The sequence below is a fragment of the Salvia splendens genome, chromosome 2 (assembly GCF_004379255.2).
Source record: "Salvia splendens isolate huo1 chromosome 2, SspV2, whole genome shotgun sequence".
Classification (NCBI taxonomy): Eukaryota; Viridiplantae; Streptophyta; class Magnoliopsida; order Lamiales; family Lamiaceae; genus Salvia; species Salvia splendens.
Window position 1 is genome coordinate 36308421 of NC_056033.1, and position 61041 is coordinate 36369461.

Below are 61041 nucleotides of genomic sequence, written 5' to 3' on the forward strand. Positions count from 1 at the left end.
ATAAAATGAGTCATCAAATCTTGCCAATATCATCTTTTTTTTAAATGCGCTTCCACCATCCCCAACGGTATCACCACCATTTTTATTTCACCAATCTAACTTCATTATGTCTATCTATACTATAAAATGTTGCATTATATACTTTGTGTGAATACTATATCTAACCATCGTTTTTTAGTCCATACTAAGCATATTTTTTACGTTTTGTTTCATTCTAATATCTTAAAGTTTTCTATTGATATTACAAATTATGTAAAAATAATTAATGCAATCAATAATAATTTTGAGGTAATATAATTGAAACAAGTGCTCCTTAAAAAAAATTAAAATCAGTGCAACATAGTATTTGACTATTTTTCAACTTAAAATTTGAATTGTAGAATAAATGTGTGGCCATTCGAGTGTACCACATTAATGTCTCTTCATTATGCCTAATATAATTGGGTATAATTGGATTTTGATGGTTGAGTTTGAGTACAACCTTGGGAAAATTGATTATAGTGCAAATTATGCCTCCAAATAAACCATATTCTCTCTTTTTGTCTATACTTAATTAGAGATAACACTGTAGGCCCAAAACTATGTAGTGATAACTATAAATAATTTACATTAAAATCAAATCATATAATACATCGCTATAAAACGGAACACTCGGCAAAGGAAGTTTATGGAAATTGGCCTTCAAGTGTATATCTAACACTACATAAATTTATAAAATTATAAAAGTTAAAAAAAAATCAATTATTAATACTGCTCCCTTTAGTTTCGAAATTTGCTTTCATCCTATGTTTGATGAACCGTGACCAATTCAATAATATATTTCCTCACACAATATATAGGAGGGACAAATTAGCTAAGAAATTAGTAGGTATTAATAATAGACCGCTTTAGATAAAAATTGATCTTTTCCGATTTAAAATTGAGAGGCATAATGAATATAGTATAAATTATACTGTATAAAAATGTGATTTCCACAAATTAACGGTCATTAAATCGAACTAACTCGAACAATTTTCCTAATACTTATAATTTAGTAATAAATAAATACATATAATCAAGTAATCAACTAATACCACCCATTTTTTTTATTTTCGACTTACTTTAAGTATTATTGCAGTAATAACATATTGATACGTTCATTTGTAGTAATATAGAAAAACCATAAATATGGGCAACTGAATTCTTCACATGTATTTGAATTCTTGCGTGGTCACATTAACTTTCGATCCTATAATAAGTTTCAAACATGCATATTTTGCTACAAATCGATATAGTAGCCACTATGATTGTAATGATCTATACGAGTTGTCTAAAATTAAAATTGCTAATATTTTTAGCAATTAGCACTACTATTCAATAAGTTGGCCTTTTTTTCTTTCGTATGTCGATGTTAAATGATAGTATGACACTAACAATACTTAATTACCAATTTGACCAATAGTAGTTCTCCTAGTAGTAGAAAATTAAAGCAGCACATGGGGGGAGTTTGAGAAAGAAGGGTAAATTAGTAAAATTGGATTGATCATATCGTCGGTTCGCATGTGGACTGGAGTGGAGTGGGCTTATCATCATATAGTTGGAGCTTCCAATTAAATTACCAAATTGAACTCCATTTTTTTTATTTGTATACCATAATACATTAAAAAAAAAAATCCCTAGGCATTCATTCGAGTGCACATGATTTTCTGCAATGCAGTTGATGTGACGCTATTTTCGTTTTATTTGATTATCTATAGTATTCACGGTTTATGAAATCAGTTGGATTTCATTATTGCGTTTTGTTTTACGTACAATATTTCGTCATACCAAATTCAATTATTTAACGGCATTATCACATACGTGCAGGCTTGCAGTGTGCATGGATAATAATAAATATTAAAAGGAATATTAGTTTGAAGGGTCGGTCGGGGTGGAACATATATTACATGAATTAATATTTTTTTCAATGAATTTTAATATAAGTATGATCGTGAGGAACATATTACACTACTATTTCAATATTGTTTCCCCTAAGAAAGGGCAGAGGAAATGTGAATTAAGCCGGTGTATTAATGGCTTTGCTTTTTCGCAAAGGCAGCAAACAGTTGTGATTGGTGGAGAGTAAAATGTAGTGCTGCCTAATAGTCAGCTGAATCAATTTGTTTTGTAAAACAATTGTTAAAATTTCAGCAATACTCCTATTATTAACCAGATGGGCCCATTTATCGATATTTAATGTTTTGCAATATTTATTACCTTGCGCGTTCTTTGTTTTTGGAATTTAATTTGGGTTGGTTACATTTAATAAATTTGGAAATCATTGTTATTAATGCTCTTAGTTGTCTACACAAAAAAAATCGACTACCACACAATAAAAGCTTAATTTTCGAATTGAATCATGGTGGGTTTATTGGTTCAAATTGTTCTTCTACACCATATTGAGTTTAAAGTATGTAATTTTCAAGTTAAAATTGTGATCTTATCATAGAATACGTACTAGAATATTTGAGAGGCCATGATCATATGAGGATGGTGAATATTGTGTTATCGCTTCAAATTATATTTAATTAAGTTACTAATCTCGTGCTATACATTTGTTATTTGTCACATAAATAACAACTTCATATCACATTTTCTTACACAGTTAGAATCGCACAGGATAAGGGGACGCGTGAGTCATATTTCTTCTCTGTTCGTCCTATTACAAGTCGGTCCTTTTCATTTTAACAAAAATAAAAATATTTACTCATTCTTACTTTTATCTCTCTTTATTCTCATTTCACTCTCTACTTTATCTATTTCCTACAATATTTTGCTCCAGTTAACCCATTAAATATTTATTTTCTAAAATTTGTGTCTAAAAAAAAGTAACTTACTTATTAAGGACAGAAGGATTAGTAGTATATTTTGTGCGCATTTTGTACATTAGTCCATATATCAATAATAAGTTTATAGGCATTGACGTAGCAAATCCATAAGGTTGCGCGAATTCAATGTCAGTCAAATTTGAGGAGTTGCCATTTTATCATTCATTTCAGAAACTTATGAGTTATGAGTCTAATCAAACTTTTTAACAATAACTATACTCTAATTAATGAGGACATACCGAAATTCGAATAAAATCCCACCCCCATTAATCAAAATTGACCGAATTCAGTGATAAACAAAATTGACCCGATTCCAATCAATATACAAACTTTAATGAATATCCAACAAAAATATTACTTGAAATAAATTTATTTTTTTTAAATCACCGGAACGCCGTAGAATCTGTAATTTTGCAATTTCGATGATTTAATAAAAAGATTAAAAAAAGGAGGCTGCATTTATGATGGTGAAAAAATTACAGCCCCTACCCTTCTTCCCTCCCTCCACAATAAGTAGTCCCCTCTCCTTCCTCCAAAACCCTCCAAACCCTCCCTCCCTCTCTCTCAATAGTCTGCATTTGAGCTCCTCTCGAACTCAAAAATGGCAGCAACATCAACGAATCTTCTCCTATGCATTGCCACCATCCTCTGCTTCCTCACCTCCGCCCAAGCCAGGATCCCCGGCGTCTACACCGGCACCCCCTGGCAGCCCGCCCACGCCACCTTCTACGGCGGCAGCGACGCCTCCGGCACCATGGGTACCTACACACATTCGATTCATTTCTAATTTAATTTATGTTTCCATCAAATTTACTAATTAACACCAAATTTTGTTATGTTGCAGGGGGCGCGTGCGGGTACGGGAACCTGTACAGCCAGGGGTACGGCGTGAACACGGCGGCGCTGAGCACGGCGCTGTTCAACAACGGGCTGAGCTGCGGGGCGTGCTTCGAGATCAAGTGCGACGCGGCGCAGGACGCCAAGTGGTGCAACCCGGGCAGCCCGTCCATCCTCATAACCGCTACCAATTTCTGCCCGCCCAACTTCGCCCTGCCCAATGATAATGGCGGGTGGTGTAACCCGCCCCGCACCCACTTCGACCTCGCCATGCCTATGTTCCTCAAGATCGCGCAGTACCGCGCCGGCATTGTACCCGTCAACTTCCGCCGGTATAATCTAATTGCCTACTTTATGGATTACATGTTGTTGCACGTTAATATGTTACGAAATTTAGAATTACCATCGATAACCGTCGCTATTATTGTGTTACCAGTACTATATTAGAAATGTCGTTTTCTAGGTGAAAACTATATAAACTTACATAAAAGTTTAATTGTTTGGACATATTGACATGAGGTATGCCTGGTTAATTACGCTTTCAAAAACATTCTTTCTTTTAATTATAATTGGTGGGACTCAAAATTGACACCTTGATAATGCTTTCTTAAATTGATTTAGTTAGATATGTGATTTCGTATTGCTTTTGTTAATAATTGTCATTGTAACGAGTTTTTTCATAGTTTGGTCGTGTGAGATTCACACAGCTAAATCTAATGATTTCTAGTATTGGCCCAAAAATGCAGAATTTAGAATTTGTTAGATATGTTTATTTTTCCATGATCTTCGAATTATAAATAATTTGTTACTAAAAATGTTTTGGGATTTTTAAACTAGTCGGTGCTAGGTACTTTTTAGTCTTAACTTACAGAATCCTTGCCAACCACTTTTTTTACTGCTTCATTATTCTGCTTTCCGGTGACGGGAATGGACCAATTTGCCCTTCTAGTAAGCATACATGCAACAATGCCATCCATGTCCGTGACGATTCTCATTTTTGCTAGTGTATGAAATTTGCTGTTGTGGTAAACGAATGTTGACACAATTTTGTTGTGTCGGACGGCATCTCTATACGTAAAGTACTAAAATACCCTTTTAAGCTGTACACCCACATTTACTTAAAAAGTTTTTTTTTCGCACCCTCACAACTACTTTTAAGTTTATTGTCCTCCCACCGTAATATTTCCAACTAAGTCGTACAAATTCGTCATTGTTCATTCAATTTCAGTTACGTCTCCCATCAATTTTACTAATATTTTTCTCAATTATTTAATAAATTGTTTATTGTTTTGCAGGATAGCGTGCAGGAAGCAAGGAGGCATCAGATTCACGATCAACGGTTTCCGTTACTTCAACCTGGTTCTGGTTACCAACGTCGCGGGTGCAGGGGATATCGTGCGCGTGAGCATCAAGGGAAAGAACACGCAGTGGATAGCCATGAGCCGTAACTGGGGGCAAAACTGGCAGTCCAGCGCCTATCTTGTGGGGCAGGCCCTCTCCTTCAGAGTTTTCGGCAGCGACCGACGCTCCTCCACCTCTCTCGACGTGGCGCCCGCTAATTGGCAGTTCGGCCAGACCTTCTCTGGAAAGAATTTCAGAGTCTGAAAACCACCAAAAATAATTTCTTGGAATTTGCAACGGGGTCCTCCGTCTTTATCTATTTTTCGATTTTCCCCTAGAAGAACTATATTATTAGGAAATGTGTGGAGAAGAAAGTATACTATAAATGAAGTAAAGTGTGTGGAGGCTGAAGCGGCTGCAGGGAAAAATAGATGCAGCCCGCAGCTTCTGATTATAAATTTATAATGTAGTACTATTACAATATTGTTAAGGATAAAAAATGTTTCTTTTTATAATTTTTTTATTTTTCTTTATTGTTGTAAGGTGTTTGGAAAATTAATAAATGTTTGGTTTATTTCATGGTTGTTACGTACGACGCTAAATTTGATATAAATCATTTATACAAGTTTTCATTTTAATATTCTAATAAATCCTTAATATAATTATAATATGGAGTAATACTTAGTAGCACAAAAATGCAGGCTCAAACCATATCACTGCCCACACAATTCAAAGCTGCTGTATTTGTTGACGGATTCCTTCAATATATCTCTGAGAATATGTTATTTACTCATCATGAAGTGCTGAGCAATTTTGTTGTAATACATATTGTTGGATTGGATGGATCAGTCAATTTCATGTTTTCTCTTTAAAATATTAACTGTTGTACATTTATTTAATCAAAAAAGTGTATTTATTTTCTTTATAATAAAAGTACTCCCGCCGTATAAGTTTATCTTTTCCAGTGGCTACTATTGTACAGTAATAAAAAAATAGCGAGAGATTTTTTACTAAACTAACACATGATCTCTAACATTTTAAAAGGGTTTATGCTAGATTTCTAGTCATAACACTCATTTTACTCTCTATAGCCCCCTTTATTTAAAAATACTACAAATGGAGTATTACTAAATAATGAATGTATTATAATCAGAACTAAATTATTAATCAATCTTTAGACCATCTCCAATAATACTGCAAAAGTTAAAATTAGAGTTGTCCAAGGTTTATCGAACCGGCGGTTAAAACCGAAACTGTAACCGCCGGTTACGGTTCCGAACCGAAACTGCGAGAAATATCTATCCTGAACCAAAACCGTGAATTTTAGAACCGTGGTTCGGTTCAGGTTTCAAATATTTAGAACCGAAAACCGCGACCGAACCGACGGTTGACCGGCGGTTTCACGGTTCCGAACCTTACTTGTCTTAATTCAATTTAAACTATCTGTTTCATTGTTCCAATTTATTTTATAATTTCAAACTACATGGCAAAATAAAAATTAAGGAAACCAAACCTAAAACGCTACGAACGGTTCGAAAACCAGCGGTTCGGAACCGAAACCGTGGAACAACCTCATGGTTTGGTTCTGGTTCCATATTTTCCAAAACCAAAACCGCCGGTTCATACACCGTGGGCAGGTCTACTTAAAATGCAGTAGGAAAACAACTCCAATGGTACTGCAAAACCAATCCTATTTTAGATTTTTGAATGAAAATTAAGTTTTTGAATGAAAAATAATTATTGTTTAGTTTGCAATAAAACTATATCAAAACCGCTTTCAGATTATAGTTTATTGCATTCAATTTCAAATCATTCTATATTTATCAAAATAAGAAAAAAGGGAGGAAGAGAAATAAAAATATAAGAAGAAAAAGTATGGAAAAACTTACAGAAAAAGAGCAGACGGCGATGGAGAAATATTCTATTAATATTATGAGAGCAGACGGCGATGGAGAAATATTCTATTAATATTATGTTAGTTATTAAATATTCTATAGCCCATACACCTTTTTTTCAATACAAAGTATAAAAGAGAAGACTAAATACGATTAATAAGAACTGTACATAAAATAAAAAGATAGCATTAATAACTTCATATTTATAATTAAAAAGATACATAATAATATGAAAATTCAAAAATAGAAAAACATAAGCCAAACACTAAAATAAAAACAGAAAAACTAATAATTAAATTTACAACAACTAATAAAAACTTAACTAAATAATCCGGTAAATCGAAATAAGATCCTTCCAATATTGTTGAGGTACGAAATGTATGTTCCATCATCATAGTCATATTCATAGTATTTTTAATGTATTTATGATTTCTAAATTATGTAATTTAATTTAAGTTATTGACAAAGTGTTACTGACTTAGTGTGCACTTTAGATAAACTATATAGGTATAATTGAAAAGTATAAAAAGTAAGTCAGAAGAGATTTTTTTTAAATTTAGTATAAATAGTTAGAGTAAAATCAATATTTAGTGTGATATTTACACTAAAATAGGTTTGAGTTTAGTGTAATGGTTTGAGATGCTTCTAAACCCTTTGAACACCGTAACTCAGAAATCTTAGAAATGTGAATCTTAACTCTAGATTAAGAATTTATACCTTATCAATTTTCTAGGCTTCTTATTTTTACTACTCCATATTTCAATTAAAGGGTTATAAAGATTAAAGGGAGGCTGTGGCTATAGCCTATATGATTATATTCGGGCTGATTTATTTCACTAGATTGGGTAAATCATAAAAACACTCCAAAACTAATTTCCAACATTATAATTTTATTTATCCTTTACATTCGTTTCAATCTTCCTTCATTTCGATTTATTTATTTAATATTCTTTTATTTTGACTTCCTTAGTGAATAGTAGAATATGATATAGACTCCCATTCTACAAAACAACATTCTTTTAAAAAATGAGCAACACATTTCACTCCTTTTTCTTTTTCCAACCAATCAAAAATTCAGTTCTTACATCGCCAAAGTTACAACAACAATTTCCATATTCCATGAAAACTGATCAAAGAACTCAAATAGGTGTGCAATACAAACACATGCATCTCAAAATCTATAACAACACACCACTGTACAGTCTAAAACAAACTCCATCGAGTAGGAACGGCCCGGGGCTGATGCCTCATACAAAGGCCGACGGCCTCGGATAGGCGGTCGCCTTCCGTGTTTCTTGAGCACTGCTCTTGCAAGTTTTAGGTTCACTGTTTGTCTGCGAACGTATCTTCAATTGGTGGTGTTTCCGGTCGTGTTTTGAGGCATCCTTCGAGTCCTGGAGCTGCTTCAGAGCCGTCACAACCTCATCCATATTCGGCCTCGACCTGGCTTCAATGGCTAGGCACTGAAGAGCGAGTTGGGCCGCTTTTGTAGCCTGGCCCAGAGAGTACTGGCCTTCGAGACGAGCATCCAGGACATGAAGGACTCGACGTTTGTTCGTGAGGTAAGGCTTTGCCCACTCGACCAGGTTGTGTTCCCCCGATGGACGAGTCTTGTCTATTGCCTTCTTCCCCGATATAATCTCGAGGAGAACAACTCCGAAGCTGTATATGTCGCTCTTGGCCGTTAAATGACCTTTTTCACCAACAGGAATCAGTTCGTTAGCTTATGTTATAAAAGACATGGACGAAATACAAAACAATTTCGACATCCCCCTACCTGTGGATAGATACTCTGGAGCAGCGTATCCATAAGTTCCCATAACTCGGGTGGAGACATGACTCTTATCATCGGTTGGCCCATCCCGGGCCAGCCCAAAATCAGAAAGTTTAGCATTGTAGTTCTGTGATAAGAAAATAGCATCAATAAACAACTAATCGACTCAAATTCACCATGAAACGAGTAAAGACTTTCGTGTAACCACATACTGAATCAAGCAGGATATTTGAAGTCTTGAAGTCCCGATATATAACTTTCACTTCGTCGCTATGAAGAAAGGCGAGCCCCCTCGCAGCATCAAGAGCAATCTTCATTCTCAGGCTCCAAGATAGTGGCTGGAAGAAAGAACCTCCTAGACAACATCAACATGAAACTGATCGATCAGTAGATTTACAAGAACATAAGAGATGAATTATAGAAATAGATGTAGGGCTATCACTGCTCGGTAATGGTGCACTCACTCCTGAATAGGTGATTCTCCATACTACCCTTTGGCATGAACTCGTACACCAAAAGTCTGTGGTCGTCCTCTAAGCAGTAACCGATCAATTTCACGAGATTAGGATGGCGCAACTGTCCTAAATAGTTTATCTCAGCCTGCAATCGTCAAAGCACACATAAATGAAAAGATAAAAGTTAGCGCTCTAAACAACACGAACTATCCTCATAGGTACATTTACAAGAAACACGAATGAAAAAACAAGTTGGCATAGATTAGAATTACCCAACCTTTCAAGGATCTCTAAACACTGGCATAATAAAATCAGGTTTAGATGTGTACATACCAACCATTCTGTGTGTCCTTGCCACCCCTCTTGGTTTAGTCGCTTTACAGCTATTACTATACCAGAGCCAGCCCTAGCTGCAGCAAACGTATGCTCGTCAATCCACCCCTTGAAAACAGAACCGAAGCCACCTTCCCCAATCACACTGTCAGGGCGGAAATTTCTTGTGGCTGCCTTGAGGTCAGCGAGTGTGAAGCTTTTCATGTTCGCGGACTGCAATATTTCATCCTCACTCCGAGGAGTTGGAGGCACGGATGTTGAAGAAGTTTTCGCGCTTAAATTACTTAAGTCGGTCCCATCCCCACTAACCATTTTAGAGGAAGTGAGACCTCCATCTGCCGCCAAGCACGGCCAAAATGTTAAGAGTATTCAAGGAGATTATCACCAAAACTCAAAACATCAACCTAATTGTTCCCATATCCTTTCGAGGAACTCCACAATCAGATCTTTTAGCACGAAAAAAGCCATATATATGTAAAACAAGCTGAATTTACTCATTTCCATTTATACAATAGCAAAAAAAGTGACTGCCCCTGTGTTCTTGATTTCTCCGAAATAGCCATATATGGAGTGTAATCTTCTTTTTCTTTCTCGAATATAAATTTTCCTACAAACTGAGCTTCAGATGAAATGCCAAATGCAGTGCATAATGGAATTCAAAAATATGGGTTTCAGCTTTAGAATGAGTGAGCTTGAAATTCAATAATCTACTAATCATCATTTACCAGTAAAGAATTATGATTGCATCATTTCGATTTGATTATGAAAAGAGGGAAGGGTAAAAAGGATGTGCCTGAATGTACCTGTACCACTCTGAAATGAAGTTTCAGCCTTAATCTGGCTGCTCATGCAAATCCCCATCGAAATCCCTAAAAACCCTCGATAAATACGAGCTCAACAATCTTGACTGAGATAGCCCACCAAGCTCAAAACCCTAATTCAAGATTCGATTTTTAACGTTCTTATTCACAAAAAGGAGAAACCCACATAGCAGCTCAGCTCTGTTTCCTGTGAGAGAAGAAGCAAAGCTCATTCACCAGCAGCAGATCTAATACCACTAATCTCTCAAGATTGTAGCTTTTTTAGTCCCCCACCTCTCCCTCTCTCTCTCTCTCTCTCTAGGTGAAGGGGATGTATAAATGAAGGATGGATAGCAAAAGATGCAATCTTGGTAAAGAAAGGGGTGACTTAGACTTTTCCTGTGTAGTTTCGGAGCTCGTGGCGTGGCTTCATATAAAGAAGACGCCATTTTTGGACATTTTTTATGGCTTATAAAATTGACTGGAATCTTGTCTTGACTCTTGTAATCTCGATTCAATGTAAGCTTCTCACGCATTCCATAACAATTTAACTTATTATGCTTCGATTAATAAGTGTGTTCTGTTAAAGTATTTGGCCTTTGAATACATCAAAACAAATTATCCTTACATAATCATATTTTTGGAATAATTTTGATGGCTATGAATATGCCAAGTCAGAAATCTAATGTTGGGATATTTTGGCAAAATGCGTCATAAATCAAGTCTTCAATGTTACTATATCAGTATTGAATAATGTTCGATTTTTGTGAGACTTGACTCATGAATCATGTTTGGTATATGATATGGAATTCTTCAATAGTCTTAGGTTTGCATCATTGTGTGATAGTGTTGCAATTTGGGTATATTAGTAGTATATAGAGTGTTAATTACTACTCCTGTGATAAAATAATTTGTAGATTTTATAATCAGTTCAGATTCGCATAATTAAGCTACAAGAAGACAAAACTAAACACGTGGCTATTGAGATAATTTTAGTGGGTAAAGTTTTTGGATTAAAATGGTAACAGTTCAAATTTTATGAATATCTTTTTATCGAGTACAAAATTAGTAGTAATAGTTAGTAGTATGATTTTTTCCTTGCCAAGGAGAAAAGATACTCATAATTGCATATTTCGTGATTATATTTGTAAACCTCAACAGATATACCTTAAACTTGCTTGATTTCGCATGACATTTGTGGATGCAAATTGACCTTTAACAACCATTGGTAATGCAAATTTATATAGCACGTGATGTTTATGACTTTTTTCATTTGATTAAGCATCTATTCTTGATCATGTTGTTAAAACTTGTATTATCATGATTTCAAATCTTTGGAACACAATGATCATGATCTGGGGCCATTTTTATATGACAAACAAAATTAGAAGTGGGGTTTAAAGTAATTGCTTTTTATTGATTAAAGAAAATTAATCTTGCCCACTTTGATTAAGAAGTAATTTCACCTTTCAAGTTGTGTAAGTGCTGGTTTTTACTTTTCTTGCGCTGTCTAAGTCTCTAGTCAAATTGAAATGTCTTCTAAGAAAAAATGATTGAATTTTTTCCCTTTACATAATCGTATATGATTTATAATTATCGAATCCTTGAGTTAAACGTGTGTATAAATTGGCTAATTTATGTCATGCGGTAACAGATTTTGCTTATGCGTAAAGGAATTCTTCAGTTGACCTTTTACTAAGTGATAAAAAATAAGGCTTTCGAATTTGTATATAAGAAAAAAGATGGCTCGGTTTCAGACAGGGATTTGAATAACTTATATTTAAAAAAACTAAAATAAAAAAACCATAACATCCACCCAATTTTGAGCTGATATTAATTTTCACATGTTTTTATTATTTTATTTTATGTGTATAAGTTGGTCGCATCTTAATGTGTCGTCCACATAAATTATAGGAGTAGATATTGGACGTGATTAATTTATTTATTTCGGATGATGGTTGAAAATTCTATATTTACACAATTCTTGGAACATCAGTTTTTTAATGCTAACTCAAAATTGTCGATATATTTTATCATATTAGTTTTTAATTATAACATGTTTGAATCTAATTCGTTCGATTATAGAAAATTTTCTTATATATATCTGCATTTATCGTGTCAAAAGAAAATTTGCTTGTCCGATTGATTATTTTGAATTGATTCAGAATATTTATCGTGTTTTATTGATAAATTCATCTGCAAAGGTTACATATATTATTTACAAAATACTTCTAATGATAATTACCAGCTTCATTAAACTCAAAACAGATCTCTGAATTTTGATTTATATTTAAAATAGTACTATCAGTTTGTTTCTTTTGGCAATGTTATTCTCAATAACAAAATATATTTATTACCTATTTTCTATAACAAATATATTTAATTAAATACTTAATACAACTATTAATTATTATTGTTGTTAATCATGTCTAGTTAATAACTTTTTGCATTATCGAGCTAATTTACTCAATGAGTTAATAAGCTAAATGCTATGAAGCTCAGATTTGGTCGGTTTCGCTAATAAGTTAGTGTCACTAATGAGCAAGAACAAATAAATACTACTCCGTATTAAGTTAAATTTCAAATAGTTAATGAGTTACTACGAGGAGTATAATTTATTGACTCACAACCTCCAAGTATATACTTTATCCGTTCCATATTAATAGAGTCATTTTTCTATTTCGGAAAGTTTCAAGTTAATTGAGTCGTTTCAATTTTTGGCAAAAAGTAATTCTCACTTTTACTTTATTCTTTTTTCACCTGTCTAACTTTATTCTCTCTTATTTTTCACAATCCATTTAATACATTATTCTTAAACTCCGTTTCAAAAAGAAATGCATATATTAATAAGGAAGGGAGAGAGTAACTAATTAGGAACGCTATGTCCAAATAAATTTGTAGCATTTGATGAGTAACTTACATGGAGTACTACTTGCCATGTGACTGCGCAGAGACAGCGTATTCTATATTACTAGTATAAATACTATAAGATTCGACGTAGATGAGAATTTAAATCAACGAATTTTATTTAAAATGGGTAAGAGTAAACAATGTTTGTCGTAGTATGTGAGAGAAACAATACACTCAACATTAGTAGTATTTTATATTTTCAAAGAAAAGACAATTTACCACGTCATTCCACCTCAAACAAACATCTAGAACAAAACCAGCTTTATAAAACAATAATTATTATTTATTCAAATATTATGATACGGGTCAGTGTATTGGACTTTCATGATCGGTAAATTATTCTATACGATCCTACGGATTATTTATGTTTGTATGGCCCAATTTATGCAATGTAAATTGCTATTTAAAAATAACATTGCAAGTACTACTCGTGTAATACAATGAATTTGATTGATTCAAGAAAAATATAATGTCCAATTCTTGCAAATATTCAATAAATCCAACAAGAAATTGAATAATTAAAATGTTAGTAATAAGGAATGATACGATAAATGTGTTGCATTAATAATTGAGACCTCGAATAAATGTCTTTCAAGTTAGATTAATGGTTGAAATCTAGAATCTTTTCTGAAATACGGTGTCAAGACTTATTGTTGCAAATATTCAATAAATTTAATAATGTGTTATGAGTTAGATTAATAATTCGGATCTCGAATCTTTTTCAAAACAATGAACACAATTAAAAAAAACTACTTTTACCAAAATAAAAATCCAATACGAAACTAGTAACACAAAAACTAGCAAGCCTTAACATCAAACTTAGCCCCGACAAAAGAGCAATGCAACCACAAAGATTTTGATAAGATCTTCAAAGATGAAGAACAAAAGAAGGGTGCTCAATGTTGATATTCAAAATGAGTCATAAGTTTGCATTGTGAGAAACCCTAGCCGAGCATTTATACTAAAGACTCGAGATAATACAATAAAGATGAAAATATCTTCAAAAATGCTGCTGGGCTCGCTAGCGACCTGCTGGGTTCGAACACAACGATATGATGGGACTGCTCTGGAGTCATGTCTAAGTCAGTGGGTCGTTGGGTGCGTCTGATTCGCTGGTTTGACACTACTTTGCACGGTTCGTAAAACTATCGTAACTTTGTCATCAGGTCTACGATTGAGGCGTGGAAGGTACTTACGCGAAACTCATTCGGCGACTAAGATAAATAGTGGTCTTAGAAGAGTATTTGGATGCCGCGTATATCAATATTTGAATCATACCCCATAGCATGGCTCATTGTGATGCTATCACCCTCTTCTTAGACTCAATCAGCCAATGACCTTGTCCCTTGATGCCATTGCATTATATGATGTTGAGCATCCTGATTCACATCATAATATATTTAGACTAAAGGCTCATTTTGGTCCTTAACATATTGCGATTTTTTTATTTTGGTCCAAAACATTATCTTTTGAATTATTCGGTCCCTCAAAAATAAAAACGGGTCACATTTAGTCCATTTTGGACGGTTCCGTCAAATTTGACAGAAACCCTAAACCCAAACCTCCCTCACTACCTCCGCCACGGCGTCCACCTTCCGTCATCCCTCAGCCTCACCCACCGTCGTCACCGTCTCATCCCTCAGCCTCACCCCCTCCTTACATCATCTCCCTCACCACCTCCGCCACGGCGTCCACCTTCCTCGCCTCGCTCAACTCAGCAATCAATACCCCGTAGCTGTCGCAATCGGGGACGCATTCCGCCCTCCCCATCCCTTTCAACACCTCCATCGCTTCCCCAAATTGACCGATTTTCAAAAGAGTCAGAAATAGGTAATTGTAGGTGCCGCAATCGGGGGTGTATCCGATCGATTTCATCTCCGGCAAAATTAACGACGACGACGCCTTCCGGTGTTGCCGCAACCACGATTTGAGAGGAGGAGGTGGAACTCCGGCGGGGGAGGCGGTCGTAGCGGAGGGTGCCTGGACGAGGGCGAGGGCGAGGGGGAGGTGGTCGATGGAGGGGTCGAGGGTGAGGGAGAGGGAGAGGAGGCGAGACGACGACTTGACGGTGAGCAGCAGCGGCAGAACACCGGGAGTCGGAAGCCGGCATGTCCGAGGAGAAATGAGGGTGCCGCGAAATCGATTCTGAGGCAGAGGGGGATGACACCGAGAAGGCCGTGTTTCAATTTGGAACTTCTAATTGAGATGAAAAGAGCGAGAGAAGGACATGACAAAGAGGGAGGAGGAGGAGGACCGAAGGTGATGGTAAGGCGGAGCTTGGCGGCGGAGATGCTGGAGGGGGAATTTCCGTCAAATTTGACGGAACCGTCCAAAATGGACCAAATGTGACCCGTTTTTATTTGTGAGGGACCGAATAATTTAAAAGATAATGTTTTTGACCAAAATAAAAAAAATCGCAATATATTAAGGACAAAAATGGGCTTTTAGTCATATATTTATATTCACATTTGGAGTATTTTTTGTAAAATACGAATCTCTCTGACTCTCTCTGGAGGGAATATACTTATGAATTTCTGATTATATCCAAACATAAAAAATCTTGAGCTTCTGCCTAATAAAAACGTATAAGCCAAACTTGAATAAAACAAATATCTTAACCATGGTTGAGTTACGTGAAATAACCAAAACAGTCCGCGCAATGTTGGTCTTCTAATTGGGCTTGGCCCTGTTTTTGTGTCAAGAACTGGGCCTTTAGACACCTTGAAAGTTGATCTTCAAGGCTCAGCTCAAATGAATGTAGTTGGAATTTCAAAATGATACTCATTTGTTTGTAAATTCCAAAATTTTCTTAAATTTTGACTTTATGGATCAGCTTTAAAATTCATTTATAATTGTTTTTATTTAATTAATAACTGTTCTAATCTTGTAAATAATAGTAAAATTTTAGCACTAACATAGCTTAATATAAACTTTAATTCAACAAATGAAATTATTTGATCTACTACTATAATACAATATTGTTGTTTTGATCGATGTCTAATATTTCCCCGTTCCCAAAATACACTAGTTTTACATTTTGGGTCGTTCACTAAAATTAGATTAAGTCTAAATATGGAAAGTTTTCAACAAATAATAATCATACACATCGTTTTTAAGAGCATCCGCAGCGGTGCTCGCGCCGACGTCCGTGCCAGCGAGCAGCTGACGTGGCGTTTCCTAATTGACTAACGGCAATGTCGTTGACAATTTCATTTTTTCTTTTTTTTAAAAAATAAAAATAATACCAAAAAATAAAAAATATATATTTTCACATTCCAAAAAATATGGCTGTTTTATTACCGTTTTTATGATTTTTTTTATTTTTTAATAATTTTTTTATTCCCAAAATCATCTATAAATACACACATTCATCATCCATTTTTCACATCAAATAATCTCTCATTCATATTTTTTCATGCAACTCATCTACATCTTCCTCTCTCACTCAAACCCTTTCTAAAAATGGATTTCATCTATATCATGGCTGAAGCGGAGCACGAAGAACAAGAATACTATGAACAATATCGTACCGCCTATGAAGCCTATGTCGCCGCCACTACCCCATCCCCTCATCCTCAACCAACTAGATCAATTCGCCGCTACATCCCTCGTGACCGGGAGGGAGCCAACGAAAGGCTCGTTGCCGACTATTTTTCCGACCAGTCGCGGTTTCCAGAGGATTACTTCTGGCACCGTTTTCGCATGTCAAAACGGTTGTTTATGCGTATTGTCAACACATTGTCCGCCCGTGTTGAATACTTTCAATCAACTAGAGACGCAACCGGTCGGCAAAGTCTCTCGGCGTTGCAGAAGTGTACTTGTGCCATCCGACAACTTGCTACTGGGCAAACGGCTGACCTTTTCGACGAGTATTTGCATGTGGGTGAGTCAACTGCAATACTATGCCTTAAAAAATTTTGCGACAGCGTTCGTTCTACTTTCGGTGAGGAATTCCTTCGGGCACCCACCATCGATGATTGTCAACGGTTGCTTAATCTTCATGAAACAGTCCACGGTTTTCCCGGTATGCTTGGCAGCATTGACTGCATGCATTGGAAGTGGAAGAATTGTCCGACTGCTTGGAGGGGGCAATACTTAAGCGGCTACAAAGGCGGCGGCCCAACGCTTATCCTTGAAGCAGTCGCCGAGTACCGCCTATGGATTTGGCATGCATATTTCAGTGTTGCCGGATCCAACAACGACTTGAACGTGTTCTATTCTTCATCACTCTATAATGATGTTTTGAATGGTGTAGCACCGGCGATCAACTTCACCGTCAACGGAAATGCGTACCACATAGGTTACTATCTCGCCGATGATATCTACCCAAGGTGGTCGACTTTCGTGAAGACGTTCAGCACTCCGCAGGACCCGAGACAGGTTCTTTTTGCGCAGCGTCAAGAGTCTGCTCGGAAATACGTCGAAAGAGCTTCTGGGGTCCTTCAAGGACGATTCAACATTGTGAAGGCCCCGTCTCGGTTGTGGTACGTTAACAATATCGCCGACATCATGTACACGTGTATTATCTTGCACAACATGATTATAGCTGACGAAGGACCGAGGGCGGCCAACTTTTACGACGAAGATGAAGCTGGAAGCTCAACCGCGAGGTCTCCCCCACGCCGAGGTGTGCATACGACGGTGGGCGAGAGGATCGAAACAAGACACACAATGCGCGATACCCGAACCCACACTGAGCTACAAGAAGACCTAATCAAACACATTTGGGCGAAATTCGGCCACGAGTAGTGGGTTTTTTTTATTTTATAAATTTAATTATGTAATTTTTAATTTTTTGGATTTTAATTATGTAATTTTTATTTTTTTTGTAATTTGTAATAGTATACCGAGTATTTTTAATGCATTTTATTATTGTGGAAATGTTTTTATTTAAATTGAATAATAGAATGGTGGGACCCTTGAGCATGTCCTTGCGGAAGAGCATGGATGTGGGTGTTGTGCTCTTGCCTAAGAGTAGGGAGTAAAAAAGTAATAAAAGTGGGTCCGGGCCCACATCCGTGCTCTTTGGTAAGAGCACGGATGGGGATGCTCTAATGTGAACCCACGATCGACCAACACTCATTCCACTACCTTTTGCCCATCTATCTGTTACTTTTTTCTACATATGTACTACTTTACTATTGCACATTAAAACTCATGACATTTACAAATTTATCTATATTTTAGGGACGACTGGATGAGTATTATCATATAGTCATCAAATTATATTATCACCAAAATTTGAATGGTTGCAAAATTAAAATAAATAAATACTCCGTTTGGTTACAACATCAAAACAAATTAATAATTCGACAATTACATGCAAATCTTGAAGTTAGAGTGCAGAATCAGAAATTTGGCTAAAGTTAGTCATTTACGGACAAATTACCCTTTCTAATAATTCCATCTTCTGAGTAATGTTTGATTTTACAAAGATGCAGGTATGCAACAAACCAATGCAGCAATGCTTAGAGCATCCACAACGCCGAGCAGGACGGCGTCCGTCCGTCCGTGCCAGCGGCACGGAGACCTCGTCCGTCGCTGCACTCGCGCCGCTGGCACGGCGCTGCTCGATGCATCGAGTAGGTCCGTGCCAGCGAGCAGGTGACGTAGCAGGCGCTGATTGGCCAACGGCATAGCCGTTGGCAATTTGATTTTTTTTAAAATCGATTTTTAATTAAAAAAATTGATTAAAATAAAAATAATTCCCACTTCCCAAAAAATTATATCCGTTTTCTACTCACTTTTTTTTTCATTTTTTCCCCCAAAAAATACACATTTTCATCTATAAATACACCCACTTTCACACCCAAAAATTCACACTACACTACACAATTCTCATCTACATTCTCTCGTTTCCATTCTCAATCGTTCTTCCACTCCTACAACATAACAATGTCCGGCCACGGCGATCACCCCCCGGACTCCCACGGTTGGAACCCGATTGGTTCGGTTCACAACCGTTTCCTAGTCCGGAAACAGAATATTCGGCCCCTCCTCAAACCCAAAGTTCGGGAGTTCCGGGTGGCTACCGACCTTACCCGATCGACGACCAAGATGCCCCCAAAGGGCTATACGGGTAGACACCCGAGCCTAGAGCGAGGTCGAGCGGCCCCTCCTAAACTCCGACTCCTCCTACTCGCGGTGTCCGCACCCCGTACACTCCGGCGGAGATGGAGCAATTGTTCAAGGCGTTCTTGTCAATCTCCGAAGATCCGAAGGTTGGCACGAACCAATCCGGCGATCATTATTGGTGGCGCATCTGTCGCCGGTACAATGAAAACCGGTCGGGGGGAACAATCGAGCGCAGCGAGAGTATGGTGCGCAATGCCATATACAGAGCCAACGAAGAAATCCAAAAGTTACAGGGGTATTACCTACAGGAAGAGCGGTCGGCGGGGAGCGGGCAGAGCGAGGTCGACATCATCAGTTCCGCCTTGCCGACCTACCAATCCATGAACTACAAGCCGTTCAAGTACCTCAACATTTGGCAGGAGACGCGGCCGCATCCGAAGTATAGGGGAGACGTAACATCTTCCTCTAGCGGCTCCTCCAAACGGTCAAGGTCGGTATCCCTATCCGACGCCGGCTCCGAAGACGTGGCTAGCCAACTTGCCGGAGCTAACTTGGTTAACCCCGACGCCGGCCCGAGCGGTTCCCAACGCCGACCGCAAGGAAGGAAAAAGACGGCAGCCAACCGCCGTCGCGCTGCGACTCCATCCGGCGATGCTCCCGAACCCGCTCCCGTTCCCGTTCCCTATGCGCTACCTCCACCCCCACCAACTCGTTGTGGGTGATTTTTGGCCCAAATCAATATGGCCGATAGGTCAACTATGATCCACGCGCAACTTCGATCGCATGAGGCCATGATATTGGGTCTCCAAAAATAATTGGGGGTAGTTGATGCACTATTTATTAGCACTAAAAATACCTGCAAGTTTACAGAGTATAACTAGTATAGCTAAAGGTCAGTGCCGGGATATCGAACACATGGAATAAGATTGCAACTAGCTATCATATACTAAGCGTCATATACTATCTAGAGACACGGAGTTTTGGGATCCAACTATAAAAACAAATATAAACAAATATAAAAACAAAATAATACAAAGTAGGCCAAAGAAATTAGAGTTTTAGGATCCAACTACTACGACCTAGTGATGATTAATCTCATAGAACCTTTACCTATATGTGTCTCCAGGATTATTAGGAAAGTCGCGATTTTCAGATAAGCCCTCTATCGAGTGCACTTATCCAGTAGATTAGACTCTAACTATCAAAGTCTCCTTCCAATAGATTAGATTCTAACTCCTTAAGTTCCTAAGACTCAAGCCCGCACAAAGGGTCCCTTCTCTCGAGTGCAGATAAACTTATGTGTTGTACTCGTTCCTTTTACCACGTAAAACTAGCTATCTCTCGATTAATATAGTTAGACGAACATAGTTCTAAAGTTGGCCAGACAAAAGAACAATAAAAGCACAAGAACAAGCAAAAAAATCACAAGAGCTAGAAAAAGGTTCAATTCAATAAATCAAAACACATTCATAATAGTTTTCACCAAAAAAAACTACAAATGATGTTTAACTACTCATAGACAAGTAGTAAAAGCAAAAATAAAAGTATAAGACATGAAAGAAATTGATAAAACCCAAGGTTGAATCTCCAATCTTCAATCTTCTCTTGCCTGGATCTGCAGAGCTCCGCTCCAATGGAAGATGGATGAATTATGTGTGGAATATGAAATGGAAGAAGTGTAGAGAGGGAGAAGGATTGAAGGCTCTGAGATGAAGATTATAATTTAGGTTATGGGTATTTATAAGCTAGAAAAAGATTAGAATGGTAAAAAGCATCCTCCAATTAATTGAAAATATAATATTTTCGAATCTGCAATTAAAAGGAGGGATTTGGGCAATAATTTCTTCATTCCTTGAATTTTCGCCTAATTTCCGTCAGCTTTGACTGCACTGCGCAATGTTCGTAGGATTGTCATAATTTTCTCCACAGAACTCCGATTGAGACATGCAAGATATCCACGTGAAGCTCTTTCGAAGAAGAAGAGAATGGCATGTAGTAAGCACTGACTGGACTTCAAAATCCCTGGCAGAATGGGCTCGAACAGAGGCTGCTGCATTTTGGCCTTTTTCACCTTTTTCTATATTTTTCTATCATTTATCAACAAACACGTCAAAAATACCAAATGTATAACATATGCAATTTAAGAACATAATTTGCATGATTGACATTTAAAACAAGTCAAATCTAGTCCTTAAAAACATGCAAAATCCGTGTTTGTCAGTAGTGCCGTCGGATGAATAGTCTTCCACGGGGGTATTTTTAGCCTTTAATTGTGTAATTTTTAATTTTTAAGAGTTTAATTATGCAATTTTTAATTTGTAGTAGTTTAATTATGTAATTTTTAATTTTTAGGATTTTAATTATGTAATTTTTATTTTATTTGTAATTTGTAATATTATTTCGGTTTTTTTTAATGAATTTTAATATTATGGAAATGTTTTTATTTAAATTGAATAATAGAATGATGGGACCCTTGTGCCCGTCCTTGCGGAAGAGCACGGCTGTGGGTGTTGTGCTCTTGCCTAAGAGTAGGCTGAAAAAGTGGGGTTGGGCCCACAACCGTGCTCATTGGCAAGAGCACGATTGCGGATGTTCTTATGTACATATGATAGCTTGTTAAACAAATCGTGTCCAACATATGAATAGATTTCACTTCTTTATAATAGCCCATTATAAAACATGCTTCAAAAATTTGCCCATGTCCAATAATCATGCAATAATCTACTACTACTACTATTAAACCACAAAAAATTGACAAATCACAGTAAAAGAAATAGTTAAACACACTCCATCCGTCTCAATTAAATTGAGTCGTAGTCCTTTTTAGAATATCCAAAAAAAATTGCATCGTATTCTTATTTTATTTATTTCTCCTACTTTTTTCAGCATAACTTTTAATCTTTGTATCCAAAATTTTTAACTCTAACTTAATTGGAATATATACTATAAGAGTGTCCACAATGGTGGCCCTTGAAGGCCACCATTCGTGGCTCTCATGTGGCCCTCTATAAAAAAAAATAATTTGTTTTCTTTTTTTAATGTTATTTTTAATTTAACTATATTAAATTTTATTAGATTTTAAATTTATGATATTTATAAATTTAATTAAAATAAAATAATTTGGATTGTAAATAAAAAAATTCACAACCTAAAACCAAAATGTAACAAGAACTTCGTTGTATTATATTAAAATAGGAAAATTATACAACGAAAGTTTTTTAATTTAAAAACAATAACCCAAAAACCCATATCACTCTGCGGCGCCCCTTCTACGGTTCCAGACCTCTTCAACCATATCAGTCTGCAGTGATGTATGCGATATTTGGCTCTGCATATCGGTGTACCGCTGGATCAAGTATTCATTAATACGTGGTACACCCATCTGCAGGGGCTCCATGGCAATACCCGAGCTCGAACTAGCACCATCTTCCGGTGTCCATCGCTCTGCAGCAACTCCTTCGTCATCTATTATCATATTGTGCAATATGATACATGCAGTCATGATGTCTGCAACATCATTTTCGTGCCATTATCGAGCCGTGCACCGTATAATGGCCCATCGCGCTTGGAGTACACCAAAAGTTCGCTCAGCATCCTTCCTAGCACCCTCTTGTTTTTTCGCGAAGTAGGTTTGCTTCGGCCCAACGGGTTGTCGGATCGTCTTAACAAACACGGGCCAGCGAAGGTATATCCCATCGGCCAAATAGTACCCCATGTTGTACTGAGTGCCGTTGGCCATGAATCTAACTTGCGGACCCTCACCCCGGCTCTCGTCATTGAACATGTGTGACGATCGTAGAACGTTGATGTCGCTGTTCGATCCAGCGACTGATGCGAATCAAATCGTACATTTTTATTCCCCTAACTTTACATGATTTATATAGTTTGATGCTTGCAAAAGTATGTTTTATGGTGTAGGAATGAAGCTCAGATGGTGAAAAAGTTGTGCAAGACTGCCCAATATGACAGACTGCCAAGTTTGCGTCGTGAGTCCAGAAAGCTCTCAAAATGAGGCACCCGGCCGGGTGTATTTTATGCCTAATAAAATACCTGGCCGGGTATGATGTTTAGAACACGAAAATTCCAGCAAGTCCTCAAAATTGGTCACCCGACCGGGTGATTTTTATGCCCAATAATCCACCCGGCCGGGTGGATCAATTATAACTGCAATATTGCAGTTAAGTGCAGCAGTTTCCTTTCCCAAGAGGAAAAGGTGGCAGAAGAAAAGAAAGAGGAAAAAAAAAATCAGAGGATTGAGGAGAGAAAGAGGAGGAAGAGAGGAAGATTTGAGGTGCAAACATTCAACTTCCATCATCCCGGAGGAGATGTTGATGTGTAACTAAATTCTTACGTTGCTCATAATTTGCGAAAGATGTGAATGAAGTTTGGATTCTATGGATTAATATTAATTTATGATCTTTTCTACGGTGCTTTTTACATTGAATTATAATTCCGGCCTGATTTATGATTCAATCTTGTCTTTTAGCCAATGTCTCTTTAACTTGGTTAAAAGGTGGAAACGTAGATAAAGAGTTTAAGATTCGTATCGTGTTCAACGTATGAATCTTGGATAAGTTAATTTACATGTCGTTACAATAATTGTTGGATATTTACTATGCTTCTGTAGGAATGTTTAATTGATTTTGTAAATGAATCATGTACGTTGGAACGTAGAAGTTGGATTAGAGCTTACTATGTGTCTGTAGGAGTGATAATCCGACGAGTACGAATTTGATCTTAGTGTTCAGCAAGGTTAAATTCAAGCATCTATGAACATGTTCAGTGTGAGTAGAATGAACGAGATTATTACAACTTTCATTAGATTAATCGTTAATCCATAAGTTAATTGGTCCGTTAAGTTAATTCACATCTGGAGCATATTAGGAGCAACGTTCTCTATCTCATGAGTTTCTCTATTTTCATTCTTTAGTTTTCAATTTGTTTATTAATCTTATCAATCTCGAATTAAATAGCCTACGCCTCCCTGTGGATCGACACTCGAAGTACTACAATCAACTCTGTATTCTTGCAGATTCGTTGTAATATTAGAGTCAATTTATTAAACTTGTGTGAACTTTACCATTAATATTTGAACTCGAAAATTACACATCAGCGACCCCAAAATACGCATGCCAGATTCGCAAGCGGTAATCAGCAATGGCTTCCAGAATCATCGTGGGATGTCTGCCTTTGAAACCAGAAATGAACTGTCCCTTCCAAGCCACCGGACAGTTCCTCCACTCCCAGTGCATGCAATTGATGCTCCCCAACATCCCTGGAAAATGATGTGCAGTCCCGTGCATATCAGTCAATCTCTAGCAATCATCGGCCGATGGCTTCCGTAGATACTCCCCTTTGAAGATATCCTTAATGCCCCTGCAAAACTGCCTCAACGTCTGTAGGGCAGTCGTTTCGCCCATCTGTAGGTATTCGTCGAACATGTCAGCGGGCCCGGCATAGGCAAGCTGCCTAATTGCCATCGTACACTTCTGGTATGTCGACAAGCCGGGTCGACCGGTGGCATCATATCGCAAGTTGAAGCACTTGAACCGCTGCGCCAAACACGTCGCTATATGGACGAAGAGATTTTGCGACATTCTGAATCGCCTACGAAAAACCTCTGGCGGATAACGCGCGTTCTCGTTGAAGTAGTCTTCCATCAACTGGCGGTCAGCCCCGGCATGATCACGGTCGAAATACCGCCGATGATAGAATGGTCGAGGGACTGCCACCGCCGCCGCCGCATCTTCCGCCTCGTCGGCTTCACGTTGCACCGCTGCAACAAGGTTTTGGAACTCCAGATCTACCGTTTGTTGGAATTGTTCATCGTCGAAATCCATAGTTGCAAGGTTGAATCGAAATTGGATGGAAATATTTGAGGAAAATGGAAGTAAAATGGTGTTGAAAAAATGGAATGGAAGTGTAGTATTTTATAAATAATTTTTTATATTTAAAAAAAAAATTAAATTCCGCGGCCCAGCCTCGAATGGAGACCCGCTGCAGTGGAGGGCCGCGGCTCGCCCTCGGCTCTCGGCCCTGCGCCCCGCCTCTCGGCTCTCTGCAATGGGGGCTGCGCACAGAGCCGCGGGCCGCGACTCCCCCACTGTGGACACTCTAACATGAATGGAATAGAGTACTCCATAATTTATTTCCAATTATTAGGCAAAGCATTTTTTTTTCTTTTTCATTTTCTTTTTTGTTGGGGATAGGGGTTGTTTGGTTTAATTAAACCTCAGAATTCCCAGTCACAGATCCCTATAAAATCTGCAGTCTGAGCATTGTAAGTGTTAATTTGAAATAACCCGATTTACATTGTCCACTACTTTATAAAACTGTGTTTGATTTGTCCACTTTTGAAGTACACTATTTTATTTTTTTCCAAAGTTTGGAGAATAAAATCTGCTTTGATGTTCCAATATCACACCACATCTCTCATTCTAGAGTGTAAAATTAATTCTAATATTTTTATTCTCTATTATAGTAGGAGTGGAATAAGTTTAAACTTGGTAACGCCCTAAAAAGCTGTCCATATGTGAATTTTATAAATAAAGTTATAAGACTCAATCAAATTATTCTGAATATAGCACAGCCTAAGAATGATTTCCAATTAATCTATTGTTAATAGGGTTGAATAGTAGAGGTAGAATAGTAGTAGGAGCTTTCTGGGAAATGCACGGTTGACTTGTAGTGAGGAGAGAGAAAGTGAGACAGAGGAAGGTGGGTGGTGGGCCTGAGTTAGGGAGGAGTATCAGATTAGGAGCTCCCTAAATTTTACAATACATTCGACATGTCCACATCAACAATACCCTTTTCCACCCATACACAGTCGATAAAAAACAAATTATTCAATTAATCAAATCATTTGATTTTTTTTTTAACATTATAATTTTAGACCTTATTAGGGCATCCACGGCGGGGCGGACTATCATCCGCCACTGTAGCCATGCGAACGATGGCACATCCATCGTCCGCGAACGATAGAGCTTCGGCCACACATCATCCGCGGTATCATCCTCCCACTGCGGGTCATGCAAACGATGCAACTCGTTTTCCTTTTTTATTTTTTTAAATTCTTCAAAATGTATTATATATATACACCCCAACTTCACTCTTCCATTCACTCCACTCTTCCATTCTCACTCTTCCATACACTATAAAATGAATCCTGGTGATTACCCAAGTCCTAATAGTCCGATGCTCAGTGGTGGTGCACGGTGGCCGGGTACAGACCCTCATGAATACCGGCCCTTTGACTCCAACACCTAGTACGATCCAGATTTCAGTACGGATTCGTACGGGCTGTCAGACATGGAGTCGTCTCCCACCCCATGGAGTCGTCTCCCACCCGAGCCCAAGCCCCACCCCGCCGCGCCTCTGCCGCCGCCGCCGCCTCGGGCTCCGCCACCAAGAAGAAGCGGAACAGCCAAAGGGCCCAAAAGTTGCCGCCTCCGGTGAAGAATGAAGAGTTCGCCCCAGGGAGGACGACTACAACCCGGATGAAACCATCGTCTTGACCCGGTATTGGATTGATATTTCAGAGGACCCGGTGTTTGCCAACAACCAAAAGCAAATCGCGTACTGGGAGCGCATCGCTGATCGCTACAACGAAGCCAAGCCGGCGGCCGCCTACAAGCGTCATAGGGAGCAGCTCCGCAAGTACTGGGATCAGGTGAAGAAGCAGGTCAATTTGTTCTCGTCGGAGTACGAGAAGTGCTTGAGGGAGCAGGGCAGCGGCGAGAGTTTGACCGATGTGCGCGATAAAGCGCTTGCGTCGTACATTTCATTGTACGGTGATTTCAAGCATTACAACTCCTTGCTCATCTTGAAGGACAAGCAGAAGTTCCAAGGAGGGATTATGCTCCTATCGACTATGGAGAAGAGGACGAAGAATACCGTCGCCGGTGTTTATATGAGCAGCGACAGCGGCGCACCTCCGATGGACCTCAACCAGTCGATGTACGAGGATGAGAGTTCTGGTACACCGATGTCCTCCCGGCGTCCCATTGACGTCAAGGCTGCCAAGAACAAGGGCAAGGCGAAGGCGACATCCTCACAGGCCGCGGCCGCTGCCCCGGACCCGACTCTGACCTCGGCCCCGACTTCGGCTGCGAGACAAGCCTATGCGGAGTTTCTGGCGGCCGCCAACCGGAGGACGTTGTTGGACACGCACCACGCCCTCATGTAGTGCGAGGACCCGGGCAAAGCCGTATACCTCAAGTGGATGATCGATGATCTGCGCCGCAAGCTGGGAATGAAGGATTAGTAATGTAGTGTTTGCCTTTAATCGTAGTGTTTTTATTTCTAACTCTTGTAATTTTTTTAAATTAGTAATGTGGGATTTGCCTTTAATCGTAGCGTTTTTTAATAATTTTGCATGACATATTAGAAGACATAAAAAATTAATTAACAAAATAGTAGTGAAACCTATAGGGCGGACTTTAGGGAGTCCCACTGCAGGTGGAAGGGTAGGAGGATAGAATGATGATGTGGCGGAGCATAGGGTGCCCTATAGGGCGGACTATAGGGCGCTCTATTGTGGATGCGCTTAATTGGATGACTTATTTGATTTTTATTTTATTTTATTTATGGTAATTGTAATAGTAGTATTATAACTATAAACAACACATTGTAATAGTAGTATTATAATTATAAACCGCACTAGGGTGAAAATTGATCAACAAGTCGACAACCACTTTTTTTCCACGTTTGGCAAGCGGTAGAGAGGTTAATAGTGCCTGAGATCAAAGGTCTCAGGTTCGAGTCCGGCCTTTTAAAAAAAAGTTTACGATCTGTTGTTTACCAGTTTTAAACTCATTTTAAATCTTTGATGCATTTTTTTATAGGAAAAAGATTGGGTACCAATAAGAGGATATAGGAAATTGAAAAAGAAATAAGGTCATGTTTGGTTGACGGGAAAGTAAAGTTGACAAGGAAAATGATTCATGGGAAAATGAATCCCGGTAATATGATTCCTAATAACTTTATTTTCCTGTGTTTGGAAAATATCAAGATTTTAAATTTTATGTTTGATTTAAACACCATACTAAAATTATACTCCTGCTTATTATTATTTTTATTTATATAAAAGAATAATAATATAATTTTTTTAATAAATTATTAATTACAAATATAATAATTACTCCCTCCGTCCCGTGCTACTCGCACGTTTGCTTTTCGGCTCGTCACAAAGTCCTTACACTATTTATAATTTAAGTTAGAATTAATGCATTTAATTAATATGTTAGTTTAAGTTAAGAGCTCTTTTATTAAGTGATGTCTCATTACACCTAAAATTCTTTTTTAATTACACAAAAAAATCAATTCCAAATTTACGGCCTAAAATGAAAAGTGCGAGTAGCATGAGACGGAGGGAGTATATTATTATATTTATTAGTTTAAATATGAATTATCCATCATAATATATAATTACAATTATAGTTACATGGAGTATTATAATCATAAATGGTTATAATAATAATAATAAACTATACTTATATTGCATCAAATATGTAAGAATCCTAAGACTTGGAAAAAGAATACCTAAGAAAAGTTAGGATTCAGAATCCTATAAAGTTATACTAATTTTCCTTGTCTCGGGATTCTAATTACTTTCCCCATTTGATTAAAAACCGAAACAAACACAAAATTTTAAAATTTAAGGAATCAGATTACTTTCCTAGATAGAATCCTGACAACCAAATATGGCCTAAAAGAAAAGTATAAAGATGGTGTTATAACTAACCTTATACTATAAAAATAAATAAGTTTCAATAAGTAGCCTCTTCAAGATGGAGTATTTAATTTGTGGAAAATGAAAATGGTCCCGGATTCAATCCAACCGATAATCCAATTCTAAAAACAACAAATAAAATAAATAAAAGTGATATTTATTTTGCTACTTTTTTATTCAACTTTGAATTTGTATCACAAATAATCATGGTAAAAATAAGAAATTAAGAAAGAAGGAAAGAAAGAATATAATACATCATAGTGTCTGTTTTATTTAACGGTTCGAATGGCAGCTGGGTTGATGGAATGAAGGTAAATTTTGGTATTATTTTTAGGAATAATCATTTTAACTATCCTATTTTTATAAGAATACTAATTTATTTTATGTTCTTAATCATTTCAGTCTTCTCGGAGGTGTTCGATTTACAAAATTATATCCTATGATTCAATTTGTTCTATGTTCGGTTCATAAGATTGAATCTGATGATTTAATCCGAGATAGATAGTCATATGATAATTAGTCATAGCCAACCTCTCCGATTAATAATCTCACAACTTATTTCTATACTATATCTTACTACTATTTTACCTAGTAAACCAAATACCACATCAGTAAATTCTAATTAGCTGTCGACTCGTCGTGCAACTAACGTGACTCATGTACTTTTTTCGTGTTGAAAGTACTAGCTAATATTTTTAGTGCAAAGCATTACTTATATAATGTATATACATGTAGTTTTCTAATAGTTTGCAAACCAAAGTTAGTATTCTCTTGGTCCTGATTAAGATAACTCATATCTTAGTCGTCACGGAGTTTTAGAATTGTTGGTTAATATGGTTATTTTGAGAGAAAAAAGAGTGGGTGTAACTACATGAGTGTATTAATTGAAAATAGAAAGTTACCAAAAAAAGTGGTTGAGTGTATTTAAGTATATCTTCCTTGTCGGCGATCAAATAGAAGGAAAGTGATGATATGGTGATTGAAAAGCCATGCCGCAATGAAACACTTGATGAGAATAAATTATTATATAGATAAGATAATAATAAGATATAATATATAATAGTAAGTAGAAATTAGAATTATCTATTATTAAAGTAGTCACAGAGGTGGAAATGAGATGATAATTTATGAGATACAATAAAATTTTGATATTACGAAGACATACAAAGATATACTGTCATTGACCATACTTGAGATTTAAAAACGATCGAAGAAGAATAAGACTAGATATGACTTTTTAGTTAAATAAATATGGTAATTATGTCTATTTGTTTTGTAATGCATTTAAGAATACGATCTCTCATTATTTCATTTTTCTCTGTTTATTTGAATGCTACTAATTTTTTTTTTTTTATGCATTAATGAATACAATCACTCATTTTTCTCTTTACTTCAGCGGCTTTAATTCAAAGTACTACCACATGTATTAAAAGAATAAACTAATTTTATTATCTTAGGTCCTTCATCAAAATTAGATCAAATTTAAAAATTAAACACTACTAACACCACTAACACTACTAGTAATACCTAATAATACGAAGTTCATAATCTATTAACATTAGTTTTACCATATTCTCTACTAGTACTACTACTCTATATTTTATCACCATCTCAGTTATCTACTCTTTCTATCACATGTTACTCGCACTCTTATATTTCAGTTCGTCCCAAATTATTTGCATTATTTTTATTTTAAAGTATTTAATTAATATGTTAGAGCTAATTAAGTGTTTCCTTATTAAGTGGTAACCTATTATATAATCCTTACGCCCCTTATTAATTATCCAATTTTTATCATTTTTATTCGCCCCTCATTAATTGGCCACTTTCCCTTTTTACAATAAATGTTAAGTAGACATCATATTCCATTAACTCATTTCACTTATATTTTATTATAAAATTAGTATATAAAAGTGATACCCCTATTCCATGAATATTTTCAAACATTTGTCGAAATTAAAATGGATAATTATTTAACTAAACTATAAATTTAATCTTAAATTTAACCAGATGAAATATGTGAGTAACATGAGATCGTGAGAATATCAATTATTTAGTCATATCAGTAAATTATATCTCAGACCTAAATTGAAATATACTACTCCTAGTAAAATGAGATTGAACAACTATCAACTAAATATTTTTATAACTCAAGCTTAATTTCTATTATGTCATATTCATGATCCAAACAGTTAGCGTCTCTTTTTCATAAAAAACCAATAACTTTCCCTCTTTGAAAAAAGATAGGGGTGAGGTGGCAATATATGGATGCTCCTATGAGAAATTGAGAATTAGAGGAATTAAAAAAATAAAAAGAAAGAAAAAGAGGAGAGGGGAAAAACAGACGTAACGTATCACTGACAATACTGAGAAAGAGAGGAGGGTTGGGACAGCAAGGTCCTGTCTTTATCAGTTTCGTCGTGAACCCGGACACAACACTCCCCACCGCCGATGACACTTCTTCTTCATTTCTCGGGTCTCTTCTCTTCTATTCTCTTGTGGAGTCCTACTAATCATAAATTCCATGCTTAATTGCTTCCCAATTTCTTCAAAATCTCTGCATATTAGTAGCAATTTGATCTTGATTAACTAAATTCTATGAATATTGTGACACTCAAGGTCTACAAGTCTAGTCACGTCGAAGGGGGCAGGTTTTGCAGAAAATGGGAAAAAGTGGAAGAGTGAGAAAATTTTTAACGTGTGAGCAGTGAAATTTCACCCCTCTTCTACCCCCACCCCCCTACCTTGATGATGATAGTTGCAAAGACCTAGGCTATTGTAAGCTGGGGAGAATTTCCCCATTATTGCACTCTCTCAATCTCTCTCTTTCTCGTTGACCCCCCTTCTTCTCTCTCTCCTCTCTTCTTTTACTCTGAGAAAGGTGTAACCTTTTCTTTTTTAATTTTATAATTTAGCGATTGAGTTTTTATTGTATGAGAACAAAAAAAAGAGTAGGGAGTAGTGTAGTGTGCTAAGCTTATAATTGTGTCTCTTTGCTATTTTGTAGCCATTTTAGCTCAGACATAACTACGTCAGGATCACAACTTTTGGAAAGGAAAAGAAGCCAACTTGGTTTCAATTTATATACTATCTCTCTCACTCTCGCGTGAATCTCGTTTGTTTTTTTCTTGCTACTGTTTTTGCTTTCCCAGATCTCTACATTGCTCGTGAGGGGAAAAGGGTCTCTTTATCTCTCGCTGTCTCCCTTGATCTTTCTTTCTTGTAGTGAAAATTGGATGTTTTTTTGTGTGGTTAAGATCAAGAAATGGGCTGTGGAGAAACCAGGTTTTCTTGAACACTAGTGTAAGCTCTTAATTTTGCTTCAAGGGTTTGTTTCTTTCTTAATTTTTTTTGTTAATGTGTGTTTTTTTGCATGATGTGTGCTCATGCAAAGGAATTTCTTGGGATGCTGGGTAAAAAATTGAATTTTTTGAGTAAATTTTGATGGTCTGAACTTGTAACTCACCATACACCTGTTTGTTTAGTTTTTCTTTTCTTTAACTCATATAGATGACAACTTATATAAGCAGGAGTGATAATGTTGAATTTTGTAGGCAAAAGACTGAAGATTAAAAGAATATTTAGCATGTGGAAGTCATGTCTTATTTATATTAATGTATATTATCACAAGATTTGTGCATTTCCTTTTTGAGCTAGTAATAAGGTTTTCTCGTTTTTATACTAATTTTCTTCATTTGTAAGTTGTCTTATTTCTGCAGGAGTTTAATTAGATTTGTGAAGAAAATCTGAAAATGTATAAATATTTTATAGCATTATAACTGTAGATATACCTTGATAGGGGATGATCAAAGTATAACTAATCTTAAATGAATAACTAGAGAATATGAATTTAGTTTACTATAATGGCGTTTTGGTTTAATCCGTGTTTTTAAATTTGTGTTGTAGACTAAAACGTTTTTATAGTGAACTAAATCGCTCTTATTATAGTAAATTAAATTCGTGTTATCTAGTTATGCATTTAAGTAGCGGTTGCCCTATATCACTACTCTCCCTTGATGGAGTATTTCATAATTTTTCTTGATCATTCCTAAACTTTCCTATGGTTTGGAAGTTTAGTCTTAATTGTTTACCTAGATTTCCTATTCCAGTCTAGCTGGAATGAAAAACTCAATTGTAACATTCATATATATATGAATCGGACAAACTCTGTCTGGAGAAATTGCTGTACTCGAAAGACTCTTTTGATATTTATGTGATAATCCAATTTGAGTGTCTTTTTCTTATTTTTCACTTATGTTGTGTTTTACCCGCTTCGAGATTTCCATATAGTTTTCAAGATTCATCACAGTGATATATCGCAGTTTACATCTTAGTTTAAAAATGTGTTTGACACCAAGATGGAGCATCTTTGTAGCAAATATCATTTTCATGTCATAAATGGTTTAGTGATTCCATTCATTTGATTGTACGAGGAACATCTGCTTCAAGATTGGCCAAATAGAGTTGAAGAAATTGTGTGGCTGGTTTATTTGATTAAAGCCACGTCTTACATTTAGTTTGAAGCTGTGCCTAAGGCTCAGATAGAGAATGTTGAATGGTTTAGTGATTCCATGGATTTGACTGAATGACACTCAGGAACACTTTGCTTCAAGATTGTACTACTAGTTTCAAGATATAGTATGCTTTTTTATTTAGTTGAGGCCACATTAAATTTTATTCAAATTCTCGCTGAGGCTGAGATAGAGCATGATTTGTGTGTCAAATGGCTTAGTTTGATTGAATTACATCGTGGAACACTTTGCGTCAAGATTGGACCAGTAGGTAGATTCAATAATTAGCATGCTTAGTTATTTAGAGGCTATGTCGTACATTAGAGTTCGAATCCTTGTCTGTGGCCAAGATAGAGCGTTATTTGACTGAATTACATTGGGGAACAACCTGATTCAAGATTCACCTGATGGTTTCAAGAAATTGTGTCCTGCATTATAATTGATTAATCGAATGACATTGTGGACAGCGGCTTCAAGATTGACTTAGTAGTTTCGAAAAACCATGATGTTTTAAATTCACGTTTGAGCCCAAGATACATCATGATTGTGTGTTAAATGGTTTATTTAGTCCATTTCTTATGATGCAAAAGCAGTAGTAGTTTACCTGAGTTGGTAAGAATGTTGTTTGAAGTTGTTTTTGTGTGGATTGATCAGATAATTATGAAGAGTTGGAGGTCATGGGAAGAGTTTGTGCTGGGAGATGAAGGAAAGACAGCGGTGGCGAGGTGAAGAGGATGCTTTGCTGCGCGCATACGTGAAGCAATACGGGCCGAGAGAGTGGCACCTTGTTTCTGAGCGCATGAACCAGCCCCTCAACCGGGACGCCAAATCTTGTCTCGAGAGGTGGAAGAACTATCTGAAGCCTGGCATCAAGAAGGGCTCCCTCACCCAAGAGGAACAGGCTCTCGTCATTCACCTGCAAGCGAAGCACGGCAACAAATGGAAGAAGATCGCTGCTGAGGTCCCTGGCCGCACTGCTAAGCGACTCGGGAAGTGGTGGGAGGTGTTCAAGGACAAGCAGCAGCGCGAGCACAAGGAGAACAACAAGGTTCCAGATCCCATCCAAGACTCGAAATACGACCACCTCTTGGAGACCTTTGCAGAGAAGCTTGTGAATCCAGTCACAATGCCGCCCACTCCCAATGGCGGTGGTGGATTTCTCCAACACACGGAACAGCCCTCGTCCTTGCCCCCATGGTTGGCTAGCTCCAGCGCCTCGTCTCCATCGGTCACTCTCACACTCTCGCCCTTGACCGTGCCACCAACTCCCCCGCCACCATCAACAATCCCATGGCTGCAGACGAATGATAGTAACACCTCTCACGGGCTGCTACCCTTTGGGGGGATTGGTGCCCTTACCGGGGACAGCAACGGGCCTGTCCCGGACCTCATTGAATGCTGCCGGGAGCTCGAGGAAGGCCACCGGGCATGGTCTGCACATAGAAAAGAGGCTGCTTGGAGGCTGAAGAGGGTTGAGTTGCAGCTCGAGGCAGAGAAGGCTAGCCGGAAAAGGGAGAAGAATGAAGACATCGAAGCCAAGGTGAATGCTCTACGGGAAGAGCAGAAGGCGACGATAGAGCGCATTGAGGCTGAGTACAGAGAGCAGATTGCCGGTTTGAGACGGGAGGCAGAGATGAAGGAGCAGAAGCTGGCGGAGCAGTGGGCCGCGAAGCACCTCCGCCTCACCAAGTTCGTAGAGCAGATCGGGTGCCGCTCAGTCGCCTCGTCCGATGCCCCGAATGCCAGATGAAGGTGTGTACTCGAATACTACATATACTAGAGATACCATTTCTGGGAAGAATTCAATAACTTTGTGTATTAAGTTTAAAAAAAACTGAAGAACTGCATAGGATATTTGGACTGCCGTTGTATTGGCTTTGGTTAACTTGGTTGAGGTATTGTTATGTTTCTCTACAACTAATGTTGGGAATTGTGTGATGTTTTGAGTCATGTTATGTGTATCTCGGGCATCCATCACTAATGGAGTATTGTTTTTACAGTATGTTGGAATTTCGTTGCTAACCAAATTTATATAACATGATAGCTCGTATCTTAGTGCTTCGTGCATAAATTGTGGTAATTTCATCAGACATGCATATACCAAATTTGTGCGTACATAAATGTCATCACAATACTAATACTCCCTCTGCACACACATTATAGTTTCATTAATGGAAGACACAGTGTTTAATGAAAAATTGATAAAGTAAAAGAAAATGAGAAAAAATAGGTAAATTATGAAAGAAAGGGGAGAAAAAGTGGATAAATTATAAGAGAGAAAGTTTCCATTTTTATAAATGAGAGAGTATTTTTTGTGGACAACCTAACATAGCAAAATAAGACTAATTTTCATGATTGAAGGAGTAATAAAAAATAGAGTAAATTAGGTTGTTAATTACTCCTATGTCCTAGTTTAAGAGTAAGATTTAGTTATGACACGGATTTTAAGAAATTAGTGGAGTGTGTAATAAATGAAGTGAGGTAGTGGTTGTTGGAGTGTGTAATAATGAAGTGAGTTACTGAAAAGTGGGACCCTTTTGACTTTTTGTACATTTAGAATTTTGTTTTGTTTTATTTTTATGAAAGTAATGACACTTGAGTATAAATTTGATGAATAATGAAGATAAATTTTATGTCCAAATATGATAAATTCTAAATGTGACTCTTAAACTGGGACGGAGGGAGTATTGAATAAAATAAAGTTAATTTTTTTCTCTTGTAAATTTTATTTTTTTGACTAATTCTTTCGATTTTATTTTGCTAGTGTTAGCAACGGTAGTACGCACGGACTAAAGAATTTTCGGCTAAAGAATACAAATGGTAAACAATTAAAAAACATTTATCATTATAAACAATTTATACAAATTTTTTTTGATATTCTAGTAGTAATTTAAACAAAAAGATTTCCTATTCCAAACAAAATTTAATACTATACCTCCGTATTTTTAAAATAGAAACATGTGAAACAACATGAGTTTTAATACATAATTGAATTGAAAAAGTAATGGAATTATTGTTAGTGGATTGTGGGGTCCTCTTTATTGTAGTTGTATAAGTGGTAGATAAATTGATGTATATAGGTTTAAAGATTTTCATAAATAGAAAGTTTGAAGGTTTCTATTTTTAAGGGACGAACTAAAATGGAAATAATTGCTATTTTAATATACTATTATATACATATTCTATTAATTTAAAAGGGGTTTAAAGATTTCCTAAAATATAAAGTTTGAAGGTTTCTATTTTTCGGTTCAATCGAGTTCAACCGGAAAAAAATGAATTATATTTTAATATAATATCATACACATATTCTAATAATTTAATCATCTATTCATGTTATGATTTTGGTATTTTTTCGGTTTTTTGAAATCTCATATATTTTCGATTTTTTGGTTTAGTTTTGTTTTCGGTGTTTTTGTTTCAGTTTTTTGGTTTTTTAGTTTCGCTTCGGTTTGGGAAAAAAAAATCGAACCGAAACCCGAATGTTCACCCCTAACTGTTGTAACTCTTTATTGTTCTTAGTCCCATAATCTTTTGTAGCTTGTTCATCTGTCTCTATCCGTCGCATTTTTCACGTTTATGTTACACTTACTTTTGATCTTTACGTAGTTTTAGAGGCGGGAGAGGGACATACACATTCTTCTCTTGGCCAAACGTCAAAGGGTATTTGTTGATGATTTATTGATATTTGAGTAACTAATAGTCATGCACTACTTTCACTTGTCAATATGTGTGAGTTTTTCATAATCTAATATCCTGATGTTTTTGGGTAGTCGTGATTGATGGTATAATTATTAACACTATAAATAACTGCAAAGTATACGTTGTAGAGATAGTATCGCCATTGATCAGTTCCGGGATATTGAATCACGGGGAATAAAATTGCAACATTTGTACTATATGACTTTTCTGTGCATTATTTTCTCAATCCACTTTAACTATTATATACTCCCTCTGTCCCCGATTAATTGTCACTCTTTTCCATTTCGATCCGTCCCTCAATAATTGTCACACTTCATTTTTATCATAAATGGTAAGTAGGTATCACATTCCACTAACTCACTTCACTCACATTTTATTATAAAACCAATATTAAAAAGTGGGTCCCACATTCCACTAACTTTTTCAACCAACTTTTCTTTACATTTCTTAAAAATCATGTCCGGTCAAAGAGTGACAATTAATCGGGGACGGAGGGAGTATCATTTATCAAAATTAGTGCTTAAAAGAAGTGTCTCGCTTAGGCATGCACACGGTTCAAAAACCGCCGGTTCCGGTTCGGAACCAGCGGTTCACGGTTCAACATTTTCATGAACCGGAACCGGCCCGCCAAGGGTTTTGGCGGTTCCGATTCAAAAACCGCTGGTTCATGGGGAGGTTCGTAATTTTTTTTTTGCATCTTCTTATTTATTTATCTATGAAATGTGCGTAAATAAAAGTCAAAAAATCACGATGAAAATTGCAATTTTATTGAGATTACAAGTTACAACAATTACAAATCACAAAAAACTTAAAGTCTTAAACAAAAAATTTAAATACAACAACACTACTAGTCTACAACGAAGCTAATTATAAATTACAAAAAAGACTTGAAGTTCTAAACAATAAATTTATAAGTATATATACTCTTAGTCGGCGAATGAGATGTTTCTACATAACTAAATTGAGGACACCTTTAGCAATTCAACCTTAAATGTTGAGCTTAGTCTAACAATCAACAATTATAGTAGAATTGTCAAAAGTTTCTCAGATTTAGCCTTATAGAGAAATCTACTTAAACGACTAGAAAATATACAAATACAATTAATTAATTGTATTTGCATATTTTTAAAGTAGAAACAAATGGGCAAAAAAGGAAAAATGACTTGAGCTCAACTTAAATTTAAAATTTAAGTTGAGGTGCCTACGTATCCCTAATGCTCATTTGTATTAGGGAATCAAAGCCTACGTAGTTCTCTTACCTTACTTACCTATTTGGCTTGGCTGGTGGTTGATGGTTGGGTTGGCCTACGATTCATCCCCGATGAATTCTTCTTGTGATTCCTCCTGACGATCATCCCAATCATTTTCTTGTACTCTGACGTCAGCTTTGGCCCAATCATCAAGTAACATCACGACTTCCATATTTTTCGCGGAGAGCTTACTTCTTGATTCATCCAACACACGTGATCCAACACTGAAAGCGGACTTGACGGCGACAGTGGAAGCCGGAACCGAAAAAGTCTCCTTGGCCATTGACGCAAGTATGGGAAAATCTTTCTCGTGTGTTCCCCACCAATCGAGGACGTCGATTTCGGCGGGAGGAGTATGACCTTCATCACCAAAGGAAAAGAGTGAATCGAAATAATTCTAAGTCACTTACCATACCTGAGGTCGACCTTCCGCCGGTGCTGTAGCTGTATAGGTCGGCTAATTGGCTTCGCATCATAATCAGTTTGAAATGCTAAGCCAAAATTATGTTGTTGAGGAGGGGTAGGTCTTCTGACTTGGTGGGTACTGTTATACTTGGTTTCATATTCGGTGTAGAGAGCACTCAATTTAAACTCGAAGGTTTGTTGGACAATTGATCGGTCCGGGAGGTTTATTTGAAATGTTTCGGTTAGGTTTACTCCCCATTGGTCATTGGTATCCACTTGCAAAGCTTGAAGTGGACCAAGATCAATAGAACTCAATTTATTATAATAAAAATCTAAAATCATGGAGGTACCGGCTAATTTCCATTTTGGATCCAAGACCTTTGCAATCAAAAACACCGTTGGAATCTCATTGAAATACTTAAGCCATTTGTCAATCATATAATATAAAACACACATCAATTCAGGAGAAGATCAAGCATTTTTCATCGCAGTTTTAAAACCAGGTGATATATACATGCAATGCTCTAAAACACGAACAACAGTGCAATAATAAACACCCGATAATTCAACAGTCGCATTTTTGAAATATTTGAAAAATTTAAATAAACTCACGCTATGATCACAACAACTATGCGACAGATATAAATCAGAAACATGATAGGTTCTAAAAAAATCACACAAATAATCTTTATGCGTCAAAGTAGAATTCAGACAATCATATGTCGGCTTTGCCTTCTTTTGATGACAATACTTCTTTTGATGGTAAAATCTCATCTATGAGACACATCCATGGTAAAATTCGTATATCTTACCTTCTTTTGATGGGAATACTTCTTCCAAGCTTTGCCAATAAGCGGCTTTTGGTGGATTAATCTAACTGCAGTTCTAATAGGACTAACATGCTTTTGTCATAATTCAAGCGCATCTTGTACACATAAATTCAAAATATGGCATATGCATCTTTGATGAAAATACTTACCACCAATAACCGGAGCACAAGCCACAATCAAGTCATTAATACTTGCAGTGTTAGCAGTTGCATTATCAAAACCAACAGAAAATATCTTATTGCATAATTGAAATTAATTCAAAACTTGAATAATTAAAGAAGCAATTTCGGGTGCAGTGTGTGATGTCTCAAATTCTCTAAAACCAATCAAACGCTTGTTCAAAGTCCAACTATTGTCCACAAAGTGAACCGTAATGCCCATGTATGAATGTCTACTAAAATAATCAGTCCATACATCTGAGCAAATGTTCACTTTGTGTCCCAAGTTGAGTAAATAACGTGATAATTCAATTTTTTTCTCCAAAAATTGTCGAACGGTAGATCGTTGAACGGTCATTCGACCTACTCTTTTGACAGCTACGTTCAAACCACTTTGTATAGTAACCTCAAATATTTTGTCATCATAAACATTAAAAGGAAAATGCTTCATTGCAGTCCATCTAGTCATAACGTCAGCAAAATTTTTAGGATCATATTTAAAAAGAGGCATACGTGACGAACCTGAGCCACCGGGTTGGAAGTTTAGTTGGGTTTGGGTGAGGCAGTGCCACATTCTACCGGATGCTTTGTCACCAAATGATGACGGAGGGTGCCATATCTCCCACCACTCGCAAATTTGTTGACTTTATCACAATAGTTACAATATGCATGAAACGCCGATGTCTCTTCTTGAGAGAGCGGATCATTAGGACATGGAATTACCACCGAGACCTTCTTGTAGTGTTTAACAAATATATCAGATTTAAATGCTTTTTTAGTGGGTGGGGGGAGGCATGTCCCCATTTTCGCCGGTGCTAGACGGAATACGAGAATGAGATCTATCATCATTGTTGTCCGAGTCCAACGATATAGACACGTCGTACTCGTCATCTTGTTGTTGGGAACTACCACCGCCCCTCCCCCCACCTTGATGCATTTCAGCGAGTAGCATGACGGTCCTATGATCTTCTTCTATCTATAAATATTATATAAGTTGAAGTTTTAATTAGGAACATAAAAAAAAATTAACAAACTAAATATTATGAAATTATGAATTGTAAAAATAATTTTATTTCTTAGAACTTACTTGCATGCGTTCAGCCGCCACTCGGGAAACCTCTTCCATAACTTCTCGACGACTAGGTCGCTTTGATCTTTGGGGACGACTACTTTGATTTTGAGCAATTTCTTTGCCCCGATCACCACGTCCCGATCCACCACGAGAAGAAGACATAATGCAAAATGGAAGTAGTATGGAATATGAAGTATTGAATAAAAGGTAAATTACGAACACAATAACAAATATAGTAGTAAACAACTTGAGCAATTAGAGAGAATGATGATAGAAATAGATAAATTAAGATTGAGTAGGAAATCCTTGTTAACACAAGAATGAGGTGATTAAAAATGATGGGGGAAGTGGGGTATTTATAGGAGTAAAATGGAAGAAATAAAAAAAAATTAATTTCAAATTTCGGCCAGTTTACCGCCTGAACCGGCGGTTCAGTCCACGATTTCTGACCGGTTTTCAGGCCTATACACTGCCACCTGAAAAAGGACCAGAACCGTCGGAAATCACCGGTTTTTCTGCACACCTAGCCTGAAAACCTACGCCCTAGCTGAATCCTACCGTTGGTACCGCCAGTTCAAACTGGCGGTTTTGAACCGCAGGTTACGGTTCACGCTTTTTTTGAACTTGAACCGCCAAACTGCCATTCGGTTTGAACCGCCGGCGCCGGTTCCGGTTCCGGTTTGTGAACCAGCGGTCCGGTTTGGTTTGTGCATGCCTAGTCTCGCTGATGGTGGGATGGATGGAATACAATTTAGTTACTCGTAAATAAAGTAGCAACAATCATATTAAATGATCTACACTAACAACTAGATAAACCTCGAAAGTCGATTTTGAAGCTTCCCGTCCTCTGTTGCCTTGACCCAACTTCAAGTGAATGATGGATGGAAAATGATTGAAGTATGAAAGCGAAAATATGAAGAATTGTATTTGAATCCTGGGCATATTCATTGATGCATTATGAAGTATTTATAAACTTATACTAGCTTATTTTCTAATTTGGTGCCCGCTTCAAAACCACACAACAGGAGCCATTTGGAAATTGAAAAAAAGAATAATCTATTTGAGGGGGAAATGAGAGATATTTTATTTCACCACAAAAAAAATAATTATAGCTCTGAAAGGCAAATATTGGCTCGAATTATGTCTGCACGCATCCGCCGCATGAATTCAGCGGGCTGTTGACTTCATTTCAGCGGGTGGCTGATTGCTCTCGAGAATTCTCGTGGCTGGCCCGCTTTCTACAATGGGCTGTTGGATCTTAGGTAACCGCTGACTTTGGGTTATGATTTTAGGTTTAACCATTTCACATATTTTTTAAAGTTTTTTTTTGACATTTCTCAATGAACACGTAAAAATGTGAAGTAAATACTTTATCAATATAAATCACATTCATTACAATTAAAATGAGTCAAATCTAGGCCTACGCAAATTATGCAAAATTTATGTTTATCAACCTAGCTATAATAAAATGTCAATCTAATAGATGTACAATATCAACCTAGTTAAAGAATGACATGAATACGTCAATACAATGTTCTGATCTATGCAAAACTCATTCTTAATACAAAAATGAAGAACCAAGCATACCAATGTCATATTTATGTCATTGTTAGCTTTTTTGTAGGTCATTATAGTAAGGATGACATAAAATGATTTTAACATGACTTCAAACCCGAATTTTATAATATGACATAAAATTGCTTTATAATGACACACCATGTTTTTGTTTATTTATTGATCATTAAATTGTCAAATCTCATGGTCATGATTTGGTCTGAATTTTATATTGAGATAAATTTTTGTATTGATCATTTTCATGTCAATACAATTATATCGATATTATACATTTATTAGATTGACATTTTTTATAGCTAGGTTGATATTAATTATTAAAATATATGAAAATTCCAATAAATATTATCATGTAATTAGAATCTCGTTAAAATCTTTATATAATTATTTTTAATTTGATACTATATGTCTGTGAAATAATAATTTAATCTAAGATAATTATATGAATTCAAAGTTTGAGATTTTTTTAAAATAGAGAAAATAAATAAAATTCAGTTGCCGTTAATACTCTCAATTGACATTTTTACACACCGAGTTTGTGTCATCAGTACACCCGATTGACATATTTTTACACATCGAGTTAACATGACGTGAGATTTAATCTTGACCGCCAATTTCCACTACATATATTTACCAAAATCCCTCATTTTGACATAAAATACGAGTATTTTTTTTTTGAAAATCAACCACAATTCCAACCCTAGAAATAAACAAAAAGGGAATATTTTCTATTTCCATACAAAATCAGTAAAAGCATATTAGTATGAAATTAATAAAATAAGATGCTTTACCAAAATAAAAACTGAAATACTACTATAACTAGGGATGTCAATCGGGCCAGCCCACCGGGTTTCGGGCCAACCCTATTCGGGTTGCAGGTCAATCGGGTGCGGGCTAATCGAGTTGTTATTTTTTCGGGTTATAAAAGTTCAGCCTTAACCCTAAAAGCTCGGGTTTCGGGCTAGCCCATCGGGTTAATCGGGTTGCTACCGATAAAATTAACATGCGATCAATCCAATAAATAATGGTGAAAATTAGTTATATTTATAAAATGTAAAATATTTAATTATGATAAATTTGAGATATATGCTTAAACTCAAATATTAATATGATCAAATACTAATATTTGAGATTTATGCAACATAAAACATAAACATCAAGAAATTTTAAAGCATGTTTAGAAATTTAAACACATTTTTTTAGTGAATTTGAAGTTTCTAATTCATTTATCTATTATTATATTAATAAAAACTTAATATATAATTTATATATTTAATATATAAAATGGAAAGTTATTTTTTCAGTAATATGTATTATAAAATAATCAATGAAGTGTCAAATTAGAGTCAAACAAATAGAACAATATAAATTTTATCGGGTTTCCGGGCCAGAAATAATATGTATTATTTTTTCGGGTCTGGCCCTAACGGGTTGCGAGTTAATCGGGTGCGGGCTAATCGGGCTGTAATTTTATCGGGCTGAAAATTTTCAGCCCTAACTCTATAAATTTGGCGGGCTATTCGGGTCAGCCCACGGATTGCGGGCTAAATTGACATCCCTAACTATAACCCTATCTACAAATGTAAAATACGCACACGATTCCAGTGAGGTTATACGCTACAACGTCATTTCCCTTTACAACTCAAGCAGCGACACGTACAAACCCAGCCATCTCTACAAACACACTCCAAAATCTGGAAGATCATCGAATTCTCGCATAGGGTTTTTAGATTATTCGCTGCGAATTGCAAAATTGATGCACTTTCTGGCACATATTTATATGTGTTTGGGCTTCTGGAGTGAGGCTGAGCTTCAGTCCTGGAGAGTGATACCTGCGGATTTAGCAACTGTTCTTGCATCGGTCGGGTTAGGAAACTGTTTCGAATGGCGACTGATTCACCGCCGGAATCCGCCGTTGTGATGCACTCTGATCTCCTTATTCAGGTTGGTACTTCGCCTGGCGTTGACAAATTCATCGCGCTAGGTGTTTTGTGAAGATCGTTTTAGTGATTGGAGTCTGTGCGCCAGCTGAACTGTAATTGGTGTCATCAAGGATACGGTGTTTTATATTGGAGAGAATTTTTAGTTATCTTGTACTTGAATATGATTAGAATACGATAATTGTTCCGAAACGTGAAGTTTTTTAGGGATAACCCTAGCTCTTGGTGATGAATTATAGTATTGAATTTTCCATCTGAGGGATTGTTTTACTTGTGAAAATTTATGCACTTTGGTGTTTTCTGTTTGTGCTAAAGTTAGGCTTGAATTTGGAATAAATTGTTAAGTGTTTAGGATGTTTTTTTGCATGATTTAGTTACCAGTCTAAATTGTTACTGATATTTATTTTGAAAAATTACTGTTAAGTTATTTTTAGGGAAGCTCCTTGTTGGTCTGAAATCTGTATAGCTCCATGTGAATCTCTCATTTTATATATGAATTCTTCGTTCTTTATTCCAGAGGCTTTCTCGGCTGGATATTCCTAGGGACAAACTGAACCTAGGACCTCGTGGCATTGTTGAATTTGCAAGGAGTAACAGATCGTTAATAGGACAGTTGGTTTCCGCTATATTGCCAGCTGAAGAGGAGGAGGTGGATAAAGATGCATTTCGCGAGAGTGAGATTTGGTTGCAGTGGTTGATGTTTGAGGATGAACCTGAAGTGTCACTGGAGCAGCTGGAGAAAATGAGTGATAATGAGCGAGGTGTTTGTGGGGCTGTTTGGGGGAATAATGATATCGCATATCGCTGCCGGACATGTGAGCACGACCCTACTTGTGCGATCTGTGTTCCTTGTTTTGAGAATGGAAATCACAAGGACCACGACTACTCTGTCATATATACTGGTGGTGGGTGCTGTGATTGTGGGGACATTACTGCATGGAAACGTGAAGGATTTTGTTCAAAGCACAAAGGCGCAGAGCAGATTCAACCACTCCCCAAGCATGTTGCAGAATCGTTGGGGCCTGTCCTGGATTCTTTACTTATTTACTGGAAAGAAAAATTACTTTCTGCAAGAAATGTCTCTGAACAGAGTCCTAGAGTGGTTGGTCATGCTGCTGAAAAGTGTGCAGAGGAGCTGACCTCCAGTGTGGTGGGGATGCTTTTGGATTTCTGTAAACACAGTGAAAGTTTGCTAAGTTTTATTTCTCAGAGAGTATATTCTTCAGCAGGTTTATTGGATGTTCTGCTGAGGTATGAGAGGTTCATGAACGCTAGTGTGGTTGCGAAGCTCCAAGAGCTACTTCTCAAAATGTTAGGGGAACCAATATTCAAATATGAATTTTCTAAAGTTTTTGTACTATATTACCCATGTATTGTAACTGCAGCCATAAATGAGGGCACTGACACTGCTTTCAAAAAGTATCCACTTCTATCGACATTCTCCGTCCAAATTTTGACTGTACCAACTCTTACCCCGCGTCTTGTAGAGGAAATGAATCTGCTAGGTATGTTGTTGCAATGTTTGGGAAGTATATTCGCTCATTGCTCTGGTGAAGATGGAAGACTGCTGGTATGCTGTCTTGTGCTTATATTATTCTGAACTGTATGGATAAAGTTCTAAGAATTACGCAAGTTTTTTTTTTCTCAGCACATTTTCCAATGTCTGCTACAGTGATTGCTTATCATATTGAAAATATGTGAACTATAAAAAAATGCAAATAAAAGAGATGTAGGATGATGATAATCTAAACATACGTATCAAATGATTGATGCTTTACATCTCTGGTGATAATCAAGAAATCTAATGTACAATGAAGTATGAAATAATAGATTGCTATAAGTAGACTTTCAGGGGTTGCATGCTATTTGAAGCATTTCTGGAGATGGTGATGGTCTTCACCTTGGCTTTTTTGATTGAATTCCCTCACGGGTCATGTTGCAGATAGTTATTGTGTTCTAAATTGTTGCAATGATCTTTGCTCCATGTGCTTCCTTATTTTAGTATGTGAAGTGATTTACGACATTGTAACTTGGGAAATATGCTGTTATCTTATCACTCATTTTATTTTCCCATACGATATCTGATAGCGACCATGGTTGGTTATTCCTGTGGAATAAGTACAGTGGCGAATTAATAGTTATTTTCTTGTTCTTTCTACTCCCTCCGTCCCCGATTAATTGTCACTCTTTTCCATTTCGGTCCGTCCCTCAATAATTGTCACACTTCATTTTTACCATAAATGGTAAGTAGGTCCCACATTCCACTAACTCACTTCACTCACATTTTATTATAAAACCAATATAAAAAAGTGGGTCCCACATTCCACTAACTTTTTCAACCAACTTTTCTTTACATTTCTTAAAATCCGTGCCCGGTCAAAGAGTGACAATTAATCGGGGACGGAGGGAGTATTATTGTTTCTTATTGTGCTTTCGTTTCAGATGGAGTTGAGCCCGTTTGTGCATGGGCTTAAATAGTTACGGTTTTGTTATAAATAGCACATCAATAACCTTGTTAGGTTTCAGAGTATGCAGAGGGTTGTATTTTTAAATGGCACATCAAGAATACTTCCATCCACATACTTGTATCGATAGAGTCGTCACTTGTAGTTTTTTTTACCTCAGGTTCAGATGAAGCATCTCACCTTTATGCCTATGTTTAAATTATACTAGTACTTAGTATGGGAATTGAAAATCCTGTGTCCTTATAAGTTTGGAAAATTATCTTGTCACAATGAAAAGATGAATATTTTATTAGACCTCTGCTTAAATAATTTGTTGTCCTGAAACGATTTAATGGTGATGGAAACACATGGGTCAAGCCTTCTATGATCTAACCGAAACCAAGTTGAAATGTTTGGTGAACAGATGTTGAGTGAAACTTAAAAATTATAAGTCCTAGACTGTTATAAACTAATTTGATTATGGAGAAATACTAATGATCACCCAGCCTATGTTTTCACACTAGCTTAATGAAATGACTAAATTAATGGCATGGCTCAATCTGTGGTCTAGTTTCTGTTGCAATTAAAGTATGCAGATGGTAGTATTATTGAATCTTTGTCCTGATACTCTGAGTTCATTAAGACTGGGAAAAGTTTAAATGTAGCTGTTTTGCAGGTTAATAAATGGGCACACCTATATGAGACTACTATTCGCGTGGTTGATGATATTAGATTTGTCATGAGCCATTCTGTTGTACCCAATTATCTATGCCAACGCAGACGAGATCTGGTTAGAGTTTGGATGAGACTCTTGGCTTCTGTACAAGGAATGAACACACAAAAGAGAGAGACAGGCAGTCACGTAGAAGATGAAAACGAGAATGTTCATTTGCCTTTCGTTTTATGTCATTCTATATCTAGCATTCTTTCTCTTCAAGTGGCTGGGGCCTTCTCAGTCAGTGTTAACGATGATAATAAAACATTTATCAGCATATATAAACAATATCATGAAGACCGAGACAGCCTAAGACTTGCCAAAGTAGGAAGGCTATCTCAAGAAAGCTCTGTTAGTAGTATTACAGGAAAGGGTGCAGTTGACCATGAGGTCAAGGCTGCTGATAGTTTTCCTGTCCCATCATCTGCTTTGTGGTTAGTATATGAGTGCTTGAGATCTCTTGAGAGTTGGCTGGGACTCGACAACACATTGGGTCCTCTCAGTGCCTTGTCACTGAAGACAAGTGATGGCTCTGGCAATAACTTTTTGGCTTTAAAAAGAACTCTCTCGAGGATTAGAAGAGGCAGACACATATTTGAATCATCCACTTCATCAGGTAGTTATTCTACCAATTTAAATGAGGCTCTTAGCAACTACTATATGTTTTCACCATCTCATGGTGGCTTGAAATCTTGGTGTAGGGTTTGATTGTGGCCTGCCTGTGGGACAACTAAGGAATTGTGGTACTGATGATAACATCATTGAAGGAGAGAACTCTTCCGAACCAGAAGGATTGCGAGTTCTGAGTTTATCAGATTGGCCTGACATCGCATATGATGTTGGATCACAGGAAATATCTGTACACATTCCGCTGCACCGACTACTTTCAATGCTTTTGCGGAGGGCACTCAAAGAAAGTTTCGGTGAAGGATCGTTGCACGTCCTGAGTACTGATTCTGTTTCTGCAGATCACTCATTTGTCAGACATAGTGATTTCCTTTGCCAGATTCTGGATGGGTCCCATCCTTGTGGCTTTTCTTCCTTCGTCATGGAGCATCCCCTGCGAATAAGGGTGTTCTGTGCACAGGTTCATGCTGGAATGTGGCGCAGTAATGGGGATGCTCCCTTATTATTTAGTGAGTGGTACCGTGCCGTCCGCTGGTATGTATTGCCACAACTGGTGGTATTGTTGATTAATAGTTCTCTGTGCTTTTTCATAATCTGGGAATTGCTTAGTCCCTTTGGTTTCCTAATGTAGGTCGGAGCAAGGCCAAGAACCTGATCTCTTCTTGCTACAGTGTTGTGCTGCTTTAGCTCCACCAGATCTTTTTGTCCAAAGAATCCTTGAACGTTTTGGGCTATCAAACTATATCACTCTTAATACTGATCAGTCTAGTGAGTATGTAGCTTCTTCTTGAACTTGTTCTTTTGTACAATTTTTGATTAAGAACAATCTCCTATCATCTTCTATTAACCCTGAAGAAGTTTGTATAAGTGCTGCATCTAATGTTTCTTTTACTATTGTTTTGTACAAGACAAAGAAACTTGCTTCTCACCTTATCTTAGTTTTACTTAATATTCCTAGGCACATATTTGGGGATTATGCCTGCATAAGATGTGGTAGAGCACTGCGAAGAACAATTTATGCTACAAAGCAAATCTATTACGAGCCTATGATTTTTTTTCGTACTTGATAAGTGGACGCTGTTGCATGAAATGATCTGTTTAAGAATGGTCTGAACTCTGAATACATATTTTATGTGCAAGTATAAAGCTTGAATTATTCAATTAGCGAATAGCTCATGTCTACATACACAACTTACTAGGCGTTGATGTCCAAAACTATTGGGAGATACCCTATTTCACACAAACATTCCTGTATTGCCTTCTTCATAGTGATCTGGTTACGACATTATAAAAGTATATATTAATAAGTAGTTGCATCTGCCTTAACATTATTTGGAAAATGAAAAATGTATTTAAGCAGTGGTGTTTCCAGATAATATTGATTAACTCTAGCTCAGTGGTTTACCCAGTTTCTGATAATTTCATGCTTGTACATTCCATTGTTTGCTATCCCTGCCCCCTTGTAGGCTCGCACAGTTCTAGATAATTCATGCTTGTATATTCCATTATTTTCTATCCGAGGTCCTCATCATGGGTTTCTATCCATTATATTTGCAATTTAATTTTCAGGCATGAACCGATCCTAGTTGCTGAAATGCTCACTCTTCTGATACATATTGTGAAAGAGCGAAGATTTTGTGGGCTAACAACTGCAGAGTGCTTGCAAAGAGAGTTGGTATACAAGCTTGCTATTGGAGATTCTACTCGTAGTCAGCTTGTGAAGTCTCTTCCTCGAGATCTTTCAAAAGCCGATGAATTTCAAGAAGTGTTGGATAGAGTTGCTGAATATTCTCACCCATCTGGCATGACACAGGTACGAGATTGAAGTATCACGACTGTCATTGGTGTAAAGTGCAATGCAGTTGTGTTGACTTTTAGTAATTTCAGGGCATGTATAAACTAAGATCGTCGTACTGGAAGGACCTTGATTTATATCATCCTCGCTGGAACTTGAGAGATCAGCAAGCAGCAGAAGAGAGATACTTGTCGTTTTGTAATGTTTCAGCGTTGTCCGCTCAACTTCCTAGATGGACAAAAATTTATCCTCCTCTTAGGGGCATAGCTAAAATAGCTACCTGTAAGACACTTCTCCAAATTGTTCGTGCAGTTCTGTTTTATGGTGTTTTCTCTGACAAGCTTGCTACCCCGCGTGCTCTGGATGGTGTCCTATTAACTGCATTGCATTTGTTGGCCCTTGCACTGGATGTCTGTCAATTGCAGAAAGAATTGGGTGACCCATTTTGTTATGTGGGCGATATCATTCCAGTTTTGGCATTTGCCAGTGAAGAAATACCTACTAGCAAATATGGTGATCAGAGCTTGCTGTCACTCCTTGTCATTTTGATGCGGATGCATGAGAAAGAAAATGCACAAAACTTCATGGAAGCTGGGGATTTTAATCTGTCATCTGTAGTTATGGGTTTAATCAAGGCCTTTGTGGCACTTGAACCAGCATGTATGACCAAATTGCAGAAGCTTGCACCACAATTAGCTAATAAATTTTCAAAATCTATTTCGAATGATAATGCTAGAGACATGGATTTATCAGATGATAGTGAAAAGCGCAAAGCAAAGTCTCGTGAGAGACAAGCTGCTATATTGGTAAGACAATTTATTTATGTTTTTATGTATTACTTGAGGCAGCTAATTTAATACTAGTTCAGAGGACTGATTGACTAGTACTTTAGAGGAATGATCTACTATGCTTATTGCGTAATATGGAAAGTTCTGCTGTGCACCTTTATGGAGTCTTTTGGTATATGAAAACACCCAGCCATGCTTTGTTATCTCAGTTGATGCATAAGTGCACTTTGGATATTTATGTTTAAAGATTATTTGCTCAACTTGTGTGTCTCTTTCATCTTTGCGGTTACTGTCTCTAATATCTGATGGCTTTTTTGTTGGTGCTTCTTGTTTGGTTGGTTGTAACTTAAATAAAGTTGAGATGGAGTTTTTCAGAATGACATTGTTTCTAGTTACAAAAGTCCTCCAATGATTTTTTATTACAATCATCGGTCTTTGTATTTGCTTTTAATACTTTTATGTGAAGTAGGAGAATATGCACTTTCTGATGCTCATCATATCTAAAACTGGTACAGGAAAAGATGAGAGCCCAGCAATCCAAGTTTCTGGAGAGCTTTAATTCCAGCAACGATGATGAGATGGAAGACGCCAACCCCGAGCAAGAAGTATGTGATTCTGAAGTTAGTAATGACTCCCAGGAGTCCGCTCAAGTAACCTGCTCCCTGTGCCACGATCCTAAGTCTATGAATCCAGTATCATACTTGGTTCTTCTCCAAGTAAGTGAATGTGTCTGATGTTATTTTTGTCATGGAGATTCTAATTTATTCTTATGGTTCCAGTGCAAACCATCTAACCTTAAGCTGCTAAGCATTAAATAAATCTAGCATGATGTCATTCTGATTCTATATTACTTTGGAATGAAGAAATCCAGGCTATTGAGTTTGGTTGAACATGGCCCCCCTTTATGGGATCGAGTTAGCCGGTCTGGTAAAGAGCTTGTCTTGGATGATAAGACCCCGAGCAATGTTTTATCACAAAGCAGTGTCCCTGATAACTCAGACGTCACGTTGTCACAGTTTGAAAATATGATTCAGAGTGCTCTAAATGATTTTGCTTCTATCGGGCAACCGCATGAAGTGAATGCTTTTACGGAGTATGTCAAAGCACGATTCCCTACCATTAAGAATATTCAACTACCATCTGTTTTGAAGGACACAAGGGATAATAAAACATCATCTTTTGAGACATTGGAACAGGATATGTATCTGTCAATAAGGAGGTTCCAGTCCAGTTGTTCGGATTCTTGCAAAGAGGCTGAAAATTGTTCAACCACTGGAAGCAGCACCAAAAGAAGCGGCTGTGCTGAATCTCTTCTGCTTGGTAAATACATGGCTGGTTTGTCGAAAGAGCCACGGGATAACCCTTTGGCTTCACAGAACGGCTCTTGCAGCGATTGGATGAAACTGAAATCTGGTGTACTGGATCCCAGATATGATAATTTTGGTCCGATTGATGCTGATGGAATTTATGTTTCTTCATGTGGACATGCTGTGCATAAAGTATGTCTGGATCGCTATTTATCATCACTAAGGGAGAGGTAGACCTTTATGATCCCCACTTCTTCCCCTCTTTTCAGCAGTGATGAAACACACTTTTTTCCTTTATTATTGAGTCATTGACAGATCGCTGAGAGTATTTACTTGAAGTAATTGGTGAATTAGGCATGTTAAAAGCCTGTTATTTGCTCAAATTTTTTCACCCAATCAATTGGGACAAAGATTGAATCATCGTTTAAGTGTTTTATGTATATGGAAGTGCAAATTTCACGGTGGTACTAGTAAATCACCTCTTTATCATCTTCTGAATCACTTGTATGTGATAGGAAGTGCCTGATACAACAATACAAATGATTTTCAATGACTAATTCTTTTGTTAAGATTTATACGGAGAAAAACCCGGCATTATGAACAATTGTAGTTTTTGTCTCTGTTGCATGAGCTTAACTTGGTATGATTAGAATCTTGATTTGCTATTGAATTACACCTGGTATTCATGTCTTTCTCTGACATTTAATTTGGATGTGATTTGCAACTTTTCACATCATGGGAACCTTTAACACTTACAGTCCATGAAGATATAGAAAATTCTTTAATTCTTGTACATAACTTGAGGTTGATGAGCATCTCTCTCATGCAAATGTTCTAATCTCCTTCACTGGGGTGCCAAAAATATTTGCCTGCTTAGCAGAGTTGGTTTATTACATTTTCATAATGCCTCCTGGTGGTAGTTGAAGGTTAATATTATATTGCAATGTAATAGATCTCTAATCTTGTTTCATGCTCTCATTCTGATAGTGAATTGCTGCTTGAACACCAATAGCCTGGCTCTTCAACTTCGTCCTAGGTCTTGAATAGCTTCTTAGAAAGTGCCACTTTGTAAATGTTTGGTAACAGCAAAAACCTGCTTCCATTTTTTTTGGCCCTTCGAATTTGTTTTTCTCTGAAAAGTTTTTCCAGCTGTTCAATCAGGTCCCCTTCTTCAATCCTGTAATTCATTGTATGACGGTTGCATTCTTATTTATTCTATCTGGTTGCTTGGTATTCCAATTTCTTATTTTCTAGATCTACTAGTCCCTTAAGATCCCCCCCCCCCTCCCAGATACATTCCTTGGGATATTATCCTAACAATCATTAACCTTTTCTGATTCGCTCCTCTTGTGACTCGTCAAAAGATAGCTCATTCATTTCCTTCTCGATTGAAGTTTTTCTTGTACCAATTCTTTATCAAATGAGAAGAATGAAAGTATGATGTAATAATAATAATCATAATTAATGTGCACCCTTGCTGGTCTCAGATTCCTGTGATATTTATATGCATTGGGATGGTCATCTTGGATTCCACTTCTCACCAGAAATGTTGTTTTAGAAAAGCAGTCACTCTTCTTCCCAGTGTGTTTAAGCTTATCTCTGCTTAAGTATTCCTCATAAGTCTTAATGATTGATCTTTCATTTGGTACCTCTATTGGCATATATACTTGCCTTTAATAGGAGTGTTTAATTTCTTGTCCATGTTTTACAGATTCAATAGAAGAATTGTATTTGAAGGGGGCCATATTGTGGATCCAGAACAGGTAGAGTTTTTCTATTTTCTGAACTTTTGTTGTTGACAATAAGATGGCTTTGGTGATGTTCTCATGTTTTGGCAGGGTGAGTTCCTTTGTCCAGTGTGTCGGGGACTTGCTAATTCTGTACTGCCAGTTTTGCCTGGAGATAAAACAAGGGTACCTCAGCCTCCTGCTGGTTCAACCATTAATTTTACAGGTGTGAGTAGCCATTTAAATTTCTCCGCCGCCGGCCATTCTCTTCGCCTCCAAGATGCTTTATCACTCTTACAAACAGCTGCTAATATTGCTGGAGATCAGGAGAGTCTAAAAGTTGTACCAATACGAAAGTTAACGATAAAGCCAAATCTTGAACATATCATTCGTTTGTTATGTGAAATGTATTATCCTAAACAAACTAAGATTTTAGAGACTGGTAGGATAAGTCATCCATTGATTATATGGGACACGCTGAAGTACTCCCTTATCTCAGCTGAAATTGCAGCTCGATCTAGAAAGAATTCGTTGAGTCCAAATTACAGCATTGGTTCTTTATACAAGGAGCTCCACTCTTCCAGTGGTTTTATTTTATCCTTGCTGTTAGATATAACTCAAAGCACAAAGACAACAAATCCTCAGGCTGTCTTACTAAGATTTCAAGGCATCCGGCTGTTTGCTAAGTCTCTAATGCCTCATGCTAATCCAAATGGATTGTCCAGTTTTCCCGCCCAGCATGGAGGTATGAGTCTGTCTGTTGATTGCTTTATTTTCTTCAGATACCAAGATGGGAAGACATTTTTATTGATGTTCTAAGTGCAGTTTTGACCAATATATCTACTCACTGGATTGTTGTGTAATTTAGAGGATTCTTATATCCGCTACATATTAAACACATTTACTCAATTGTCGCGAAGCAAATGATAAATTTTGGGGAGTAGCACTTATCGGGTGATGTAATTTTGATAGAAAGAAGCAACTTATATCTCTGTTACTTGAATAATTACCAATATGAAAATGATTTGGTAGGATTTCCCAGGTGCATCTACTTCTTCTCCCTTATAGATGCTTCTAATTACTTGCGGTTGATGGACATATATTCCAAAGCTAAGCGGTGCTTTCATCTTTCTTTAGTGATTGTATGTGTATGAACTCCATATTATAATATATAGATTATCATAACCAGATGAAGATTTTCTGGACCCAAACCCAATATGTGGTGAAGCTATGTGTGTGTGTGGTATGCATGATTGGATAGCTGGTCTTTCGTGTCTGTGCACTTGTAAGTAATTTGGTGTTAATTTGGGCTGCTTGTAGTATCTTATTATCCCATATGACATGCAGGTAATATGCTTTATATCTTGGAAAATGCTGAATTGGAAGCAGAGTATCCAGATATGCAACTATGGAGACAAGCACATGAACCTATTATTGCTCATGATGCCTTTTCATCATTTATGTGGACACTATTCTGTCTTCCATGGCCAATGTTATCTTGCAAGGAATCTTATTTGTCCCTTGTACATGTTTTCTATGTTGTTTCCACCGCCCAGGTATCAAGATTTTTCTTTTGATTTAATAGGCATATACTTGCTGCAGTGCATGACTTTTGACCACCTCATGTGATAGGCTATACTTGCATGCTATAGCACACAGAAAAGCATCCAAATTGAAGTGGAGGTCTCTTATAATTTAATTTCTGACATACACCGACTGATTGGGAAGCATCAAGAAGCTATGAAGTTTTTCATGTCCAACCGTGCTAATTCTTCACATAATATCTATGATTCGATTCGCATTTTGACATTTCCTTACTTGCGAAGATGTGCCCTGCTTTGGAAATTAATAAACACTTCTAACATGATGCCATTTGGTGATGAGGCCCATGCCTGGGATAGATCTCCATGTACACTTGATGACATGGAGTATGTAACTAATATGACGGAAGAGCTTCTGGAGGTTGGGGAACTGGAGAAGATGTTCGATATTCCCACCTTGGACATCATCATCAATGATGAAGTATCAAGATCAACAGTTTCCAGATGGGTGGGCCATTTCTGCGAAGTGTTTGAAGCTCATAAATCTTCTCAGGCTTTGAGATGTACTCCAGCAGTCCCATTTAATCTGATGCTTTTGCCTCATGTGTACCATGATCTGTTGCAAAGGTCGAGCTGTAACTTATTATTCTTTATTTGTTGCATTTGCTTCCCCAGTTTTTTTGGTAAGTTCACCTGGGCTGACTGCTTGAAACAGGTATTTTAAGAAGTGTTGCCCTGCATGTGGAGTATTGATGGAGGAGCCTGCACTGTGCTTGCTTTGTGGTACATTATGCTCTCCAAACTGGAAAACTTGCTGCAGGTACTTATTAAAGTTTTGCAATTGCATTGTGTACGTTATACCTTATTTTTGTCTTTTTGGGTGCATGTGCATGGGGAGAGAGAGGTTTTATTCATTGATGTGCATCTTTATTTGGTTTTGACCATTTTTTTCATGTTTGTGTTTATTTTTCAAAGATCAAGCACTTGTAAGACACATGCGTTGGATTGCGGTGCAGGCATCGGAGTCTTCCTTTTAATTAGAGTATGTACTATTTTTTAATTTGTTATCACATGCTGCTAATATGCCTTTTAATCTCTTATTTGGTTGTACTTTAGTATCCTCAGGGTACTAATGTTTGAAATATTTATTTCAGAGGACCACAATATTGCTTCAGAGATCTGCACGCCAGGCGCCTTGGCCTTCTCCTTACTTGGATGCATTTGGTGAAGAGGTAAATATATTGAAGTGTGGGCCTCCGATTTGGGTTGATGGCACTCGCTATGCCCATAAGTTCAACATTCTGGCTCCATTTGTCCTATGTGCTTGTGCTCTAATGGTTCCTGTACCGAATGATGGACTATCATTGAATATCCATTTGAGTGATACTGCATTACTTTGATTTGATTGATACTACTGAACTAAGCTGAAGGGAAGCTATGGTTCTTATTCATGATTTAGTTAATGATTTGAATAAACACTTGGTTTAAATTTATTTGTTTTATGTAATTATCATGCCAGCTAAGAACATGGTAACCACTTTCACCTGGCAACATATTTTTTGCCAAAATGCTGTGCGAGGGTGGTTATGCTTCTTATAGCCAATATGGATCTGTTAATTTCATCTGTCTTGCAGGATGTTGAAATGCATCGGGGGAAGCCACTGTTTCTCAGCCAAGAAAGATACGCAGCCTTAACACATATGGTATACTGGCAATTTGTTCTTTGACTCGTTGGTATCTCATGTCAGTATTATAATTATTGAGAAGTATGAGATGTTGAGCTTTGTTATTTTGGGTGGTGACTTGATGTTTCTATACGACTTGTAATTTTCTGTAACCTCCAGATTTAGCTCGGAAGGATTAACCCACAAATTCAATATACCGTTCATCTAGTAAATTATTTTGTGAAGGCAAAACTTGTGGACTGAAATTTTCTAGTCTTTGTCCAGAAGATAGCTAAGAACCATTGATGTGCTGAGAGTCACCCTCTTTCGTCAATGAGAGTGTTGTGTTTTCTTTAAATGAAGTCTTTATTGTTTTTGTTATTAATCGTGTAACATGATTCTGCTATTTAAGGTGGCTTCTCATGGGCTTGATCGAAGCTCAAAGGTGCTTCGAAAAACAACAATTGGTTCCTTTTTCATGTTTTAGGCCGTGGATGTGAATAACCAGATATTCTTCTGATGAGGTCAGCTTTTGTAATTTCCCTATTAGCTGGAAATGTAGGGTTGATCCTATATTTTTCAATGATTATCTTTATTTTTCTCCGACTGAACATTGCAGGTAGTATATAGCATTCAGATTCTTGAATCGGAGATTATCTAAATTTCATGATTTGAGCTTCAATACAAGATCAGGAAATCAGTGGCAGCCTTTGATACTCAACTGTACAGACTTGATATAGAGGTAAGCTTGTTTGAAATTGTCGGATTATGACATCATCCTTTAAAATGAAGGAACTCCTTGCAACTGTTCAATGGAAAGGTTAACCTTTCTTGTGCAGTTTCTTATGATTATCCATGTAAATGTGCAACGTGGACTCTTTGCTCGTTTAAGAAAATAAATAACACAACAAATGCCTGCTGTTTGTCGTGTTCTTCGTGAGGTGGTGTTGTTGGCATTATATGGTTACTAGTTGTCTGATGCATCCTGTTTTCCCACAGGTTATATTTCGTGATACTATTTGTATGTGGTTATCTTCCAACTGGAATGCATTACTGGCTGTGGTGTTCTGGTGAACGTCGATTTCCTCCTGATCGGTAGAGAGATATATACGAATATATAATGTCTCATGTACACAAATTTCTCTACTTTCTATGTGTGGATTTTGGGACGAGGATGATTTTTTTTTCTGTAAATTGCCTATGGATGTACGTGTCACGCCCGCATTTCCTAAGGATAGGAAGTACGGTGGACCGCGACTAGGGGAGGAATAAAGAAGCGGGGAAGAAAGGGGAGAACAGGAATATTTGACCCAAAAGCATTTATTAAAAAGAAGTTCACTTCAAACATTGTACTAAGAAGACATTTCTAAAGTTAATGTAAACAGAGTTAAATAAAAACAATGTATCGGATTACAAAGCAGCGGAAAAGACCAAAAGACAGATGATGCCGGGTATGACGACACGACACCATCCAAAGACCAAGTAAAACACTCATTTGGCTTTCACTGCTCAACATCCGTCATTCCCATCGCCGCTCAACCTGCACATTAAGAAAACAACATGCAGGGCTGAGTACTTATTGCACTCAGTGGACACACGCCAAAATCATAGTTTGTCATGCCACATCAGTGTAACCTTGGGGTTTTAAGTGTAAGAAAGTAACCCAAGTACACAAAATATATTTCATAAATTCGACTGCGCAGTCATTTTCAGATATTGCCACCCTTATTCCCACTATCATACACTATCTGATCCAACCATGACAAGGGGCGTGGCCACACCCCAGGTTAACTAGACCGGCCAACTTGCTCTCAGATGGCTCCCGGTCTCGTGTACACTAGCCTGAGGGTTCGCAGCCCAACAGACCCGAATTCGATTAAACATATGTGGTAAACCACTTCAGATAGGTTTCAAAACAAAACAATTGGCAAGACAAACAGTTCACCTCCATAAACATTTCCGGAACAAAGTCCGTATTTAAAGATAACCCACATAAAAGTAGGGTAGAAAAGCCCACCTCGATTGCTTAGCTTTTAAAACAGTTCCCTTCAACCACACTTTCCTCGAAAAAGATCACCCTTTTGAAAGATAAATAAATCATGATTAGAGTCAGGGTAGACGATGTTTAAACGACAATGCATGATTCCTACGTGGACGACTTCAACATCTAGCACGTTACACGAACACACACTTAACGACATCTCATAAGCCAAACACACAAAGACACGCCCGAAAACACACCCCGCACGCACCCGACACGCAAACGACGTACCCAAAACGCGCACACGTCACGCACACACAGCACTCAAACTCCTGGCACACCCACACTGCACAAACGGCTCACCTGGCTCGGAACAGGTTCGGGAAAAAGGCTCGGCGTCTCGCCCTGGCTCGGTACCTCGGCCGGCTGTCTCGGCCGCCTGCTCGGCACCTCGGCCGACCGTCTCGGCCGTCCGGCTCGGCACCTCGGCCGACCATCTCGGCCGTCCGGCTCGGCACCTCGGCCGACCGTCTCGGCCGCCTGTTCGGCACCTCGGCCAACCATCTCGGCCGTCCGGCTCGGCACCTCGACCGACCGTCTCGGCCGTCTGCTCGGCACCTCGGCCGACCATCTCGGCCGTCCGGCTCGGCACCTCGGCCGACCGTCTCGGCCGCCTGTTCGGCACCTCGGCCAACCATCTCGACCGTCCGGCTCGGCACCTCGACCGACCGTCTCGGCCGTCTGCTCGGCACCTCGGCCGACCATCTCGGCCGTCCGGCTCGGCACCTGTCTCGGCACAGCTCGGCACCTGTCTCGGCACAGCTCGGCACCTGTCTCGGCACAGTCCAGTGTACACTCACTTTCCTCCAACCTCCGATTCTCAAACCCTATACGACATTCACACCACACCTCCTACGTCCCAAAACACACCCAAACACCTGGGTCATCCCTTCAAAACTCTCCACAACACTGCCCTAGGCCGAACCCTACAACTCTCGGCCAACACACACGAAAACTCTCGAACCAAACACTGATTCCTCCGAGCCATCTCTTGGCCAAACACACCCACATACATCACAAAAGCACAACACTCAGAAACACACCCAAAGCACACACAAACAACACCCAGAACACACCACACGCAGAACTGCGCAGTTTACTTGCAAAAATCATAGTAAAATCATACGACATCCAAAGAAGCTGAAATTTACACACCACACCGAAGACACATCCAAGTTTATACGGTTAAAATTTCGTACCAAAAGGAGATCGTTTGCTCAGTCAAAACGGGGTCGGAACCCACTGTCAGTTACCAACAAAACATGCTCGACAACAACACATAATCACAAAACCTATTCAGCATCTAAACCTTCCCAAAACGTCCTACATGCATGTTTTTTCGAATTAAACGAGAGTTGAGGCCTTGTATTACCTTTCCCGGATAGTTCAACGTGGTGAAAAAGCTTTACTTCCTCTTACGACTCCGATTCACGACGAAGGGGGTATCACCTTGAGGAATCCAAGACGATGATGAGAGGGAGTGAATGAAAAAGATGAGAACCGAGAGGGAGAAGGAGAGAGGGAGCTTACCGGTGTTGAGAGCAATTGCAAGAGAGAAAAGAGAAAAACCGATGTGGGGAGAGATTGGAAAGGGGATGATGTATCGGTTAAGAGGGAGTGGGGAGGTTGAGAAAGTAGTGGGGAGGGGGAGAGAAACCGAGAGAGAGAGAGAGAGAGAGAGAGATATTTAATTTATTAATTAGGATATTAATTTGCTTTTCAAAAACCATAAACTAAAAATTCACACCCATAAATAATGTAAAACAAATAAAACATACCACACCATATCTTAAACAAGATATTCACAAAAAGCAAACACCCTTTAATTAAAAAAAAAAAAACGGACATTACATTCCTCCCACCTTAAAAAAAATTTCGTCCCGAAATTTCGTCCAAAATCATTCAAACAGCTCCGGAAACTTCTCTCTCATCTTATCTTCTAATTCCCATGTTGCTTCC

General features: G+C 37.6%; 4 protein-coding genes across 5 annotated transcripts; 3 read left to right on the top strand and 1 right to left on the bottom strand.

Moving 5' to 3' along the window:
* Window positions 1–3373: 3373 nt before the first annotated feature.
* LOC121792513 (expansin-A6-like) lies at window positions 3374–5539 on the top strand. The gene is made up of 3 exons (XM_042190496.1): window positions 3374–3604; window positions 3691–4015; window positions 4979–5539. The coding sequence occupies exons 1-3, from the start codon at window positions 3448–3450 to the stop codon at window positions 5286–5288; spliced, it is 792 nt and encodes a 263-aa protein (XP_042046430.1). The 5' UTR covers window positions 3374–3447; the 3' UTR covers window positions 5289–5539.
* Window positions 5540–7936: 2397 nt separating this feature from the next.
* On the bottom strand, window positions 7937–10779 carry LOC121792487 (receptor-like cytoplasmic kinase 176). The gene is made up of 6 exons (XM_042190451.1): window positions 10285–10779; window positions 9482–9816; window positions 9158–9293; window positions 8906–9048; window positions 8697–8820; window positions 7937–8612 (listed from the first exon to the last, which is right to left on the bottom strand). Exons 1-6 carry the CDS (start codon window positions 10340–10342, stop codon window positions 8167–8169), a joined length of 1242 nt encoding a protein of 413 aa, XP_042046385.1. The 5' UTR covers window positions 10343–10779; the 3' UTR covers window positions 7937–8166.
* A 20538-nt stretch (window positions 10780–31317) lies between these two features.
* Window positions 31318–35509, top strand: LOC121792502 (transcription factor AS1-like). Of its 2 annotated transcripts, none has more exons than XM_042190478.1 (2): window positions 31318–32299; window positions 34162–35509. In XM_042190478.1, the coding sequence occupies exon 2, from the start codon at window positions 34208–34210 to the stop codon at window positions 35255–35257; it is 1050 nt and encodes a 349-aa protein (XP_042046412.1). In that variant the 5' UTR covers window positions 31318–32299; window positions 34162–34207; the 3' UTR covers window positions 35258–35509. The 2 variants fall into 2 exon arrangements, with proteins under 2 accessions (XP_042046412.1, XP_042046413.1); XM_042190479.1 differs by having other exon boundaries at window positions 31318–31472.
* An 8599-nt stretch (window positions 35510–44108) lies between these two features.
* LOC121792449 (E3 ubiquitin-protein ligase PRT6-like) lies at window positions 44109–58250 on the top strand. The gene is given in 20 exon segments (XM_042190400.1): window positions 44109–44437; window positions 44951–46003; window positions 47554–48282; window positions 48284–48753; window positions 48851–48991; window positions 49789–50032; window positions 50107–50820; window positions 51318–51518; window positions 51666–52339; window positions 53821–53872; window positions 53948–54581; window positions 55184–55392; window positions 55469–56004; window positions 56093–56197; window positions 56353–56419; window positions 56532–56609; window positions 57012–57080; window positions 57454–57565; window positions 57661–57783; window positions 58041–58250. Coding segments are annotated over 18 exon segments (6111 nt in total). The 5' UTR covers window positions 44109–44377; the 3' UTR covers window positions 57529–57565; window positions 57661–57783; window positions 58041–58250.
* Window positions 58251–61041: the final 2791 nt, after the last annotated feature.

Excerpts from the sequence above, each read along its gene's own strand:
- LOC121792502 (XM_042190478.1), top strand. The coding sequence starts at position 34,208 with ATGAAGGAAAGACAGCGGTGGCGAGGTGAAGAGGATGCTTTGCTGCGC.
- LOC121792487 (XM_042190451.1), bottom strand. The coding sequence starts at position 10,342 with ATGGGGATTTGCATGAGCAGCCAGATTAAGGCTGAAACTTCATTTCAG. Across the intron at positions 9,817-10,284 it reads TTCATTTCAGAGTGGTACAG|ATGGAGGTCTCACTTCCTCT; the intron begins GTACATTCAGGC and ends GCTTGGCGGCAG. Across the intron at positions 9,049-9,157 it reads GGAGAATCACCTATTCAGGA|GAGGTTCTTTCTTCCAGCCA; the intron begins GTGAGTGCACCA and ends GATGTTGTCTAG.
- LOC121792513 (XM_042190496.1), top strand. The coding sequence starts at position 3,448 with ATGGCAGCAACATCAACGAATCTTCTCCTATGCATTGCCACCATCCTC. Across the intron at positions 3,605-3,690 it reads CGACGCCTCCGGCACCATGG|GGGGCGCGTGCGGGTACGGG; the intron begins GTACCTACACAC and ends GTTATGTTGCAG. Across the intron at positions 4,016-4,978 it reads GTACCCGTCAACTTCCGCCG|GATAGCGTGCAGGAAGCAAG; the intron begins GTATAATCTAAT and ends ATTGTTTTGCAG.